Source organism: Lissotriton vulgaris, chromosome 5, assembly GCF_964263255.1.
Source record: "Lissotriton vulgaris chromosome 5, aLisVul1.2, whole genome shotgun sequence".
NCBI lineage: Eukaryota > Metazoa > Chordata > Amphibia > Caudata > Salamandridae > Lissotriton > Lissotriton vulgaris.
In genome coordinates, this window is record NC_141693.1 from 579,640,398 (window position 1) to 579,712,486 (window position 72,089).

Consider the following 72,089-nt stretch of genomic DNA (forward strand, 5'->3'; position numbering starts at 1 on the left):
TCATGGTGCCTAAGTCTATGCAATTGTGGAATGCGGAACTAGAGACGCCATTAACTGAAGACCAGTGGTCATGAGTGATGTCACTGACCATGTCATGAGTGATGTAATATGTGACGTCATCAGCAGTGCATTACAGGCGCGCAAGTTATAGTGAGTCCAACTAACTATAACGTGGGAATTTCAATGGTTTTATGTCAGTAAAATTTCCAGCTAACTATAAATGGTGTGAAATCTATGGTTTTGTCAGTGAATTTAATAGGTTTTTTAAATGCTAATTCCTAACTATAACTGGTGTGAAACCTATGGTTTTTTCAGTGAATTTCAAAGGTTTTTTAAATGCTAATTCCTAACTATAACTGGTGTGAAACCTATGGTTTTTTCAGTGAATTTCAAAGGTTTTTTTAATGCTAATTCCTAACTATATAAGACCTGAAAGCCCACCAGGAATCTCCAGTATGCGCCAGGGGACTGCATTGCAGAGAGGTGTAATGAAGCCACAACCCTTTTTACACCTCTCTGCAACGCAGCCCCCGTGCATGTTTGAAGAGGGGGAACTAATTCCCCTTGCATACTGGGGGCCCCTGGGGGCCAATTAGCCCACCTGGAACCTCCAGTATGCACCAGGGGCTGCATTGCAGAGGTGTAATGAGACTATGCCCCTTGTTACACCTCTCTGCAACGCAGCCCACTGCTGCGTTTGCAGAGGGGGAACTAATTCCCCTTGCATACTGGGGGTCCCTGGGGTCAACTGGTCCACCAGGAGCCTCCAGTATGCGCGAGGGAGCTGCATTGCAGAGAAGTGTAATGAGGCCACACCCTTGTTACACCTCTCTGCAATGCAGGCCACTGGCGCGTTTGTAGAGGGGGGACTAATTCCCCTTGCATACTGGGGGTCCCTGGATCATATCTGCCCAAACACCGATATTCCGAACGATTGTAAATTACTTTTACTACTCTCTACTACTCACTCTACTATTCACTCTACTACTCTCTACTACTCACTCTCTGCTACTCTCTCTACTGCTCTCTACTACTCTCTACTACTCACTCTCTACTCTCTATTACTCACTCACTACTCTCTACCTCTCTACCTCTCTCTACTAATCTCTACCTCTCTACCGCTACCTCTCTACCTCTCTACCTCTACACCTCTACCTCTCTACCTCTCTCTACACGCACACATATACACATATATGCATATATATATATATGCATATGCATTTATATATATGTATGTGTATGTATAAAAAAAACAACAAAACATTTTTTTTTTTAAACAGCTACTTTTAAAACTGTCATTCTTTTTCCCCATGGTAAGCTCCCCGGTACGCTTACCGGTGCGCGTACCGGTGCGCGTACCGGGCGCTCACCCCGCGAAAATCAAAATTTTTTATTATTTTTTTTATTTTTTTTTTGCTCCGCGGGGCCCTTTTATGGCCCCCACATCAAACCTAGGGGGTCAAGGGGGGTCTACTCTGCCCCCTTATGGTCATTTCCCTCTTTGTTTTGGCCACCTCTCTTGTCTCGATCCTACCGAGACACAAGATGGCGGCCGCTCCGGACTGTTTAGAATGTTTACAGACACCCCAGAGCCAATCAGCTTTCTGCGCGCAAGTCGCGGTAAGCGCCCGGTGCGCGTACCGGTGCGCGTACCGGAGCGCGGCTATAGATATATATATTTTTTTGAACCTTAATTACTCAAAATCCACTGGAGCACATATCTTGAGACATAGCAAAGGCACATCGGGCTACCAGTCCCTACAATTTTGCCAAGTTTGGTGGAAATCCATTCAGCCGTTCGGGCTAAAAGTGAAATCGACCGCCCTATGGAAATTAACATGGGGAAAACGCGTTTTGGGACCCCCCTTTTATCTCGGCCCCCGCTTGACGAATCCCCCCCAAACTTTCAGGGAAGGACCGGAACGCCGCGAGGCCATTTTGAGGAAATTTTGAGGCAGATTCGTCAACCGGCGCCAAAGTTATTCCAAATAGAATTTTGAGATTTAACATTGAAAAAAATCCTAACTATAACTACCTACTGGCGACCGCCAGTAGGTAATATATATATATATATATTTATTTTAGTAAGTAAGTAAGGCTTTATTTCGATAAAAACATATCTTAAAAGCACAAACATAAAAACAACAATAAAAACATAGCTTGATGCCCTTCAGCTCAACAAAATGCAATAAACTATTGCAGTTTCGTTTTTAAAACACAAATTTACACATTTGAGCATATTGTAGTTATCGGGAAATTATAAGCTATTATTACGGGTTCCCTTAATAAAGAACCCAGATTTACACATTTAAGTATAATGATTGTTAAAAGATTATTTATTTATATATATCCGGACTTGGGGCAGTTGAGAGGTGGACCCCTTTATAGCATCAGCATAGTCCTGAGGATAACATCACAGACAACATGACACCCTGCTATGAAGGAGGCAAATGGGAAAAGAACAGTTATGCAGCAGAATTAATAAAAATGGAAGTAACTTCCGGGGGAAAAATGTAATTAATCCTTCACAAGGACTTAAATTAATGTCCAATTACTTTTATACTAAAGAAAAACAAATTTTCAGGAGTAGTTCAAAATGAATATATTTATAAATATACTTTTTCTGAATAGGACAATACAAACAATTATATATACACAAATCATATATACAAACAACAACAAAAACAATACATATATCTGATCAAAAACATAATTCCTTGTTACCCTTCTTTGCTAACATCGATGGGGAAAAAATTCCAAACAATAATTCATAATGGCAATCCATGTAAAAACGAAAATCGCCCTAGAGAAAAATGATGCACGGCCGAGGAACACTACTTAACCCTCTATCTTCAATATACCTTTGCAAATAATTTATTTTTCTATTCATTTACATTTTTGCAGGGATTCTCCAAGTTGTGGAGTTTACGTGTTTCAGCCCATATATTTTTGCCTCATCAGGATTTTGTCAAAAAGGAAACCTACAATAAACAAATGAACACTCTTAAATTACCTACTGGCGATAGCCAGTAGGTATATATAGTTAGGATTATTTCTCTATGGAACTTTTGAAAATTCTATGTCTAATAACTTTGGCGTTTGTGGACGGAATCGGCTGACATTTTCAGGAAAATGGCACATTCTGTTTCTGAGCAGCCCCTTAAAATTTGGGGGGGGTTCGTCAAGGGGGGGCCGAGAAAAAAGGGGGGTCCCAAAACGCGTTTTTCCCATGTTAATTTCAATAGGGCGTTTGGCCTCACTTTTAGCTCGAACGGCTGAATGGATTTGCACGAAACTTCGCAAAATTGTAGGGACTGTTGGCCCGATATGCCTTTGCTGGGTCTCAATATATGTGCTCCAGTGGATTTTGAGAAATTAACGTTTTAAAAAATTTATATATCTGTGACAGCGTCCCAGATAGAGCTCCAGATCGCGTACTTTTCGCGTCACGGAGCTTTGCGAAGCGATGCTGATTGGCTCTCCGGTGTCTGTCAACATTCTAAACAGTCCGGAGCGGCCGCCATCTTGTCTCTCGGTAGGATCGAGAGACAAGAAGAGGTGAAAAATGAAGGGGGAATTTAATGAAAGGGGGCAAGGTAGACCCCTCTTGACCCCCTAGGAATGATGTTGGGGTTATTAAAGGGTCCCGTGGGGAAAATTAAAAAAATTAGATTTTTCGCGGTAGAAGCGCTTCTCGGTTCGCAAACTGGTAGCGAAACGTGAATTCGCCATTTTGTGTTTCGATTTCATTAAATTACTAGGTATAAGGGGGTACGGGAGACGTATCCTGATCCCTTTTTTTCTGAGCGTGGCTGAGGAGGCTCATATATGTTGATACATGTCTTCCAGCGGCTGTGCGTGAGCGTTTTTTTTTTTTGTTGCGTGACGTCTGTTAACGTTCGATTCGATGGAAATCAGGAACTGTTGACCGCCATTTTGTCACTGCGAGTAAATATTTTGTTTTAAATAATTGTTATAAATTAATCCTTATTGATAAACATTGTCTGCGCCATCTTGTCTTTTTTGCAATGCCACACTTTTGTTGAGCACGGCAGCCATTTTAGATGCCTTGACCAGACCCACTCTCTGCACGCCGCCGATCCTCAGCATGGCTCCTCACCCTCGCAAGCATCTCCCCACGCACTGGTCAACCTCGCTCTCTCTCTCTCATGCATGGGCCAGAAACCTCCTCCCATGTGCGCTGCTCTTCCCTGAGAATCACACCCTGTGCCCGCCCGACACCACCCTTTCACCCTATTCACTACCGCACCCTCTGACACTCTTCTTCCTCTGTGTCCGATTGTTCAGGTCGGTCCCAGGCTATCACCTAGCCCTGCAGATGTAGTTTATGGCCCCAGCTGTAGAGAATCACCCCTCTTCAAAGGAGTTACAGTAGATCTGTCACACCACACGCGTTCCTACTATCTGATAACCATCCTGTATTGTGCTTGGGGAGGGGATTCTCACTGTGAGGGTGTGTGGGACCGAGCCTGAATCGGAAGATTCCAGGGATGCCTCTTTGTACATCAAAGTTTTTACAATTATGTGTCACACTATAAATATATAGTACTCCAACAAAGTAGGATTATAACACTTTAATAACTTTTAAATATATAGAACGCAACAAAAACAGTAAATACATTTAAACATTTTTTTGAAAAAAGAAGCAACAATGGTCAGTAGCTGTGTTTTGTGCGAATAGTCCCAAGGCAGCACAACGTGCTGAGTTCTGGAGGGCACCCAGGTGATGTTACCTGGGTGCCGCACTGGTTTTTGGTATCCTACAATGCAGCTCCGAAAAACGGCGTGGGGCGTCCTGGGGGGTGCGCGGGGAGGCCTCGTCAGTAGCGGTCTATTGTGCGAATAGTCCCAAGGCAGCAGAACGCGCTGAGATGTGGATGGCACCCAGGTGATGTCCAGTAAGTTGTCGCACTGGTTTTGGCATCCTACAATGCTGCTCCGAAAAACGGCGTGGGGCGCCCCGGGGGGGGGGGAGGCGGCGTGAACGGGTCTCCCCAGGTGGAGGCTCGTCGGCTGTACTGGGGCGCCCCTTTACCGTTTCAGTTGCCATTCCGCCCGCTTTTGCTACACTGTGCCTCATCCGCCACTCAGCTGTTTATCGCCCGCTCTTGCGGCTACAGCGTCTCGCTCACCATGTAGTTGAGTTGCGCCCACTCTTGCGGTGCAGCGATAGGCGGCTGCCACAGGACTCTTAAAATGGCGGACGGCTCTTCGGATTTGGGCCTGGTCCACTAACATGGCCCTGGGACACCTTGGATCTCGGACGTCCCCTAAGCCTTGAAGATTTTACAAAAGTCTTGGGGGCTCCCGACTCCTGCAGGCTTCCGGTGGGGAGCGGCTGCCATGATTGCTCGCGGAATGACCACGACGGAGCCACGAGATGGTGGTGCTCTCAGGCTGACGCCAGCTTTAGTCTGAAACATCTAGAAACAAGGTGGGGCTTTCATCGTTTGGAAAAAAAAATGTTTTAATCCAATGAAAAGTGATATTTTTAGGTCATATGATCAAGCCTTCCATCATTAGGAAACCAAAAGTAAAATGAACCAATGAAAAGTTTTATAAAGAAGTCACATGACCTGTTATGCTTACGTTACGCGCTGCTATAAAAAGCGTAGAAAATCCGTTGGCACGTGAGGCGGCGCCGGTAGCGGACTGATGTGCGAATGGGCCGAAGGCAGCACAACGCGCCGAGATCCGGATGGCACCGAGGTGGTGTCCAGCAAATTGCCGCACTGGTGTGGCCATCCTACAATGCTGCGCCGAAATTCGGCGTGGGGCGCCCCGTTGGCCTGTGAGGTCGCGTCAGTCAGTGGGGGCTGTTTGAGAAAGCAATGTGATGCTGTGCGTTGCCCCCAAGATGGAGGCTCCTCGGCTGCAGTGGAGCGCCCCTTGGTGTTTCACTCGCTATCCAGCTGAGTTGCGTCCGCACTTGCGGCTACAGTAGGCCGAAGGAAGCCCAACGCGCCGAGATCTGGATGGCACCGAGGTGGTGTCTAGCAAGTTGCCGCACTAGTGTGGCCATCCTACAATGCTGCGCCGAAAGTCCCATGGTCCGGCGGAACTTTTTTCCTTTTCCTTTCTGCATCTTGTCCCACAATCCGTTTAACCTTTAGACACGACCAGGTCCCTGAATGTGTGCAGGGGGACGCTATTGATTGAATCAAAATGGCAGCTTCACACAAAGCTGACTCAAGCGTTGCTGGTGATGCTATACAGACAAAAAATGGTTTTCAGTTTGTACATTCATCAGGATTTTTCCATCCAAGTCTGCTTGAGAGTTTGTAGAACAATGGGTTTAGTTTAGATCTTGCCCTCCCCTCTTTTGACTGTTGGTCTTGCCTATCTCTTCTGTTGTCATTTAACTGAACCTTTTTTGACTGCCGAAAGGGGTTCTGGTCCGACCGCTGGTTGGTGGAGATATTTTGACTATATCCTGGACCTGCCCGGCCTCGGCCAAAATGGCGCCGGTATAAATGGGACTCATAACTTCTTGTTGTGTACTGGTTGCACAACCTTGATATCACGAGATACGTATGCAGTTTTGAAGCACATGGCGGGCGGGAATGAGAATTGATTGAATATTTCGACATCCCTATTGATATTAAGTTCTGATGTGTTATTGATTACTGTACTATTGAAAGTTCGAATTAACGTCACCCATGGTACTTGCCCGCAAATGTATATCTAGATAATTTTATTGTAAGTGGCCCTGTCGTATTTTAATTACAAAATGTACGTCCACCGATTCCGCAACTGTTAGACACCTTAGTTCTTGCAACCTAATGGCCCGCTCGTTGCGTTCCTCTACAGTGTAAATGTCTCCTCATCATATACGATTCCAGTTTGCTCCGTGGCCGGCCCACGTGGTTATAGGCCCGTCTTTGTATACTGACATTTTCACAAAAAAGGTTTTTAAAACAAAACACGGTAGTAGTATTTACATTGGTAAAGTTTTTAATTTTAGTTTCTGTTTTCGAATCAGTAAAAGGCAAGTGAAATAAAGCAGTCCAATTACATGACGGATAAAAGGTATAATACGCAGGAACGCAGTAAAGATAAATGGTCAAGGGCTGTTGTGTATTTTACTCCTGCAACATAAAGTGATCGATAAGAATCTGATATTCAGGGGTATCGGCGACTAAGACAGCAGGCCGAGCATCTTTTGCTCAACGGCTCCGTCATGGGACGAAGAAACGCCATTTTGCTAGAAAAAGGAATATATTTTACTTGCAGGACAGTTGTAAATTTTCCGGGAAAATACATTAGCCTGGAACATTATAACATATATGTTTAAGAAAAAATAATGTTCGAAAGCAATAAAAAGCGTAATTTTTAGGTCATATGACCAAGCCTTTCATCATTAGTATAACAAAAGTAAAATGAACCAATGAAAAGTTTTATTAACAAGTCACATGACCTGTTATGCTTACGTTACGCGCTGAGCGCCGCGCCCCGGATCCCTTCCGGGAAGCTGCGCTTCGCGCACTAGAGTACTTCCGGGTGCGCTAACGCGGCGTGTCATATAACGCATTACGCGACAACGTAGGTCCAGAATATAGTCAAAATGTCTCCACCAACCAGCGTTCGGAACACAACCCCTTTCAGCAGTCTAAAAAGTTCTGTTAAATGACAACAGAAGGGACAGGCAACAAGAACCATCAGTCAAAGAGGGGAGGGCAAGTTCTTCCCTACCGGGTCATGTTGGGGCGCTACCGGAACTGATCGAATTGGTAGTCTACAGTGTTTCTGGATGTTTCAGACTGAAGCTGGCGTTAGCATGAGAGCACCACCATCTCGTATCTCAGTCGTGGCCATTCCACGAGCAATCATGGCAGCCGCTCCCCACCAGAAGCCTGCGGGAGTCGGGGGCCCCCAAGACTTTTGTAGAATCTTCAAGGCTCAGTGGACGCTTTCGAGAATGGGGCCCAAGCCCTAGCAGACAAGCGTCCGAGTTCCAAGGTGTCCCATGGCCATTTTAGTGGACCACGCCCAAATCTGAAGAGGCGGCCGCCATTTTGAGAGTCCTGTGGCAGCCGCCTATAGTTGCATCGCAAGAGCGGGAGCAACTCAACTACATGGTGAGCGAGACGCTGTAGTCGCAAGAGCGGGCAGTAAACAGCTGAATGGCAGAAGAGGCACAGTGTAGCAAAAGCGGGCGGAATGGCAACTGAAACGGTAAAGGGGCGCCCCACTACAGCGTGTCTTCAGGTCAAACGGATTGTGGGATAAGGTCCAGAATGGAAGAGTCATCAAAAGGCAAAAAGTTCCGCCGGACCCCGGGAGCCGGCCGCCTATGTCGGGGGCAATCTTAGGCCACGCCAGGGCAACATGACTTGGGGAGGGGGCAGAAGTCAAGCGCACCCTCCCAGTCCGCGCCACCACACCGTATGTTGAAAATCTGAAGCCATCGTTCTACAAACTCTCAACCAGCCTTGGATGAAAACTTTTGAAGAATGTACAAACTGAAAACCAGTTTTTGTTTGCATAGCATCAGCAGCAACGCTTGCTATCAGAATGCATGAGTTTCATGCTCGATCGATTGAGCTAGCCGGATCAGGCAACAAAGAGTATAAAATAGTTATGTAAATAGTTATTTAATAAAATGTTTTACCTTGTTACTTTGCTGGTGTGTTGTATATATTTATAATATTTGCATAGAGTTTATCGTTATTTTGGGCGGGGTGGGTGGCGGAGCCGAGCTGTCTTGCAGCCATCATGGTGTGGAGCTCAGTTCATCTCACTAGTTTCATATTTCTCATGAAGGGTTGATCCTAATGTTTCTATTTTAGCGAGGTCAAAAAGAGATCCCATTAGTGGCCTACTGATTTTGCTCGATTATTTATTTTTTTTAACACGATTTTTCACTATCTGCAAAGACTAAACAGAGTATTGCGGCTTTGTGCTTGTTAGTAAATAGAGAATGAACCAAAGAGAATAAATTCTAAAATAGTAAATGCTTGGATAACAATCAATCAAATGGAGAGACAAGCAGGCACGACGGATTACAACGGGGGCAAAGTCCTGCGTTAACTACCCTTCACTATCTGCAAAGAGAGAGTACTTCTAAGAGAAAAGAGGGGGGGGGCAGCGTTTAAAGCACATCAGCGTGCATTAACACGAAAATGTTTTTACCTCTCACGTAATTGACATTTGACAGCTTTTGATATTTGTTATTAAAAAACCATTGAAATTCAATGAAAAAACCATAGGTTTTAGCCCATATATAGTTAGGGATTAGCATTTTCAAAACCTTATTTTACTCGCATAAAACCATTGAAATTCGCATATATAGTTAGATGCGCTAACTATATATCGCGCACCCGCAATCCACTGCTGATGATGTCACATATTACATCATTCATGACATGCTCAGTGACATCACTGATGACATCACTGATGACATCTCAAATGACATCACTGATGATATCACTGATGACATCTCAAATGACATCACTGATGACATCACTGATGACAACATCCAATGACTGTATGTTTCTGTAAAGTTAAAATATGTCTTACATATTGAAGAATGAGTGGATGTATAAGTGTCTGGATGAAGGATTTAGTAGGTGCATGACTGACTGTATGAGTGAGTGATTAAATGTGTCTCACTGAGTGAATGGGTTAGTGACTAAACTGTCTTAATTTGTGCATCATTATGTCTGTTGTTCTGTAAACTGCTGCATGTGTTGATCAGTAGCTATATGAGTAACTATATGGGTTATTGATTGGTTGCCCAAGTATTTGTATGGGAGACTGAGTGTGTGTGGGTGGCTGGGAGGTGTATGACTCTATGCATAGATGTGTGAGCAGTTGATTCACTAGATGTATGGGTTAAAAAGTGCATGTGGAAACAGCTGTATGGGCCGTTGACTGTGTGCATGAGTGTATTGGTGAGTGAATGGATATCTCAGTGCTACATGTCAAAGTAAGTACATATGTAAAACACAGTACATGTGAGAGTTGACATATATAAATAACTGTGCATAAGAGCCAGTGAATGTGTGAGTGGCTGTATGGATCATTGTGAACTTGTATCAGGGATTGTATAAGAGAGTAAATATGTGTTAGTATATGTTTGAATAAGTAAGGTGTGTATAGTAGAGGAAATGGAGGTGTGATTGATTCTTTGCATGACTGACTAGGTGTGTGAGTAACTCCATAGATGAGTGACAGTCTGTGAGTGTCTGTTTACACTGAGTGTATCTAAGGTTATATTAGAGTCTGAAGAGGTTCATCGTATTATCACATGAATGATGTCATTAGTGATGTGCTCAGTAATGTGAAATGAGATGTCAAATGAGATGTCATCAGTGATGTCATTTGAGATGTCTTCAGTGATGTCATCAGTGATGTCATCAGTGATGTCATTTGAGATGTCATCAGTGATGTCATCAGTGATTTCATTTGAGATGTCATCAGTGATGTCATCAGTGATGTCACTGAGCATGTCATGAATGATGTAATATGTGACATCATCAGCAGTGGATTGCGGGTGCGCGATATATAGTTAGCGCATCTAACTATATATGCGAATTTCAATGGTTTTATGCGAGTAAAATAAGGTTTTGAAAATGCTAATCCCTAACTATATATGGGCTAAAACCTATGGTTTTTTCATTGAATATATATATATGTACACACATATATATATATATATATGTACAAATATACACAGGTAAAAGCGGTATTTACACAGAAAATAGTATTTACACAGAGCTAGTCTTAAATGTATAAAGAAAATAAATCTTTTAATACATCTTTTAATATACATAGAAAAAGTAATGAGGAAAATAAATAAATGAAATCACATAAAGTGAAAAACACTGTGCATTAACGAAGAAAGGAAGAAAAAGGGGGAGAGAAAACTAGGGTGGGTGGACTCTCTACAGTGTGCACGTCCGTTTCACTATATAGATGCTTAGAAGTCAAAAGCATGCACAGTCATTGAAATGAAACCAGCGTTTCATTATATGGGAGACAACCAAACATCTGCCACCAACCATTTCCTAATTCCAACTATCTCAGGGCCAAGAAAACGGGGAGGAAAGGTGCTGCAAGAGAACGTCATAAAGTACAGCGAAGTTAGAGATGTGAAGGGGGACAGAGGAAGATCGAGAGGAATAAAGTACAAAATAGGAAAGAGACTAAAGGAAAAGTGAATGGAAAAGAACGAGGAAGTGTGAAAAGACGGATGTCGAAAAGGAAAGAAGTGGTTAAATTCAGTCAAATGTGATCGAGAAATGTGAAAGTGAAAAAAAGTGCAGGATAATGATATCGGGATAAAATGAAGAGAGACAAAGACAGGACAGGAAATGATGATATAAAGAGATTAGGGAAATTCAGAAAAAAGGAAAAGGCAAAAGAGAGGTTAAGAAAGTCGAAAGCGAAGGGAAGAGACGGGTAAAAGAAAAGAATAGGTGAAACTGGCGAGAGAAGAGTGACAGGGATGAGAGGGGCTAAGACACTGAAAAGTGGGGATTAACGTTAATATAAGGTAGAGTCAATAGAATGCAAAGAATGGGACGAGTGTGAGGGAAAGTAATATGAAGATAAAGGCGAGGAGAGAAAGAGATGGACCATAACGGTGAAATGAAGAGAAAGCAGAATGTGAAAGACGTGAATTGAGAGAAGTAGAGAAGGGGTGATGCGAGAGGAAGTTATGGAAAGAGAAAGGAGAGAGAACAGAATGCTAAGCACGAGATGGAGTGAAAGGGAAGGGCATCGGAAGAGAAAGCGGAGACACTGTTAGAGAGGGAAAAAGAAAAGAAGGGATGGGGATGAATTGAAAAAAATGGGAAATAATGCTAGCAGAATATTAAAAGGGCATAGAAAGAACTCAACCACAGAGTCGGAGGGAAAGCGATAGAGAAAAAAAGTCTATAAATTGTAGGCTCAATAAAATGCGTATTTATTTTTGTAGCAATGGTGCTATGCTGCGCTTTAGATGAATATGTTTAACAGTAAAGTGCGCCATACTGTGATTACTACAGTAGTTAATTGTGGATGCGTTAACAAATGATGTGTACACTGACGGCTAGTGGTGTGTGTGTGCCTGGTGAAAACGTGCACTGACGGCTGGTGGTGTGTGCCTGGTAAAAGCTTGCACTGACATCTGGTGGTGTGTATGCCTTGTGAAAGTGTGCACTGATGGCTGGTGGTGTGTGTGAGCCTGGTGGAAGCGTGCCCTGATGGCTGGTGGTGTGTGAGCCTGGTGAAAGCGTGCACTGATGGCTGGTGGTGTGTGTGTGCCTGGTGAAAGCGTGCACTGATGGCTGGTGGTGTTTTTGCCTGATAAAAGCGTGCACTGACGACTGATGGTGTCTGTCCCTTGTGAAAAAGTGCACTGACGGTGTGGTTGTGTGTGTGTGGTTGTGTGCGTGTGGTTGTATGTCTGGTTGTATGTGTGGTTGTGGTTGTCTGTGTGGTTTTGTGTGTGGTTGTGTGTGTTGTTCACACCTTCATGTAATGTTTGCGCTATATAAAATTGCATGAAATGAAACCAGCCCGTGCCATAAGACAAGCCGCCGTGCGGTGCCAAAAACTGAAATGTATGACAGAAACCACAAGCTGGGGACCACGGGTCAGACGGGAGTGGGTTTTCGTTCTGGCTCGTGGGTAATATTAGCGCTTTACAAACTGCGCCAATGTGCATTCTGCATACTTTGTGTCAGCGCTTTACCATACCGAGGCATAAGGAATACCGACCTGAGGGTGGCACTTTAGATACAGTGCCTGTGCCAGACCGGTTGGCTTCACTGCTGGTCTGCGAGGGGTGTGACGATGTTTCTGGTACTGTCTGACTTCCAGCATATGAGGGGAGTGAGAGGATGTTAGTGTGTGAGAGTGCTTCCGGTAGTGCAGGACTGTTAGTTTGGGAGGCGCATGAGACTGTTCGTCTCTGAAGGGTGTGCGAGTGTTGTACGTAGTGTGAAGGTGTGAGAGTGCTGTTAGTGGGAGACTGCTACTCTATGAGGAGTGTGTAAGTGTTGTTGGTAGTTAAGACTGCTAGTTTGAGAGGGATATGGCTGTTGTGGGTATTGTGGAACTGCTGGTGTGGAAGAGCTGTGAGCGGCTATTGATAGTAGGGGGATAAGAGAGTGGTGAAAGTAGTTTGGGGCTACTACTTTACACTGTTTTACACTCAATACCAAGCCAAACCGGCCGTCACCATCCAACTGCTGCTGCAGTCATTCGCTGAGGGTGTGCATGTTTATTTTGGACAGAATGTCTCACTCACATTACTGGTCCGAAATCATGAAGTAGGTAATTGCTAGAAGTACACAGCTGAAAGCACATTTTAGTACCGAAACTGCCTAAACTGAAAGCATGTTAAAAACAAGTATCATGAAGACATTGTCGTAATGCCTTCGTTGTTAAGGCATCTTGTTGTTCATTCTTCGTTATAAAGGCTGTTTCCCCTGATATTACCACAATCATTGGCTGCAGCAAGCATACATGCATGCAGTCTCAAACATGTTCAAAACTGCCCTGGGTTGTTTAAAGACAAGTCTACTGTTTTAGGTATGTAATTCACTAAAGGGCCCAATCTGACCCCGCCCTCTTTTACCTGCTGTAGATACCAAAGTGAAGGTGTGCAGCACGCTATTGCAGTAGTGGTACAAAAGACTCATTTGGAGAGGATGTGGCGGAATGGTCAGAGCTCCCTACATAAATATGAATCTGTCCTTATATAATATTACTGGTGCTCATGTAAAGCAATCCTAAACCTTTAGTCGCATTTGCACTTTATAAAAACTACAAAACAAAATACAAGATTGGTCAGTGTTGGACTCACTAACCGAACGGGGCAAAACTGTGAATAGACTTGGTGGGAAAAAATATATATGTATAAAACGGAGTTTGACGTAAAGCATTAGGAGACGAAGGAATGAAGTAAGAAGAGAATATGAAGTGGCCACACAAGACAACTGTGGAAAGAGCATGGGTATACAGATAGGAGCACACAAAAGAACACTACGACAAATGTCACCTTCATAGACTGACTTCTCCAAAGATCTGTGCCTCATGACCCAGTGTCCAGTAATTCTGCTCTGTGTATGAGAAATGTATGGTTTATTTGATGGCAATGGCATCTACTTAATGCATGTTTTGTTCATGAAGAATACTCTAACCTGCAGCAAATTCACGGAAACCTAGCGCGCGCTTTACCTTGCCACACTGATCATTGGTGTCGGGGCATGTAATTGCAGTAACAGGCTGGGGTTGTGGCGGTGAGCGTTGGGGGAGGGGAGCCCATGTCAAGGGTGGAAAGCAATTGCGGCACAAGGGCACGTGCGTTCACAGGGCAGTAGTAACAACCATTGACAAAGCCAATAGTCCCGGCTGATAAGTATAATATTACTTGCTGTATTACATTTCTGGGTGCAATGACAGAAACAGCAAAATAAAAGTCGGGCAGCACACTATGCTAAGAACGGGTTTTAGCTTAGGTGTTTTAAGCCACACCTTTAATTATATAGACCACGCCACATTGAGAGACACCCCCCAGTTTTTTCATCCCACTTAAAGCCCTGTGAATGGAGTAATTTATAGGCCTTTGTTTTTGTGCGGCGCATACCTCATGATGATGTATTAAAAGGTGCTGGCATGTAATGAGGAAAGAAATGAACCACTGTGGAAACAAGGAGGGCGTGGCCGGCACAGGAAGAGTACAACGGGGGTACAACCTGCAGAAACAGGAGTGCAGAGAGTGGTGCAGGCTGCTGAAAAGTGGGTGGGGAACAGGTGACAGAGAAAGAAGGCACAGGCTGCAACAGAAGAGGGGTGAAGGGGGGTGCAGGCCACAGCAGAGAAATGTGGTACAGGCTGCAGAAGAGGTTGGGGTTGCGGGTGAACTTGTAAGGAATAAGAAGGGTGAAGGAAAGGGGGGCTTAAAAGCAATGAGTAGAGGACAGGGAGAGAAGAGATAGGAGCGAGAGAAAACGAGCAGCAAAGGGGGAGAGAGGAAGTACCTGAAGAGACAGAGAAGAGAGGAGATGAGTTTGGCAGCAAACAGGGCGGTGGAAACAGAGGGAGGAAGAAGGCTGTGGTAAAAAATGTAAACTTCAAAGCTTTATTACAAATATTTTTTGCGACATTGAATGTGTTTCAGCCCCATGGTTCATGCTGCTTCTATGAATGAAAACAAGGAATGGAGTAGGATACAAAATGCACATAGTAGTAGCAGCATGTGACAGTCTTTGCGGCTCGATGCTGTTTGGGAGGTGGGAGGGGAAGTAGAAGAGGGGGGAGTGATAAGGATGAAAGCGCTAGCGGTGGCATGCTGGCAAATGGTGACCTGCAGAGCGCGTGAATGGGAAGAGCGGCCGTGGGAGGTTGGGGGGAAAGTAGGAGAGTGTGATGTGCAGGAGGGGGGCGGGGAGCGGAGCCTTTGAAGTGTGATGTGAGGCACTGAAAGACAAATGGTGGTTTGTGATGTAGCTGGTTTGTGTACGCGCATAGACACATGAACTGTGGCAAATCCGAGATGGAGTGGGAGGGAACGAGCGTATGGGGTGTGAGTGAGAAGTGATGCCGAGCGCTCTGGTGAAGCTTCGCGCTTGAATGCCTCACATGCATTGGGGAGAATCCACAATCCAAAACCTCTTGGTAGGATTTGCTGGTAGCCCTCTATATGTCTCGACAACAATCGGAAAGTGCATTGGCAGGTCGAGACCTAAATACTGGGTGGGAGTCTCTAGGGGCAGCATTAATCACTTCCCCAAATGGTTTATGGAACTCTTACTCTCCCAAGGTCTACATAATAAAGAGACTGTTGTGCCTGCTATACTTGCGACTCTTATCCACCCTAAATCCATATATTTAAGATAAAAGGCACTCCATCAACTTACTTGAATCTCTTTGTTCATACACTCCACGGGAAAACCCGTCTGCACCAGTACGACTCAATTCCTTGAGTCAAGTGACATGGGCAGGCTCGGCGCTATGTTTACATGCGTTGAGCATGTAGACACCGAGGACAGGCTTACAGCAAAAGCTTGGAGGGCTTTAAAACTATGCCACAATGCCATAAAGGCTGTATTATTATACAATTCTAGCAGGTCTAAAACTGATAATATTAAATTGTGAGTTGATAATAAAAAATGATAACAAAATAAAATAGAGATTAGAATAAATATAAAATTATAAACCCCACTACCCAACACCTTGTGACTCAATTCTCCCTGCTGTTCCTCACACTCTCTATTTCACTTAATAACAAGATGGCCATTTGTGAGGAAAAAATATATATCCATTATGATTCCAACTAATGTATATACAAAACGTACTGTGGAAAATTGTGGCTCAAGCAACATCAAGAAACTTTCACAAGGTTTGACAACAAATATTGCCTGCTAAGTTCTTTTCTCTGCGTATGGTGTAATTGTTCATGACTAACGCTGTTCCAGTACCGTAGTGTAACTCCACTTCCAGGAGCATGCATGGAATGAGACTAGTATACAGTTTCCTAATGTAATTACATTCTCTAGACTAGTATAGAGGACCACATGGCTCTAAAGGATGAATCACAAATATATATATATATCTGACTATGGTGCTCTACTTCTCATTGCCTATTGTAAAGCCAAGTCAACATGTAGTGTAGGGTGCTTAGAATCATTGTAATATTGCCCATATTTTGTCTCGATCATTCAAGCCAGTAGTGGCAGTGTGATATTTTACATTTAGCCTTGCTTCCAGTCTATTCAATTTTGTCTGTATATTGTTTCTATTCATGCTTTGTTCTACCATCAAAACGGACCATTGAATTTCATTTTCAGAGTGACCCAAATGTTGGAAATGGTGAACAAGTGGGGCCCCCAGGACATTACATTTTACCCTTGACTTGTGTTACAAAATTAGGGTTTTTATGGGCTGAATTGTTCTGTCCAATATACAACTTATTGCATGGACACTTCAAGCTGTATTCTGACATGCCGGACAGTTTTGACATCTAAAATGGCCCACCATGGGTGGTGGGCCCAGCTTTCCCATCAGGCTTTTTTTCGGGATTGAGTGGGTCGAGCTGCTTTACAAGTTGTTGGCGGAGATTTTTTCCTTTTTGGAAAGCGATTAGGGGTTTAGGAATCCTTGGGTGGCTGACCATTCTCCAATTATTTAAAATAATCTTTTTAATTTTATTCGCCTTTAGATTATAGGTTAGAACACAGGTAAGGGGAGAAACCTCAGATCCTTGTTTTGGAATAAGTATATCTTACCTTAGTGTGTAGCAAGCTCTTTTTAAAGCATTCTTAATAAATTTCCGTGGGTACCCTCGATTCAGTAGTTTGTTTTTTAGTGTCTCTGCATTCATGAAATAATCCTCTTTATTGGTGCAGTTTCTTCAAATTCTAAGAAACTGCCCATAAGGCAAGTTTTCCTTCAAGCTTCTCGGGTGTCCACTGGAAAAATGTAATAAGGTGTTTCTATCTGTCGGTTTGGTATACAGACTAATTTCCAATTTTCCATTTATGTGTTATATCTAGATACCCCAGGAAATAGATCTTTTCTATGTCTCTGCCACCGTAAATTTCAAATCTGCTGCCCTTAAATTCAGTCAATTGTGGAAGGCAGTAAAGGTGGCATTATAGCCTTCCCAGATCATGAAGATGTCATCTATATAGCAACACCAATATCTGATACATGTTTCAAAAGGATTGGTGTCGCCATATATCCAATGTTTTTCAAACTCATTCATGACAAGATTGGCTATTTCTGGGGTGAAGCTACATCCCATAGTGACTCCTTTTACTACTTGGACATATAGGGAGTCTTTGAAACTGAAAAAGTTGTTTTTGAGGCATATCATTGCTAAGAACACTATGAATTCTGTAAGTACCTGATGAGGTTGTTCTCGCTGGTCCAATATATTTCTCAAGCCCAGTAGTGCTTTATCCTGCGGTATGTTTGTATAAAGCAATTTGATATCAAAAGATAGTAAGAGGTGTTTATCTACATTGTATGTTTAGTGTTCTATCTTTGATATCAAATCCATGGTATCCATTACATATGATTTAGTTTTCTTAACGAATGGAATCAAAAGGTGTCTATGTATTTTGCCATTGGCTCTAACAAGGAACCAAGTGCTGAAATGATAGGTCTTGCGGGCCGATCATTAAGGTTCTTATGTTTTTTCAGCAATACATATATATTTAGTGTGTTATATTTATCAACCAATCAAAAGTGGAAGGATCACTTGTCCTGCATTGGAGGATCACTTGTCCTGCATAACATTGGGTATGCGGTCTCGGTACTAGTCCCAATAAAAAAACCCTCATTAACGTGTTGTTTTTGTGGTTGTCTCTGAGCGGTATATTTTCGTTCTCCGCTTCTTACACACGTTTTTGCAAAATCATGGGGTTTAGTGGTTTTGCAACCTCCACCAGGAGGTAATACCCTTTGCTATAACAGTAGTGACCAGAAATGGTGCTCGTGAAATAGTGAAGTGAATTTAAAAGTCTCTCGGTTCCGGATATAACTTTTTATTCGTTCCGGGGTCTTTTGAGACAGTAAAACTATTGGAGGTGATTGAGGAGCTTGTTATGGCTCTATCACGCAATGATTGTGAAAAAGGTCGACATGTTTCAGCACTCGTTCGCCAACAGGTCGGGTGGGCTTTCTTCAGGACCAGGGTGAGGTGAAAAGGTGAAGGATACTCCTAAGAATTACTCGGTGTATCTCATTTCAGAACGTCATTCATTAATGTTCTGACAAGGTCCTTTATTGGTACCTATGAGAAAAGGATGTATAGAATGTGATAGCTAACATAAAACAAAGGGAAGGGATATGGGAAAACTATAACATTATTTACAATGACATACACTATCCAGTGTGGTAGGGTATGATCGATTTAGTACTTGCTCTCCAACCCCTGCACAATGGGTCAGGTCAACTCTCTCGGTAACTTAGGCAAACTGAATATTTTTGGCAGTCGGGTTTTGCATGGATACTGACTGTAACGATATTGGGTGAAAAACGAACATCATTTCTCTTATATGGACACAATCATTGGTTGTCATCAGTCATTCACTCATTCATTTTCAGGCTCGAAGGCGTATTTCATGTACCTTCTTTTTTATTTCATTTCATACATCCACCATATATTCTGGGAAATGGTTCATATATCAACAACACCCTTTCCAGTGAGTGTCATTCCAGCATGCTATTAGCTTCGTCGTGCTCTTTTTGTGCTTTCTTTTATTTTCAAGGGCATGCGTATTGTAAGGACATTCAAGTGCGTGATTCTGCACGCTAGTATAACGCGTGCTCTCAATATGCACATACCTTTATTTTGGTCTACTTTGACCTCATCGGAATCTGTGTGGGTCAGCGGGGGCCTAATACAACAAAATAGAACTCAGTATATCTTGTTTTCAGGGTGATACATTACGGTTTTGTAGCGGTCGTTCTCTCTGCTACCTTCGGCCACCTCGTCACTCGTCTTGTGCTGACTCTGCCACTGCAGTCCCGGAAACTCGTTCTACTTCCGGGTTCAGTGTTTTAGTTCATGTTGATGGATAAACATAGTTAACAGACTACGCTGAGTCTTTTTTTCGATGAGATATTAGTTCCAAAATATTTTTAATCCTTATATATTGATAGGTCGCACTTTTTACAATTATTTTAAGGGGTGTTAGATAAGCTATGATTTTTGGAGCAAGTTGTTGTTGAATGTATCTCTATTCACTTGTAGATACTTCCCCATGGGATGCTATCATTCAGTCCTTCACGATCTGTGCCCAATCTATGCACCCATCTTTGCTCTTTTTCGAAGAGGATGTTTTCTGCATTATGATCTTTTTGGGACAGGGTTTCCAAGACAACCCAGATAAGGTCATTTACTGTGTGTTTTGCCTCCAGAAAATGTGTTGACATTTTCGTTTTTGCTTTTTTACACTTAATGTTGCTTTTGTGGGATAATAATGACCGAGTATTTGAGGGTCAACGCAGCACCCAAAGGACTTTGGGTAACCAACGCTCCACGTATTTTCCTCAAAACCTTAGCCTTTCGTAAAGACTGGTCAGCTATTTCTTGGAAATGTACCTGTGATTACCTAGTACTGATAATAAAAACAGCCACGAAAATTACTGACGAACTAACAATCAAAATACAAGTCATAGAGACCAAACTGAATAACATGGTACACATAACGGTATATAAAGATCGATTGGAAGAAATCAATAAAGAAATGAAGCAGACCCAGGAATATCTTACACAACAGAAGCTACAAAAATTAGGAAGAAAACTAAAGAAATTTTCCCTAGAAAAAATCCACCCATATAGTAGCAAGGATTTTGATCCTAATGAAAATATATCCAATACTGGCTCCAACAGTGGCTCTTCCACCGATGGGTCAGATTGGAGCGGAGATGAATCCTCCACAAACTACAGAGGAAGGAACCGCAACAGGAGAGGCAATAGACGAGGACGCAACCATTGGTGAATACCTCAATATCCAATGAATCACCAAATGATCCCCTTTCCGCTTTTCGATCCTCACTTTCAGGGGTGGGTGGACCCTTATTTCCAGGGCCCAACCCCAATGAACCATGCAATGCAACAACAAAACTTCCAACAAGGGCGTCCTTTTTTAGGGAGAGGCCAGAACAACCGAGGACCACGACAAAGAGGAGTAACCTGGCAGGAGCAACCACGACAAGTACAAACCAGGAGTGTAACCAAAGGAAGAGCGGGAACAAGCACAACAACCTCATAGTAAATCTATCAGATAAAGTCCTGACAAAAGATCAAGAAAATGTACTGAATAAAGGACTTGGTTATGTGCCAACACCAAACCTAGACGTTTTCAAAATGAAGTGTGAAGCAGCTGAATTCTGCCGAAAACTAAAACTCAAATCCTTTTTTGAAAATCAACCTCCCTATACATCAGATGGAGATACTACTCTTCGAAAAAAGTCTACCTTCTGCCCTCTGAACTCACAAGTACCCATCGAAATAATAACTTTCGAACAAGCATTGATAAAGGACATAGACAATTTGCAAGATACCATCAAAAAACCCTTTCAAAACCTATCAAGGGTAGAACAACAGGCCCTAAAAGAACTAAAAGAGGATAAAAACATAATCATAAAACAAGCGGATAAAGGGGGAGGGATTGTACTCCTCACAAAAGAAGGATATAACCGACAATGCCTGGACTTACTATCTGATCAAAAATTCTACCGCAAGATAGACACTGATCCCACACCAAAACTACAAATGACGATAAAATTGATGACTGAGGAAGCTGAATTAAACAACTGGATTTCAAAAAAAGAAGCGGAATTCTTGGAAACAACTAACCCTCGAATTCCGTATTTTTATTCCTTACCAAAGACGCATAAGGAACGTACTCCACCGCCAGGAAGACCCATAGTGTCTGGAATTGGCTCAGCATTAGAACCACTGTCTCAATTTGCGGATCAATACCTAAAATCAATCGTCCAAAAAACACCAACCTACCTACAAGACACCCGGGATCTACTCAATCTCTTAAAAACTCTCAACTATTCAGAAGAAACCATGCTGCTAGTTGGGTTAGACGTCGAGAGCCTCTATAAGAGCTCACCTCAACAACAGACTCTAGAGATGTTAGAAACCACTCTCTTTGAGCTGGACTGGGATCACAAAACTCCAAGACACTTTGTGTTAGAATGTTGCAAGATGGCTCTTACAGAAAACTACTTCCTGTATAATGACACCATGTATTTACAATGCCATGGCACGTCTATGGGCAGCTCTTTTGCGCCTAGCGTAGCCGGGTTGTATGTGAGCAGCTTTGAGGCACAGTACATCAACAACCCGGCTAACCCCTTCCAAAAACAAATTCTGTTTTGGCGTCGTTATATTGACGACGTCATACTGATTTGGGAGGGAGATATGGAGAGCTTGAAAAACTTTCACAATTGGATAAACGCATGTGATGAGTGGCTGAAGTTTACATACATAGTCAATAAAAAACATCTAGATTTTCTGAATATCACCATCTACGCAGAAGGGTCCACTCTCCAAACAAAAACTTACCATAAACCAACATCAAAAAATAGTCTACTTTCCTTCTCAAGCTATCACCCTAGACCACTTAGGGAAAATCTCCCCTATAGCCAATTCCTGAGGTTACGCAGGAATTGTAGCGAGACCACAGAATACAAAAAACAAGCGAATGAACTCAGTGAAAAACTTAGAGACAGGAATTATCCATCAAGAATCATCGAAAAATGCAAGAAGAGAGCACGTAATCAAAACAGAGACGGACTCCTAGAACCTGCCACAGACGAGCCAGACACAGAAACTTTGACATGTGTAACTACGTATGGTCCTGGAAGCAACAACCTTAAAAAAAGTGTGAACAAAAACTGGAGAATTCTGACATCTGCGAACATTAAATGGCCCAAACCCAGGTTCGCAAATAAGAGGACCAAAAACTTAAAAGACATACTAGTACATACCAGGCCACAACCGAAAAAACCAACAGCAATAATGATGACACCTTGGAATACAAACCCAGTTACTGGCCATTATCCCTGTGGTTCCTGTTCAGTCTGCCACCTAACGAAGGTAACAAAGGAGATTCAACTATTTCCAAATCTGAAATGGCAACTACGGAATCATACTAATTGTAACACGAGCCATGTGATCTATATGATCACATGCCCCTGCGGCAAACGTTACATAGACTTGTAGGAAAGTAAAGCTTCGCCTATGTGAACACAAAAGCAACATTAAGTGTAAAAAAGCAACAACGAAAATGTCAACACATTTTCTGGAGGCAAAACACACAGTAAATGACCTTATCTGGGTTGTCTTGGAAACCCTGTCCCAAAAAGATCATAATGCAGAAAACATCCTCTTCGAAAAAGAGCAAAGATGGGTGCATAGATTGGGCACAGATAGTGAAGGACTGAATGATAGCATCCCATGGGGAAGTATCTACAAGTGAATAGAGATACATTCAACAACAACTTGCTCCAAAAATCATAGCTTTTCTAACACCCCTTAAAATAATTGTAAAAAGTGCGACCTATCAATATATAAGGATTAAAAATATTTTGGAACTAATATCTCATCAAAAAAAAGACTCAGCGTAGTCTGTTAACTATGTTTATCCATCAACATGAACTAAAACACTGAACCCGGAAGTAGAACGAGTTTCCGGGACTGCAGTGGCAGAGTCAGCACAAGACGAGTGACGAGGTGGCCGAAGGTAGCAGAGAGAACGACCGCTACAAAACCGTAATGTATCACCCTGAAAACAAGATATACTGAGTTCTATATTGTTGTATTAGGCCCCCGCTGACCCACACAGATTCCGATGAGGTCAAAGTAGACCAAAATAAAGGTATGTGCATATTGAGAGCACGCGTTATACTAGCGCGCAGAATCACGCACTTGAATGTCCTTACAATACGCATGCCCTTGAAAATAAAAGAAAGCACAAAAAGAGCACGACGAAGCTAATAGCATGCTGGAATGACACTCACTGGAAAGGGTGTTGTTGATATATGAACCATTTCCCAGAATATATGGTGGATGTATGAAATGAAATAAAAAAGAAGGTACATGAAATACGCCTTCGAGCCTGAAAATGAATGAGTGAATGACTGATGACAACCAATGATTGTGTCCATATAAGAGAAATGATGTTCGTTTTTCACCCAATATCGTTACAGTCAGTATCCATGCAAAACCCGACTGCCAAAAATATTCAGTTTGCCTAAGTTACCGAGAGAGTTGACCTGACCCATTGTGCAGGGGTTGGAGAGCAAGTACTAAATCGATCATACCCTACCACACTGGATAGTGTATGTCATTGTAAATAATGTTATAGTTTTCCCATATCCCTTCCCTTTGTTTTATGTTAGCTATCACATTCTATACATCCTTTTCTCATAGGTACCAATAAAGGACCTTGTCAGAACATTAATGAATGACGTTCTGAAATGAGATACACCGAGTAATTCTTAGGAGTATCCTTCACCTTTTCACCTCACCCTGGTCCTGAAGAAAGCCCACCCGACCTGTTGGCGAACGAGGGCTGAAACATGTCGACCTTTTTCACAATCATTGCGTGATAGAGCCATAACAAGCTCCTCAATCACCTCCAATAGTTTTACTGTCTCAAAAGACCCCGGAACGAATAAAAAGTTATATCCGGAACCGAGAGACTTTTAAATTCACTTCACTATTTCACGAGCACCATTTCTGGTCACTACTGTTATAGCAAAGGGTATTACCTCCTGGTGGAGGTTGCAAAACCACTAAACCCCATGATTTTGCAAAAACGTGTGTAAGAAGCGGAGAACGAAAATATACCGCTCAGAGACAACCACAAAAACAGCACGTTAATGAGGGTTTTTTATTGGGACTAGTACCGAGACCGCATACCCAATGTTATGCAGGACAAGTGATCCTTCCACTTTTGATTGGTTGATATTTATACAAGGGAATTGAACGGATCACGAATTCCTTCCTCCCTCACCATTGATCGAGAAAAGTGTGTTATGTTTAGCCACATTCCGAAAATCAAATTCATGTTTGCATATCCAACCTTCCATTAAGGTTCCGGTTGAGAGATGTAGTATTTGGACCTCAAATCAGTGGTGGGATTGATGCCTAATGTTCTAGAGTGAAGGGGGCTGGACAGTTATTTCATAACTTCCTGATCATATTTGTCATTGTCCCAGGAGACAATCCAGCCCCGTTATCCACCAGCTTAATAACTATTGCTGGATTGTTGGATAAATTCTTAAGGGCCAGTAATTCGCATTATAAACAATCTTTTTTTCCATTAAGGGCATCTACTTCTTGTAAAATTTGGTCCTCAAAAGCCAAGATTTCTATTGGCATTAGGGAACTTTCAGGACAAAAAAGTGATATATTTCTTAGTCCACTTACATTCATTTGTTCTTCAAAATTTTTATTCAAGAAATGGGAGGCAAAAGCAGCTCACATTTCAGTTATGGGTAAATGGTGGTGGGTCCCAGTCCACTCTCTCCAGCTCCCAGCTCAGCACCCAAACCATTCGACAGAGGCTGGGATAGATCATGGCCCCTATTACTCCTCACACCTTTGGGTTGATAGGGGTGAGGTACAGGCAGGTCCCATCGGATTAGCGATAAGCAGCAGGTTACATGCTATCAGAGGGCACATTTTACAGTCTTTGGCCTGGCTGGGAATACAGTGTCCAGGGCAGTACAGCTTCTCCTGAAACCTCAGCCCATGCTGACCTCATGTGATCTCGAGGGTGTGAGTGGTGGAATCAGAACCATCGGCTCTAAGCAGCGCCCCCCACGCTGCACCCAAGGGCCCGACAGGTCTTACAACACCACCAATGAGGGCTAACTGTAGCCTCTGCTTCTTCTGGCAGACCCCTGCGCCATGCCCGGTTCTTCCCTCTTTTGCTGCACCCTTCACCCTCACCGCTCTTCATGGTACTGCATATCCTCCAGCCTCTCAAAAGCAGCAAAGCAGCCCCAGGTCAGCACAGTCAGCTGTCTGCTCTGACACCACGGTCCACTCCATCAGGCAGCTGCCCAGTCACGCGAGTCGCTATCTTGTCCAGTCCTGCAGTTGAAAAGGGCTTAAAGCATTATTGTGGGCCATTTCTGTGTTCTGACTACAGACTGTTGTGATGCATGTCACTTGTCTTGCCAGCTCCTCCGAGGCTGATATGTGTGTTGTGGCCATATATGTCGAATTTTATCTGATTGTCCGCCCCAGCCATGGGAAATTAGCTAGAGTGCGGACATGCCATTTTGCACACTTCTCTCTAGCAACCCCCCACAAACTGAAAGATCACAGCTTGATATTAACATGGAAGACCTGATATCATTATCTTTAAGGTATTACCTTTGGCTGGCCCTATCTCATATATTGCAGGTTATAACAGCAACCTTAAGGCTGCTTTGATTTATGGCAATAGAGCTTTACCTGGAGAATTTTCCAAATGGTATGGCAAAGCTCATTGCTGAGCCAATATAACAGATTATGGCCTTCCTAATTCCATGACTCAACCCAAGTATGGCTTGTATTTTGCTGGCTTAGCAAACAGGGTCAATAGAGGCAAATTTCATCTTAACTTTTTTCCGAATCTGCAGTGCGTCAAACGGTTGATTGCAATCTATACTGCGGAATGGAACATAAGCACTCACATTAGGCTTTCAAGAGGCCGCTCAAGTTAAAATGATTTCCTTTGATGGCGATTATTATGATCGCACTAGGAACACATAATTTTGCTTTGTACTTACAGCCGTTGGTAATATTACAGTCGTAAGTCTTCGATCCCCCTGCCACTGGAAATTAAAATCAAGAGTATTAGACTAGGAAGTTGCCTCCCACTTTGGGTGAACTGACTTTAATGTCTTTCAATTCAGGTTGCCGCTGCTGTGATTGGAAGGAATCGTCACACAATATTTGGTGCTGCTCAGCTCTTCATAAGGGACACAGCACTAATGAAACCATTGTTTAATCTTTGATGTGTGCGGTCTTTTAAGGCAATAGTAATAAAATAGGCTTTATCTGCAGTCAGGTGCTATGTTTGTAAAATGTATTGATATAGGCTGCCAGGCAGTGTTCCACACACTTCTTGAAAAGTAGCATATTCTCACGTTTAAAGTTTTCCCTGTGACTAATCGAATGTTTTACTTTCTGTTTTATGGGCCACAATAGCATTGAAAAAAAGCCTTTGCCTTTTTTAATGTTATTTCAAAATGTGCGTAATTGTAATGTGTATATTCGCCATAGTTTAAATTAACTTAGCAGATACATATTTATGTAATCGTAGTCTGTTTTTCATCCAACAATGTAGTGCTGAAGCAGCAGGTCCAATGAAGATGCCGGTTGATGTGTATAGGTTTTAAAGGACACATTTCATCAGTGTTGTAGGGATCTACGCCTATGGCACAACACACTCATTATACTAATGTATCTACTCGCTTACGTGCAATATGAAACATACTTAAAATAATTATACACTGGGGCAGATTTATGTTAACTGGCGCATCCCCAGGGATGCGCCAGTTAACATGCGCCACAGTGCGCCACAGCTCCGCCAGCCATGGTGCGCCGCATTTATAATGCGGCGCACCATGGTGCAAAAACGGCACAGATGCGTGACGCATCTGTGCCGGAAATGTGTCGCATTGCTGGAGTTGCGTCGCAAGCGCGACGCAGCTCCAGCAAGGCTCGGTGGTGTCCCATGTTAACAATGCTGCATTAAGACCTACGCCTGCTTTAAGCAGGCGCAGGCTTTTGACGCAGCATTGGCTTAAAAGTGACTGAGTGATATCTCATAGATTTCACTCAGACACTTTTGCGAGGCGCACCTGCCCCGGAACGCCCACCCTGCGCCGGAACGCCCACAAGCGGCGCAGGGCTTTACAACGTGACGCATCTGCCTAGATGCGTCACGTTGTAAATCGTTCGTAGGGATGCGCCACGTTTACGCCGCCTTGCGTGACGCAACAGCGGTGTAAACGTGGCGCAAGGGCCTCATAAATCTGCCCCACTGTGTTTTAAATGACTGAGTCCCAGTCATCCATCTGTGTCAGTGGTTGTGCAAGGGTTGTGTCTCCCATCAGGGAGACTGAAGCTAAAATGGACGACACATCTTCGCCATCGATGACACAGCCTTTCATTCTCTTCCCAACCTTTGGGATCACACTCAGTACCTATGGCAATGTTGCCCATGCTTTATCTGCACGTTTTCTCACTGCTTGACACAGTACCACGTCATATATTACACACACGGAGTACCGAGAGGCTGAGAAGGGCCCAAGTCAACTATAAAACACAAACATGGCATGGTGCACCTATTAATACATTTAAAAGCGACCTGGCAAAGTTTTCCCTTGGAAAAGCATATCCAGAGTCCAAGTAGGACTATGTCAGGAGAGAAAGCGATTTCTCCTTCACATTGGAGGACAGCAGTAACTCTTCTATAAGATCATCGGATTGGTCTTCAGATAACAACAACAGGGGGTGCAGAGGATAACAAAATATAGGCAGAACCCCACACCTAAGGAGACTATTAATCAATGCACCATCTACATACTGCAATGGGAGTGGCCACCCTATGGTTTCCCACAATACCCGCCATAACCAGGTTTCCCTTGGCAACCAACACCACACCTGCCTTTTTTAGAAAGAGGCTGGGGAAGGGGAGATGGTAGATAAAGGGCCATGAAGGACAAACAACAAGGAACCCACCAGAGACAAGCAAGTAACCGAGGACAGCATAATCAATTAAAGTACTAAGAGCCTTATTTATGAAGGCCTTGCGTCAGTTTTGCGCCGCCTGTGCGTGACTTTTTGTGACGCACCAGCGTTGTAAAAAATGTGCCCTGTTGAGCCATATTTAAAAAGTGGCGCATCTAGGTAGATGCGTCACTTTTTAAACCCCTGCGCCACATTATACCTGCGTCAGGTATAATGTATGCAGAGGGGGCGTTCCCCCGCAAAAAGCCTCGTTATAGTGACGCAGTGAAATCTATGAAATTTCACTGCGTCACTTTTAGGACACTGTTGCGTCAAAATCTTGCGCCTGCCTCACAGCAGGCGTAAGACTGATGCAAGCCCTTTCACATGGCTCTAAAGGATGAATCACAAATATATATATATATCTTACTATGGTGCTCTACTTCTCATTGTCTATTGTAAAGCCAAGTCAACATGTAGTGTAGGGTGCTTAGAATCATTGTAATATTGCCCATATTTTGTCTCGATCATTCAAGCCAGTAGTGGCAGTGTGATATTTTTCAATTAGCCTTGGTTTTAGTCTATTCAATTTTGTCTGTATATTGTTTCTATCCATGCTTTGTTCTACCATCAAAACGGACCATTGAATTTCAGTTTCAGAGTGACCCAAATGTTGGAAATGGTGAACAAGTGGGGCCTCCAGGACATTACATTTTGCCCTTGACTTGTGTTACAAAATTAGGGGTTTTATAGGCTGAATTGTCTGTCCAATATAAAACTTATTGCATGGATACTTCAAGCTGTCATCTGACATGCCGGACAGTTTTGACATCTAAAATGGCCCACCATGGGTGGTAGGCCCAGCATTCCCATCAGGCTTTTTTTCGGGATTGAGTGGGTCCAGCTGCTTTACAAGTTGTTGACGGAGATTTTTCCTTTTTGGAAAGCGATTAGGGGTTTAGGAATCCTTGGGTGGCTGAACATTCTCCAATTATTTAAAATAATCTTTTTAATTTTATTCGCCTCTGGATTATAGGTGAGAACACAGATAAGGGGAGAAACCTCAGATCCTTGTTTTAGAATAAGTATCTCTTCCCTCAGTGTGTAGCAAGCTCTTTTTAAAGCATTCTTAATCAATTTCCGTGGGTACCCTCGATTCAGTAGTTTGTTTTTTAGTGTCTCTGCATTCATGAAATAATCCTCTTTATTGGTGAGGTTTCTTCAAATTCTAAGAAACTGCCCATAAGGCAAGTTTTCCTTCAAGCTTCTCGGGTGTCCACTGGAAAAATGTAATAAGGTGTTTCTCTCTGTCGGTTTGGTATACAGACTAATTTCCAATTTTCCATTTATGTTTTGTATCTAGATATCCAGGAAATGTATCTTTTCTATGTCTTTGGCACCGTAAATTTCAAATCTGCTGCCCTTAAATTCAGTCAATTGTGGAAGGCAGTCAAGGTGGCATTATAGCCTTCCCAGATCATGAAGATGACATCTATATAGCAACACCAATATCTGATACATGTTTTAAAAGGATTGGTGTTGCCATATATCCAATGTTTTTCGAACTCATTCATGACAAGATTGGCTATTTCTGGGGTGAAGCTACACCCCATAGTGACTGCTTTTACTACTTGTAAGTATAGGGAGTCTTTGAAGTTAAAAAGGCTGTTTTTGAGGCATATCATTGCTAAGCACACTATGAATTCTGTAAGTACCTGATGAGGTTGTTCTCGCTGGTCCAATATATTTCTCAAGCCCAGTAGTGCTTTATCCTGCGGTATGTTTGTATAAAGCAATTTGATATCAAAAGATACTAAGAGTTGTTTATCTACATCGTATGTTTAGTGTTCTATCTTTGATATCAAATCCATGGTATCCATTACATATGATTTAGTTTTCTAAAAGAATGGAATCAAAAAGGTGTCTATGTTTTTTGCCAGTGGCTCTAACAAGGAACCAAGTGCTGAAATGATAGGTCTTCCTGGGCGATCATTAAGGTTCTTATGTATTTTCAGCAATACATATATATATAGTGTGTTATATTTAGCCACATTCCAAAAATCAAATTCATGTTTGCATATCCATCCTTCCTCTAAGGCTTCGGTTGAGAGATGTAGTATTTGGGCCCTCAACTCAGTGGTGGGATTGAGGCCTAATTATCTAGAGTGAAGGGGGCTGGACAGTTGTTTCATAATTTCCGATTCATATTTGTCATTGTCCCAGAGGACAATCCCACCCCCGTTATCCGCCAGCTTAATAACTATTGCTGGATTCTTGGACAAATTCTTAAGGGCCAGTAATTCGCATTATAAACAATCTTTTTTCCATTAAGGGCATCTACTTCTCGTAAAATTCGGTCCTCAAAAGCCAAGATTGCTATTGGCATTAGGGAACTTTCAGGACAAAAAAGTGATGTATTTCTTAGTCCACTTACATTCATTTGTTCTTCAAAAATCTTTATACAAGAAATGGGAGGCAAAAGCAGCTCACCTTTCAGTTATGGGTAAATGGTGGTGGGTCCCAGTCCACACTCTCCAGCTCCCAGCTCAGCACCCAAACCATTCCCCAGAGGCTGGGATAGATCATGGCCCCTATTACTCCTCACACCTTTGGGTTAATAGGGGGGAGGTACAGACAGGTCCCATCGGATTAGCGATAAGCTGAAGGCTACATGCTGTCAGAGGCCACATCTTACAGTCTTTGGCCTGGCTGGGAATACAGTGCCCAGGGCAGTGCAGCTTCTCCTGAAACCTCAGCCCATGCTGACCTCATGTGATCCCGAGGGTGTGAGTGGTGGAATCAGAACCATCAGCTCTAAGCAGCGCCCCCCACGCTGCACCCAAGGGCCCGACAGGTCTTACAACACCACCAATGAGGGCTAACTGTAGCCTCTGCTTCTTCTGGCAGACCCCTGCGCCATGCCCGGTTCTTTCCTCTTTTGCTGCACCCTTCACCCTCACCGCTCTTCATGGTACTGCATATCCTCCAGCCTCTCAAAAGCAGCAAAGCAGCCCTAGGTCAGCACAGTCAGCTGTCTGCTCTGACACCACGGTCCACTCCATCAGGCAGCGGCTCAGTCACGCGAGTCGCTATCTTGTCCAGTCCTGCAGTTGAAAAGGGCTTAAAGCATTATTGTGGGCCATTTCTGTATTCTGACTACAGACTGTTGTGATGCATGTCACTTGTCTTGCCAGCTCCTCCGAGGCTGATGTGTGTGTTGTGGCATTTTATCTGATTGTCCGCCCAAGCCGTGGGAAATTAGCTAGAGTGCGGACATGCCATTTTGCACACTTCTCTCTAGCAACCCCCCACAAACTGAAAGATCACAGCTTGATATTAACATGGAAGACCTGATATCATTGTCTTTAAGGTATTACCTTTGGCTGGCCCTATCTCATATATTGCAGGTTATAACAGCAACCTTAAGGCTGCTTTGATTTATGGCAATAGAGCTTTACCTGGAGAATTTTCCAAATGGTATGGCAAAGCTAATTGCTGAGCCAGTATAACAGTTTATGGCCTGCCTAATTCCATGACTCAACCCAAGTATGGCTTGCATTTTGCTGGCTTAGCAAACAGGGTCAATAGAGGCAAATTTCATCTTAACTTTTTTCCGAATCTGCAGTGCGTCAAACGGTTGATTGCAATCTATACTGCGGAATGGAACATAAGCACTCACATTAGGCTTTCAAGAGGCCGCTCAAGTTAAAATGATTTCCTTTGATGGCGATTATTATGATCGCACTAGGAACACATAATTTTGCTTTGTACTTACAGCCGTTGGTAATATTACAGTCGTATGTCTTCGATCCCCCTGCCACTGGAAATTAAAATCAAGAGTATTAGACTAGGAAGTTGCCTCCCACTTTGGGTGAACTGACTTTAATGTCTTTCAATTCAGGTTGCCGCTGCTGTGATTGGAGGGAATCGTCACACAATATTTGGTGCTGCTCAGCTCTTCATAAGGGACACAGCACTAATGAAACCATTGTTTAATCTTTGATGTGTGCGGTCTTTTAAGGCAATAGTAATAAAATAGGTTTTATCTGCAGTCAGGTGCTATGTTTGTAAAATGTATTGATATAGGCTGCCAGGCAGTGTTCCACACACTTCTTGAAAAGTAGCATATTCTCACGTTTAAAGTTTTCCCTGTGACTAATCGAATGTTTTACTTTCTGTTTTATGGGCCACAATAGCATTGAAAAAAAGCATTTGCCTTTTTTAATGTAATTTTAAAATGTGCGTATTTGTAATGTGTATATTCGCCATAGTTTAAATTAATTTAACAGATACATATTTATGTCATTGTAGTCTGTATTTAATTAAACAATGTAGTGTTGAAGCAGCAGGTCCAATGAAGATGCCGGTTGATGTGTATAGGTTTTAAAGGACACCTTTCATCAGTGTTATAGGGATAGTAGGGATCCATGCCCATGGCACAACACACTCATTATACTAATGTATCTACTCGCTTGAGTGCAATATGAAACATACTTAAAATAATTATACACTGTGTTGGAAATGAGTGAGTCCCAGTCATCCATCTGTGTCAGTGGTTGTGCAAGGGTTGTGTCTCCCATCAGGGAGGGTGAAGCTAAAATGGATGACACATCTTCGCCGTCGATGACACATCCTTGCATTCTCTTCCCAACCTTTGGGATCACGCTCAGTACCTATGGCAATGTTGCCCATGTTTTATCTGCACGTTTTCTCACTGCTTGACACAGTACCACGTCATATATAACACACAGGGAGTACCGAGAGGCTGAGAAGGGCCGAAGTCAACTATAAAACACACAGATGGCATGGTGCATCTATTAATACATTTCAAAGCGACCTGGCAAAGTTTTCCCATGGAAAAGCATATCCAGAGTCCAAGTAGGACTATGTCAGGAGAGAAAGCGATTTCTCCTTCACATCGGAGGACAGCAGTAACTCTTCTACAAGATCATCGGATTGGTCTTCAGATAACAACAACAGGGGGTGCAGAGGATAACAAAATATAATGATTAATCAGAGGAGGGATAAGGGATCAGAGTCTCCGTTTTGTTCCCCAAGGTTAGTTAACAGTTATCAAAAATAGAAAAACGGACACTAGTTACACCTTATGGCCATTGGCATAAGGGATAAAGATCAGAGTAGCCTCAAAAAACTCTATGTTACGGTTGGAAGGAGGTGCGGTATATTTGATTCGTCCGCCCCACATTAGAGTTGTGGCAGTTATCATGGACGTATTTTATTAACTATACTATCAGACCCAGTAACTCGGTCTAAGATCGTACCACCCAAATTTTAATTGTGGTAGAAAACAACCCCCATTAAAGAACTTTCGGGCTGTTTACCTTTTTAAACTTTGTTCCTTTTTTCGCACATTTTACTTTACACCTTTTTTCACTTAAAATCTCTGGACACTGCACCCTAGACCAGAGGCGCCTCGGGTGAGGCTGGCACATTCACTACTTCGGAGTAGCCAATGATAACTGCCACAACTCTAATGTGGGGCGGACGAATCAAATATACCGCACCTCCTTCCAACCGTAACATAGAGTTTTTTGAGGCTACTCTGATCTTTATCCCTTATGCCAATGGCCATAAGGTGTAACTTGTGTCCGTTTTTCTATTTTTGATAACTGTTAGATAACAAAATATAGGCAGAACCCCGCACCTAAGGAGACTATTAATCAATGCATCATCTACATACTGCAATGGGAGTGGCCACCCTATGGTTTCCCACAATACCCACCATAACCAGGTTTCCCTTGGCAACCAACACCACACCTGCCTTTTTTAGAAAGAGGCTGGGGAAGGGGGAGATGGTAGATAAAGGGCCATGAAGGACAAACAACAAGGAACCCACCAGAGACAAGCAAGTAACCGAGGGCAGCATAATCAATTTAAGTACTAAGAGCCTTATTTATGAAGGCCTTGCGTCAGTTTTGCGCCGCCGGTGCGTGACTTTTTGTGACGCACCAGCGTTGTAAAAAATGTGCCCTGTTGAGCCATATTTAAAAAGTGACGCATCTAGGTAGATGTGTCACTTTTTAAACCCCTGCGCCACATTATACCTGCGTCAGGTATAATGTATGCAGAGGGGGCGTTCCCCCGCAAAAAGCCTCGTTATAGTGACGCAGTGAAATCTATGAAATTTCACTGCGTCACTTTTAGGACACTGTTGCATCAAAATCTTGCGCCTGCCTCACAGCAGGCGTAAGACTGATGCAAGCCCTTTCACATGGGGCTTTCCCCATGTGAAAGGACGCATTGCTGGAGTTGCGTCACTTTTTTTACACACTCCAGCAATGCGTCACTTTTGCGCTTACAGATTCGTCAGAAATACTGACGTATTTGTAACTCCTTGCGACATGATGCATCATACATTAAATATGACGCATCAGGAATGTCGCAAGGAGTGCGCAGTGAAAAGTGACGCATCGCTGTTTTCACGCAGCAATGCGTCACTTTTCATAAATGAGGCCCAAGGGTTCTGGCAGATTAACAAAAACAAGTCATTAACAAAGGCCTCTGCTTTGTCCCTTAACCTAGGGATGACCCACTCACATTGAAAATAGAAATGGCTGAATTCTTCCGCAAATCTTTTTCTCAACTCGAGAGGAAGTTAACACCAATAAGGAAATGGAGGACAAATCAGACCTCCACAACAAATATCCTTTCACCCCACTATCAACTGTTGCTATCAGAGGTAGCAGCCTTTGAACAGGAGGCCAATTTAAGACTGAACTCCCTGCAACAGAATAGGCAAAAGATCTTCAACAATTTCAGCAGGGCAGAAAAAAGATGCCCTTGCTGAGCTTTGACAGGACAATACAATAATCATAAAACCTGATGTTAATAAGTGGTGAATGTGAAAAAATTGTGCTCCATTGAGGGCATATGTACGAGGAAGTGGTGGAGCGAGGCATTAGCCGTCATTGCTTAATGCCTCACTCGCCACTTCAAGAAACACAAGGCTGCACCATATTTACAAGGAAATAGTGCAGCCTTGCATATCCCCCTGCGCTGGCGCTACACTTAGCAGTGTAGTGCCAAATCAGGCACCCTTGTACCATAGTGCAAGGGTGTCTGTGTGCAGAGGATGATTGTTTATGTTTAGCAATCTGTCCCTTTTACATGAAAGTCACAAAATGGCATTTTTTTTAAAGATGGTTTATGTACAGTAAGAGGGACCTTCCTGTACATAAACAATCCATGGCAGTTTGCTTTTTCCATGCCTGCTGCACAATCAGCACACATGGAAAAAGTAAAAATGATGAGCCAAGTTAAGACCAGGTTTTCCCGGCTCCTAATTTTGGTGCTCCCACCTATGTACGCTGCTCTTCTCCATAGTGGTACAAAAGGGGGTGGTGATGGACGGAGCATCTGAATCAATCAAACACTCACACCCAGTCAAAAGATCTGGGTTTAATTCATCACCGTTCTTTAGCCCACTCTGCCACCCCAGTTCAGACATGGCTATATGTAAATCAGTTTGACCCTGTGCCTCATGAGAACAGTCCAGCCCGAACTGCCAAGCCATGTCTTACCTGGACCGGAAACAAGCTTCCGAGGACCGGTTTCTGGCATTCCATCCATCTTCAGCCCGGCTTGCTTGAATCCAGTGGCAAAGTGAGCAAGGGACCCACGTCTGAGCATACCCTGCCACACTTATGGCGGCCAAAAGCGGTACAAAAGGGGGTGGTGATGGACGTGGGCAGCATCAAAATCAATTAGTGCTGTGGAACGCCCAACGCAACATCCACTGCCCACCCCTTTCAAGCTAACCATAGCGTGAAAGGAGACCTTATTTACAAGGCAGCGTTAAGCCATATTAAGTGGCTTAATGCTGCCTTGTAAATAAGGCTAAACCCCTATCACCACCACAACGTCAGAAAAAGTGATGTTGTTGTGGTGATAGGGGCTTGTACCTATGCACCTGAATGTCTTAAACTGATAAGCTACTTCGTACACTATAAGAAATTGACGAAGGATCACACACTTGAGATTGTGGAAGAGATCCTATTTTTGGTAATGAATGGCCTAGACAATAGGTAAGCAACAGAAAAGGAGGCATCTTTCTCGTTGGAAAAGAGCTCAAGATGCCTATTTATATTCTGCCAAAAGGGCACAAAAACAGACAACCTCCAGTGGACGCCCAATAGTATCTGGCATAGGCTCTGCTCTAGAGCCTTTATCCATGTTCTGAAACAATTGGTGATGGAAATTCCGTCCTATCTAAAAGTCACAAACAAACTGAAGAACATGCTCCTTTACTCAAAAACCTTCTGCTTACCCTAGATGTAGAATATTTATATCCTAATATACCTCAGGAATCTACTCTAGAAGTGATTGAACAACCACTAGTGCAAAAGCAGTAGAATGAAATGACACTGGCAGATTTTATTTTTGTTGTGCCCACACATTTCTTCACTAGGAGCGTGTTTGAGTATGAAGGGGAATTATTTCTACAGACCCATGGGACTATCATGGGGAGCACCTGCGCCCCCATCCTTGCCACTCTGTATGTCCATAAATTTGAAGCACATTACTACTGTGATGTGGAAAATCCATACAGGAGCCAAATAAGATAATGAAAGAGATATATAGATGATATGCTGGTGAACTGGAAAGGCATCAAAGAAGAAACAAATGAGTTTAACACATGGAGCAACAACTCAAACCCCTTTCTGAGATCCACAACGTCGCTCAGCACAACTGAGATGTCCTTCCTGGACCTCAGAATATATCCTGAAAAAAGAATCATGAAAAGTGAGATTTGCTACAAACCAAAGGACAACAATAGCCTTCTACAATTTGAACGCTTCCACCTCCAGCCCCTGAGGGAAGGGTTACCCATTGGACTGTTCCTTAGTTTACGACAGATCTGCACAGACCTGAACAAATACAAGGAACATGCAGAACTGCTGAGCAATAAACTCCAAGAGAAAAAAAATTATCCTGAGAGAACCAGTAGAAGAGTAAAGAAATGAGCCAGAAGTAATGGCAGAGATGCACTTCTGGGCTCATACAAAACACCATGGAACCAAGGCCTGTCTGTGTGACTACTTTCCACCCGAATTCGAATCTAGTTACCAAATTGATAAAGACAAATTAGGGTATTCTCAACACTGGAAGCCTAAAGATCTAAGAAACAATGCTTTCATTTAAAAGAATCCAAAATCTGTGGGATGCTCTAGTGCTTACACACCCAAATAAAACCTATGAACACTCAACAAACACTTTGCAATTCTCATGAATTGTAACTCCAATCCCGTTATCTATGTCCTGAACTGCCTATGTAATTTCCAATACATGGGCATGACAACAAGGAAGATACATATACGAATCACTGGGCACAGAAGCATCATAAAGTGCATGAAGGATAACACAAAGCTTAACAGACAAGACCTCCGACCTTCTGGTCAGGGAAACTGCTCTCCCCTTGCACAGCTCCGTCATTGCGTCTCTGCCCACAGTGCCTTCTGGTCTCCAGGTTAAGTGCTCGAGGCCCTTCTTCACCCACAGGATCCTGCCTGCACCTCATCCCTGGTGGTCCAGTGGGAGAGCCTTGCCCTTATGCTGGTCCGCTCTGCCAGCCTTTCAGTTTGTTTTTCTGTCTTTTTCTATTTGTGCCTTTTGTCTTTGTCTATTTTTGCCTTTTGTATGTCTGTTGCATTTTTGTTTGTCTGTGTTGTTTTTAGTTGGATGCTGTCACTGTTTTTTCTTTATTTTTACAGTTGCCTTTTCGCTCCCCTTTCCCACTGCTGCTGCCCCTGTGGCCTCTCCCGCCCACGTGTTCCTGCTCCTGCCTCCCAGCTGCTCTCCCTCCCCGACCCCTACCTATCGGCAAGCCCATATGTGCCCGTTCACGACCAGACCACGACCAGTGCCAGGGACCAGGTCCTTCGCCCCCCTGCCGATACGACTCAGCAACCCTCCATGCACTCAGCCCTGGATGCAACAACTGCCAGCTCTTGGTGCGGAGCATCACCTAATGCCCGTTCTCCTGCAGACACTGCTGCCACACCTTCAGCGATCTCGGGAACCTGACAGCCACCGCCAGCCCATCGGCCACCAGCACACCCAAATCCCTGAGCTGCATCATCCTCAACATAAGCTCACTGCACAGAAAAGCAGTAGAAATCTGGGACCTCCTCAACACCCTCTCACCCGAAGTCCCCTTCTTCACAGAGACCTGGACCAACACCAGCTCCTACCCGACATCACATCTACCATCCCAGACGGGCACTAGAGCCATAGGAAAGACTGTTTCAACCACCCCCGGAGAGGGCCTCACCATCATCCACAAAAGATCCCTCCAACTGACAAACTCCATCTCGAACGACTCCGTGCCACCTATGGAACCCATCCACTTCCAGATTCAGGTCAACCACAGAACGACTATATGCAGAACTCTCACCTACAGACCTCCTGAACCCTGTGCCCCATTCACCAACACCATTGCATGTCCCATTCCACCCCACGCCCTCGCCTCCATGGACTATGAGCGACCCAAAATCCACTGCCCTCCTAGACAACCTTGCCAACATCGGACTGAAGCAACTCATCACCACCCCCATCCACAAGGCAGGACCCACCCTTCACTGATGGAATCAACATCCACTTCAGCCACACTGAGCAACCCCTCTGGACTAACCACCACTGTGTCCATTTCTCCTTCTCAAAACCTACTGCACACAAGCCAATGCCACACCCTGCACAGGAACTGGAGCAAGATCACTGAAGAGCACCTCACTTCTACTCTCAGTCACACTCCTACCCCCACCACAACTGATGCCAAATCTGCAGCCAACGAACTCCACAAGTGGATCGCCAACTGGGCCAACATGCTCACACCCCTCCAGAACTCTGAAAGACAACACACCATGAAATCCACCTGGTTCACCACGGACCTTCAAGAATAAAAGCCATCTTGCTGAGGACTCAAGAAAGCTTGGGGGAACAGCAAAATGCTGGTAGCGCACACCGCCTATATGACCCCCACTACAGCACACAACCAACTCATCAGACCTACGAAAAGGAGCTTCATCCAGGACAGAATCCTCTCCAACTCCCGCAACTCCAAGGAATTCTTCAACATCATACAAGAATTCACCAGAACCCCAGGAAAACCTTGGAAGTCCCTCCCTCCCAGGACCTCTGCAGCAAACTCAGCTCCTTCTTCCACCACAAGATCAGGACACTATACAACAACTCAGACGAACAGGACCACGGCATTGACCCAACACCATCCACCAGCAACTCCACTCAGCCAACCATCCTCAACTGAACCCCTGTCACCACAGAATACACCGCATAGACCATGAGGAGCATTTACTCCAGAGAACCCACTGACCACTACCCGCCACACATCTTCCACAGGGCCGCCTCCGCCATCGCACCAGAACTACGATGGGCAATTAACTGCACCCCTGAAACAGGCACGTTCCCCAACTACTGGAAACGCACAAATGTCAAAGGCCTCCTCAAGAAGTCCTTTGCAGACTCGACAGACCTCAAGAACCACGGGTCCATCTCCCACCTCCTCTTCACCGCCAAAGTCACAGAGAAGATCGTCAACATCCAGCCAATGAACTTCATAGAATTCAATGACATCCTCAACACATCTCAATCTGGCTTCTACAGCAACCACAGCATCGTGACCGCCCTCCTAGACAGCATGGACGACACCTGCACATTCTTCGACCAAGGCCACACTGCAGCCCTTATCCTACTAGACCTCTCAGCAGCCTTCAACATAGTCTCCCACTGTGCACTAGCTGCCATATTCCACAAAGCCAGCATACAGGAAACAGCCCTAGACTGGATTTGCTCCTTCCTTGCCGACCAAACTCAAAGAATTAGACTTCCGCCATCCCTCTTCGAACCTACAGAGATCAGATGCAGGGTACCCCTAGGATCCTCCCACAACACCACACTCCTCAAACCCTACATGGCCTTCCTCGCAAACATCATCAGAAAATATGGACTCAACATAGCATCCTATGCCAACGACACCCAGCTCATCCTCTCCCTCACCAAAGAACCTGACATTACAAGGCATAACTTCCAGGAAGGAATGAAGGACGTTGCAACCTGGACGAGCAGCAGCTGCTTGAAGGTCAACTTGGGGAAAACAGAAGTCCTCATCCTTGAATCCCTCCGCCAAGTGGAATGGCACCTGGTGCCCCCCATCCTTGGTAACCCGCCAAACTGATGGACCATGTCTGCAACCTTGGCATCATACTCTACTCCTCCCTCACCATGAACCGACAGTATGCTCCACATGCTTGAACACCCTCACATACTCCACAAGACCTTCAAATGGATCCCCCTGAATCCAAGAAGACTGTCACCCATGCACTCATCACCAGCAGACTAGACTACGGGAACACCCTCATTTCGAGAATCAACAAATCTCTACTCCTCATACTCTAGACTGTCCAGAACTCTACGGCCTGACTCATGCTCCGCATCCCAATAAAAGACCAAATCACCCAAGACCTACGAGACCTCCACTGGCTCCCCGTCGAGAAAAGAGTGACCTTCAAACTGCTCACACATGCCTTCAGAGCCCTCCACAACACCAGACCTCAATAACTCAACAAATGTTTCTCCCTCAATGCCCCCAAGAGAAACCTCCACTCTGCTGACGTGGCTTAGCTGAAACTCCCGCATCCATTGATCCAGAACAGGAGGCAGATCCTTCTCCTACATCTTGGCTAAGACCTGGAACAAACTCCCCCTCAGAATCAGATGTTGATCCACACTGCAAGCATTCAGGACGAGCTTCAAGACCTTGCTTTTCGGATGACCGGAGCAGACCGTAAACCCCACCCCCCAGTGTCTTGAAACTCTCATGGGTGAGTAGTGCACTCTACAAATCCCTGATTGATTGATCGATTGAGACACTTCAGGGACCATAAACACACAGAAGATAACATCGAATTGTATGTCATTGAAAAAATACAACAAAGACATACAGACCATCAAGCAACAAACCAGAAGACATCAGCACTCTACGCATGTTTCGTGGACTACTCATCTGCATTTGATCTGGGAGACTGGGGCATTCTTTAGAGAAAACTGCAGGCATGGGGCATTCCCAGCGGCCTCCTCAATGCCATCATATTGCTATACACAACTACCTGGGTGAGGGTCAAGCTGTCAGACACTGCGCTAACCAAGAAGATCAATACCACCCAAGGGTTAAAGCAAGGGTGCGTCATTGCTCCAATGTTGTTTAATTTATACACAGTGGACATGTCGCAGGTCCTTACCAACGCTAATCTAATCTTCCCAAAGTCGGCAACACAAAGATCACAATATTGCAATACGCGGACGATATCATCCTCCTCGACAGTTCAAAAATAGGACTCCAGAGAGCATTAAACTCTCTTCACCTATACAATAGTGTAAATAAACTGAAAGTAAATGAAGCAAAAACAAAGGTTCCATCACTTGGAAGGACGATACAAAAAAGAAATAACAATTGGTCCCTGGGTCCCTTAAAAATCTCTGGAGCCAAATCCTATAACTATTTGGGCATCTGGTTTTCTGCAAACGGCGCATCATCAACACACAAGCGTCACTTAAAGAACAAGGCAGCGTTAATAACCACAAGACTGTGTCAACTACATGCAGCCCTTGAAAGTCCATCCTCAGCGCCAATTAGAAAGATACTCAGGGCAATATTACCATCCGCAATTACCTACAGCAGTGAGGCCTTACCAGGCCAACTCACCAACACCACTGAAAAATTACATCTAAAAATATACAAAAGAGTGTTCAAATTGCCCTGTTATACCAGGGGACCCTTGGTGAGACTTGAATTTGGCCTGGAGTGCATCACATGGTCAAGTATGGGGTCTTTTTCTTTTATAAAGTACTATCACAGATGCATCACGGCAACACCGGATACCCTGAAATTTATTTTGCAAGATATCTTCAAACATAAAATCAATCCATGGTCTTCTTTTTCTCGCTCTAGTTTTAATACTTGATATTGCTATGCAATAGTTTTGATTAATAAGACTCCATATATAAGACTAGGTCTCATTCATTCATACCTTCAAGTATTCCAATTAGTAAAGCATTTCTTCTATTGTTAAAACCTTCCACTTCCATGTATTTCTCCTAAACATCTGTCACTTATGTTTTAATGTGTTTCTGTCATTCCACCCTCTCTTCCGCTTTGGATATCCCATCCACTATGTCCTTAATTCTCCCAACCTACTAAGTGATGTTATTTCATGGAGCACAGTTTCACATTTCCATTATAGCATGCATTTCTTTGGCTGCTGTTTGCAATACTGAATTCTCTGGAAGGAACATTTGTAATGTGGCTTGCAAATCAAATTTCCCATCTAAAATGTATTAATTATAACTTCAGTCATATGATGTTCATTAACTAAAATATATCACTCTACAAGCAGTGGTAGAAATTCTGTGTACAATATTGTCCGTCGATTCTCTTCTTCTATTTTCTCAAGTTCTAGTGATGTATATATGGCAGTCAACTTAACTCATCTATTTGTAAAACACACATTCACCCACAGGGCATTTTGGGGACAGATACATATTATTACCCAACTGAAGTGTACTTATTTTCTTGACCTCAGAATGATTGATCTACCACAATTTCAAACTGTGAGCATGAGATCACACACAGATAACTGGATAAGATGCATCAATCCACTGAGACATCAAACTAGATCATTTGACTAATATTGTGGTATTTTTCATGGATCAATGCATCGTGTATGTGAGCACTTGTCATTCTTGCCACTTATCAAGCATTTTGACACAGGTATTACTACAGGACGCTTCCTTTTCTATTCTTTGTCATATCTGTATAGGCCTCTTCTTGGTAGTAATCCATATATATGAACATATAGTTCGATCAAAATCAATCTGTCTTTTGTGTCATATATATACTGGTAGTAATCTATTTTACCATACATATTCACTGAAATAAAAATAAAGGTTGAAGGGATGTTGTAGTTAGACTAAAATGTCATTAAAAAATGCCATTTAAAATAACAAAACCACTGACATTCATCAGTTATAGTAATCTCAAGTAACTATAACTTGTGCCCTAAAGTAACTATAATATGCAACCCACCTTGCACAGTATTATCAACAGTGATTGTATTTCAGATGTGATTTGGGGTGATATAAATGTAGCCAATTAATATGTAATGCATAATTTAATATGTGAGGGTAAAAGCAGTGCATGCCCAGTGTATGTGTTATAGTTACTTTAGGACACGATTTATATTTACTAGATATAACTAAAACTGAAGAATTTGAGTGGTTTTGTTAGTTTTAAATCGCAAAAAATATATATATATGACCAAAAAACACTCACCTGCACCTTTTGGGTCAGCTCTCGTTTGTTCCTGTGGAGTCCCGGGTATGGGGGGATTGAGGGAGCGGAAGAACGAACTTCTTTGTATATATATATTTATATATATATATATATATATATATATATATATATATATATATATATATATATATATATTACCTACTGGCGGTCGCCAGTAGGTAGTTATAGTTAGGATTTTTTTCAATGTTAAATCTCAAAATTCTATTTGGAATAACTTTGGCACCGGTTGACGAATCTGCCTGAAAATTTCCTGAAAATGGCCTCGTCGAGCTCCGGTCCTTCCTTGAAAGTTTGGGGGGGATTCGTCAAGCGGGGGCCGAGATAAAAGGGGGGTCCCAAAACGCGTTTTCCCCATGTTAATTTCCAATCGATTTCACTTTTAGCCCGAACGGCTGAATGGATTTGCACGAAACTTGGCAAAATTGTAGGGACTGGTAGCCCGATGTGCCTTTGCTATGTCTCAAGATATGTGCTTCAGTGGATTTTGAGAAATTAACGTTCAAAAAAATATATATATCTGTAGCCGCTCACCGGTGCGCGCACCGGTGAGCGCTCCAGGCGCGCCACGCGACTTGCGCGCAGAAAGCTGATTGGCTGTCAGTTGTCTGTAAACATTCTAAACAGTCCGGAGCGGCCGCCATCTTGTCTATCGGTAAAATCTAGTCATAAGAGGTGGCAAAAACAAAGGGGGGAATTGACTATAAGGGGGCAGGGTAGACCCCCCCTGACCCCCTAGGTTTGATATGGGGGCCATTAAAGGGCCCCGCGGGGCCTCAAAAAAAATTTTTTTTTTTGCGTTTTTCGCGGGGGAAGCACCCGGTGCGCGCACCGGGAAGCGCTCCAAGGAGGGTACTATGGAAAAATAATCACTTTAAAAAATTGTATGTTTATTAATTGTTTTTTTTTATTTTATGTAAGTACCTACATGTAGGTACCAATGCAGAGACTTTCATTTAATGTACACCATCTGCTCTGTAGATATCTTGCATGTTGTTATTGTATGTTTTTGTGGTATATGGAATTCATAACATAGTCTGTCTGGAAAGGAGAAACAGATCTTTTAAGCACTCCCTGAGAATTTCTAGGGGATCATGAGTAGTCTATCCTGCTCACTTATGAAAATGAGGTGTAAAATATTCATATGAGATAATATAGTGGGAGAAAGGTAGTAACTATGAGTAAACTTACTATGTAACAGAAAAATAGTTGAACAGTATACTATAAGTCTCACTTTATATTTTAAACATTTTTGGTAATACTTTATGAATTACATATAAAAAAGAATATTGTCTGAAACAATTTGAAATTATTAAAGATAAATTTATTCCTCTGATTCTTTTTCATAATTTAATAAAATTTCTAACATAATATTGTCCGGAATTTCCTTATAATTATATGTACATGATTCCATTTCTTCCAAACATTCTATAAACTGTTCATCCAAAGAGTCATCCATGAAATCAACTTCTTTTTTTTGATCTTCTGGTTTTTCCACCTTTACTTTGATAGAAGTATCATTTGCCTGATTTTCTCCTTCCATTTTCTTTCTGAAAATTGCATACAAATTAACTATATTAGTAGAGTTAGGGTACTGTATACCAGAGAAGCCTAACTCAATCCATAACTATTACAGAGAAGTCTATCTCTATCTCTAACTATTAAAGAGGGATAGCATATCACTAACAGAATATTTTTTCAGAAATTAACTTAAAGTGTACAATATACTTCCATAATAACAACTTACCTTAGAGAAATCAGTTGAAGTTGTCAGTGAAATTTGTTTTCAAATGTACTTCTGGAAGCAGTAGTCAAAATGGCTGTGTTTCCCTCTCTTCTTTTATATATATTCTTGTACTTAACCAATCAAACGTCAGGAAATAATCGTAGTAAATGAAAGATACTTTTTAATTGGTTGTAAATTCTAACATTACAAGTGTGTTTTTGTCATGTAATTTACCTCAGGATATTTAGACAGGCCTGTAGCCTAAATGTCTCAATGGAATTTCACCAAATTTGGGCAAATGGTAGGGACTGCTATGTAGTAGGGCGTATTCTATATTTGATGAAAGTGTCTTCATTGGGTTTTCCGTAAATTACGTTCCCACCTTTTTTTATCGAGCGCTTACCGGTGCGCGCTCCTCTACGCGCACCGGCAGCGTTACGGGAGTCCTCCATTTTGTGTTTCGGTACAATCGAGACACAAGATGGAGGGTAAACAATGTTCGGTATGGGTAGAAGGGGGCACTGTAGAGACTTCTTGACCCTCTAGGTTTTCTGAGGGGGGCTTAGGAGGCTCATAAACGTTAAAAAAAAAAATAATAATAATTTTCCACGGGGGGAGCGCCCGGTGCGCGCACCCTTAAGCGTACCCGAAAGCGTACTTTGGTGAAAAATAGTGAAAAAAGTTAGAAAAAAAAAAAACGCTTTGAATGATCAGAGGTAGGGTAGCTCTGAGAAGAGCTTTTGGGTTCTGTGGTTGATTTAGGTACCTACAAGTAGGTTCCAATACACATTCTTAAATTCAGGAGGAATATTCTATTCCCCTCATCTGAGAAGTGCACTCCATCTCCTCTGTAGATGTCTTGCATGTTGTAACGCAAGTTATTATTGTATATTGAACCCATTCCATAGTCTCTCATGTAAGCAGAAACAGATTTATTTACATGTTTCCGTGCTTTCTCAAATTGTGGACCAAATTGGTTGGACCAGTTCCATTTCTGTCTTTGGCATATATTGGAATATACCAAGGCAGTGTGGGGAAAAAGTATCATCAATTGATGAAAGGTGTCCTTTAAAAGCATTTCCAGACCTACTCCAGTTAATGTGCCCAAATCATTACCTCCACAGTGCACAATTAACAGGTCAGGTTCTGGCAGATGCAAAAAGGTTTTCACCAATGGTATCAATTGGTGACATTTTAATCCTCTGTGGCCAATCCACTTGATTTCCACATTTGATAAATCAAGGTTATGAAAATTTCTGCTAGCTGCATACCTTTGAGCCCAGTGGATGTAGCTATGTCCAATAATCCAAACAGAGTACATGATGTGAGAAGGTTCTGGTCCAGTCAGATGAAGTGTGGGAATGAAATGGCAGTTGGAACAGTAGGAGTTTACAAAAAAATAATTGTGGAGTTTCTCTGCTCTTGAATCACAAGCAATGATTGGTGGATTCAGATAGTTGAAAACTGAAAGTTAGGGTGCATGGTTATGTTGTGTGAAAGAAGCAATTTGAATGGTTTAAAAAAAGTCACCAAAAGCAAAAATACCCTGTATAGGCTGCTGTATTGAGAGGTCAAACATCCTTGCTGAGTTAATTTGCAACATTGTAAGATAAACTTTTGAACCTTACAGTTCAGTTAGGAGGGAGTTGCTATGGTAACAGATAGAAAGGTTTGAGAGGGGGATGGGTGTTGGTTTGAAAATAGTGAGGGAAGAGTTTTCATTGGTTGAATTAAGGCATATGTGTACAAAGATAGAGATTTTCTATGCCAGTCTTGGTTTCAGTGTATTGAGAGCACACCTTTTCCTCTGCTAAAGAAAAATTGGTGTGTGTGTCTGACACTGTTTTCAATCTCCAAAAGCATTTGTAAAGGTAAGTAATGATTCATTTAATTTAGATAAAGATTTATTTGCTCTATGGAGAATATTTGGAAGCAGATAGTTATGTTTTAGAAGTGAAATTGTATGTTAGTATATAAGTCCTGCGCAGTGTTTCTTACATGTTATTCAAAAATCGATTTTGGGTGCAAATGAATTGTATTTTTATTTGGCTTTTTTTTATGATTGCCATGTGCAGCTAGTGCATCACTTTAAACATGGGTAATAAGTGATGCACTGGTGGCGCAAGGCCTTTATAAATCAGACCCTGACTTTGTTTGATGATATTGAGTGGTTGTACTTAGGTTCTGCGCAGTGTTTCTTACATGTTATTCAAAAATCGATTTTTGGGTGCAATTGATTGGTATATGCATTTGGCCCTTATTTATGAATGCCATGTGCAGCTGATGCATCACTTTAAACATGGGTAATAAGTGATGCACTGGTGGCGCAAGGCCTTTATAAATCAGACCCTGACTTTGTTTGATGATATTGAGTGGTTGTACATAGGTTCTGCGCAGTGTTTCTTACATGTTATTCAAAAATCGATTTTTGGGTGCAATTGATTGGTATATGCATTTGGCCCTTATTTATGAATGCCATGTGCAGCTGATGCATCACTTTAAACATGGGTAATAAGTGATGCACTGGTGGTGCAAGGCCTTTATAAATCAGACCCTGACTTTGTTTGATGATATTGAGTGGTTGTACATAGGTTCTGCGAAGTGTTTCTTACATGTTATTCAAAAATCGATTTTTTGGTGCAATTGATTGGTATATGCATTTGGCCCTTATTTATGAATGCCATGTGCAGCTGATGCATCAGTTTAAACATGGGTAATAAGTGATGCACTTGTGGCGCAAGGCCTTTATAAATCAGACCCTGACTTTGTTTGATGATATTGAGTGGTTGTACTTAGGTTCTGCGCAGTGTTTCTTATATGTTATTCAAAAATCGATTTTTGGGTGCAATTGATTGGTATATGCATTTGGCCCTTATTTATGAATGCCATGTGCAGCTGATGCATCACTTTAAACATGGGTAATAAGTGATGCACTGGTGGCGCAAGGCCTTTATAAATCAGACCCTGACTTTGTTTGATGATATTGAGTGGTTGTACATAGGTTCTGTGCAGTGTTTCTTACATGTTATTCAAAAATCGATTTTTGGGTGCAATTGATTGGTATATGCATTTGGCTCTTTTTTATGATTGCCATGTGCAGCTGATGCATGACTTTAAACATGGGTAATAAGTGACGCACTGGTGGCGCAAGGCTTTCATAAATAAGGCCCTGACTTTGTTTGATGATATTGAGTGGTTGTACATAGGTTCTGCCCAGTGTTTCTTACATGTTATTCAAAAATCGATTTTTGGGTGCAATTGATTGGTATATGCATTTGGCCCTTATTTATGAATGCCATGTGCAGCTGATGCATCACTTTAAACATGGGTAATAAGTGATGCACTGGTGGCGCAAGGCCTTTATAAATCAGACCCTGACTTTGTTTGATGATATTGAGTGGTTGTACATAGGTTCTGCGCAGTGTTTCTTACATGTTATTCAAAAATCGATTTTTGGGTGCAATTGATTGGTATATGCATTTGGCCCTTATTTATGAATGCCATGTGCAGCTGATGCATCACTTTAAACATGGGTAATAAGTGATGCACTGGTGGTGCAAGGCCTTTATAAATCAGACCCTGACTTTGTTTGATGATATTGAGTGGTTGTACATAGGTTCTGCGCAGTGTTTCTTACATGTTATTCAAAAATCGATTTTTTGGTGCAATTGATTGGTATATGCATTTGGCCCTTATTTATGAATGCCATGTGCAGCTGATGCATCAGTTTAAACATGGGTAATAAGTGATGCACTGGTGGCGCAAGGCCTTTATAAATCAGACCCTGACTTTGTTTGATGATATTGAGTGGTTGTACTTAGGTTCTGCGCAGTGTTTCTTATATGTTATTCAAAAATCGATTTTTGGGTGCAATTGATTGGTATATGCATTTGGCCCTTATTTATGAATGCCATGTGCAGCTGATGCATCACTTTAAACATGGGTAATAAGTGATGCACTGGTGGCGCAAGGCCTTTATAAATCAGACCCTGACTTTGTTTGATGATATTGAGTGGTTGTACATAGGTTCTGTGCAGTGTTTCTTACATGTTATTCAAAAATCGATTTTTGGGTGCAATTGATTGGTATATGCATTTGGCCCTTTTTTATGATTGCCATGTGCAGCTGATGCATGACTTTAAACATGGGTAATAAGTGACGCACTGGTGGCGCAAGGCTTTCATAAATAAGGCCCTGACTTTGTTTGATGATATTGAGTGGTTGTACATAGGTTCTGCGCAGTGTTTCTTACATGTTATTCAAAAATCGATTTTTGGGTGCAATTGATTGGTATATGCATTTGGCCCTTATTTATGAATGCCATGTGCAGCTGATGCATCACTTTAAACATGGGTAATAAGTGATACACTGGTGGCGCAAGGCCTTTATAAATCAGACCCTGACTTTGTTTGATGATATTGAGTGGTTGTACATAGGTTCTGCGCAGTGTTTCTTACATGTTATTCAAAAATTGATTTTTGGGTGCAATTGATTGGTATATGCATTTGGCTCTTATTTATGAATGCCATGTGCAGTTGATACATTACTTTAAACATGGGTAATAAGTGACGCATTGGTGGCGCAAGGCTTTCATAAATCAGACCCTGACTTTGTTTGATGATATTGAGTGGTTGTACATAGGTTCTGCGCAGTGTTTCTTACATGTTATTTAGAAATCGATTTTTGGGTGAAATTGATTGGTATTTGCATTTGGCCCTTATTTATGAATGCCATGTGCAGCTAGTGCATCACTTTAAACATGAGTAATAAGTGACGCACTGGTGGCGCAAGGCCTTTATAAATCAGGCCCTGGCTTTGTTTGATGATATTGAGTGGTTGTACTTAGGTTCTGCGCAGTGTTTCTTACATGTTATTCAAAAATCGATTTTTTGGTGCAATTGAGTGTTATTTGTATTTGGCCCTTATTTATGAATGCCATGTGCAGCTGATGCATCACTTTAAACATGGGTAATAAGTGATGCACTGGTGGCGCAAGGCCTTTATAAATCAGACCCTGACTTTGTTTGATGATATTGAGTGGTTGTACATAGGTTCTGCGCAGTGTTTCTTACATGTTATTCAAAAATCGATTTTTGGGGGCAATTGATTGGTATTTGCATTTGGCCCTTATTTATGAATGCCATGTGCAGCTGATGCATAATTTTAAACATGGGTAATAAGTGATGCACTGGTGGCCCAAGGCCTTTATAAATCAGACCCTGACTTTGTTTGATGATATTGAGTGGTTGTACTTAGGTTCTGCGCAGTGTTTCTTACATGTTATTCAAAAATCGATTTTTGGGTGCAATTGATTGGTATTTGCATTTGGCCCTTATTTATGAATGCCATGTGCAGCTAGTGCATCACTTTAAACATGGGTAATAAGTGACGCACTGGTGGCGCAAGGCCTTTATAAATCAGACCCTGACTTTGTTTGATGATATTGAGTGGTTGTACATAGGTTCTGCGCAGTGTTTCTTACATGTTATTGAAAAATCGATTTTTGGGTGCAATTGATTGGTATTTGCATTTGGCCCTTATTTATGAATGCCATGTGCAGCTGATGCATTACTTTAAACATGGGTAATAAGTGACGCACTGGTGGCGCAAGGCTTTCATAAATAAGGCCCTGACTTTGTTTGATGATATTGAGTGGTTGTACATAGGTTCTGCGCAGTGTTTCTTACATGTTATTCAGAAATCGATTTTTGGGTGAAATTGATTGGTATTTGCATTTGGCCCTTATTTATGAATGCCATGTGCAGCTAGTGCATCACTTTAAACATGGGTAATAAGTGATGCACTGGTGGCGCAAGGCCTTTATAAATTAGGCCCTGACTTTGTTTGATGATATTGAGTGGTTGTACTTAGGTTCTGCGCAGTGTTTCTTACATGTTATTCAAAAATCGATTTTTGGGTGCAATTGATTGGTATTTGCATTTGGCTCTTTTTTATGATTGCCTTTTGCAGCTAGTGCATCACTTTAAACATGGCTAATAAGTGACGCACTGATGGCGCAAGGCTTTCATAAATAAGGCCTGACTTTTTTTGATGATATTGAGTGGTTGTACTTAGGTTCTGCGCAGTGTTTCTTACATGTTATTCAAAAATCGATTTTTGGGTGCAATTGATTGGTATTTGCATTTGGCTCTTATTTATGAATGCCATGTGCAGCCGATGCATCACTTTAAACATGGGTAATAAGTGACGCACTGGTGGCGCAAGGCCTTTAAAAATAAAGCCATGAGTTGCTATTGTATAAACTTAAATATGTTGCAATTTATTGTTTATATTGTTTGCTTTTTAACATTACTTTGTTGTTTGCTAATAGTGGTCTTTAATGTGTTTTTTTAACAGAACAACAGATTCAAATCAACTTCTGAAAAGGAAGCAAAAATGCCTTCAAGGCAAAGAAATATCAAAAATACCATACGGAAAAGGAGAACATCAACAACAGACTTTATGGAATCCTCTTCAACAAGTACTTCAAAAAACACCAGAAAAGCTTCTGGTAAGCCAATTAAGTCCTTTCTTCGCAACATATGTCGTAGGAAAAAAAATGAAATTGCTAATGTGAATATACAGAAAAAGTCAACAAATCTAAAAAGGAAAGAGAAGCCCACAAAAAATGTTTCCATTGGACCAGGAGAGAAGAGAATGGTTAGCAATAGAAGGGTAAATGTTTTTAGGGACATTCGTAGGCGAATGTTTCGCAATAGGGTAGTTTTAAATTTGCTAAAAAATGATAAGAAAAGTAAACTAAAAGCTGCTTTTTACAAGAAAAAGAAAAGTGTAGAAAAGATTGTTGATCAGGCTTTTGAAGTTAAGAAAAAATTATTTATTTTAATAATCAATAGAATTAGGATACTTAATAAGGCAATGGATGTTTTCAAATCGAACAGTAGATGGAAAAGAATTATTAATCGGAGTAATTTTTGTGAAGTATTTTCTGGTGAATGGATGCATAGTTCAAGTTCTGAGCCTTTTTTTAATGAGGAGAGTTACTTTCAGGAAAATGATTTGGTGCATGCAGTTGACACCAGTGGTCGTGCATATGAGGTGAAAGATAGTTGTGTGATGGAAAAAGAGAAACTTGTATCTAGAGATGCAGAAGAGGTGTTAGCTGATGAAGTTTTAGGGAGACGTACTAAGGGTCCAGTGTACACATGGAAATGCAGTAGTATTTGTAGTGTGCGACAGGAATCAATTGATTTGCTTCGAAATTTCTTACGTACATATAGTAAAAAAAGTTTCAAACAAAAAATGAAGATCCTGCAAGAGTTAGATCCTTGCAGAGTGAGAGAAAGCACAGGTTTGCAAGGGCATTCACTAGCATGTCTTTCTAGAAAAGTTTGTCGGAGTGTTTTTCATCATTTTAGGATGTTAGCAGTGCATCATAATAACGTAAGGAAATTAGTGAGGAAGTTGTATTATGCAAAAAGTCCTGCACTTAAGCTTAAACAGTTAAATAGTGCTCTTTTGCATGGATCTGAAGTGGATGTGAAGACTATTTGTGAAGAAATTGAGTTTTGTTATTTTGGGAACAAAGAGGACAGTGTAGAAATAGATATAGTAATGGATGGTAATGCAGAAGATAATGGACAAATTTCAAGTATTGAAAAGTTTGATGAGGAAATTATCAAGTTTAAGGTGAAATCAAGTGAGAGGCCTAATTTAACTTGTGTGTGTTGTCGACGGACTCATTATAAAATTCAGACTAGGTTAGTTGATTTATATGCAAAAAGTGAATTGGAAAATAATAGTGAATGGGAGGATTTTGTAAGTTATTTGTTGGTGGAGAATTCTTTTGATTTGAGTTTGGATCAGCGTATTTGCAATTATTGTTTGAAAAAATTAAATGAAAATAGAATGCCTGCAAGAGCAGTTTATAATAATCTTCAGTTGATAGATATTCCTTCTGAATTGATGGATCTAAATACTTATGAATCTATTTTGATTCAATGTGTCCATCCTTTTCAGGCTATTGTACGCATGGAGCCTAAGACAGGGAAATTGCCTCCATCAGATTTACTGAGAGGATTAAAGGGAAGAGTTGTTTATTTGCCTCTAGATGTAAAGAAAAATATTAATACAATTGGTGTAGAAAGAGTAGAAGAAGATCCTTTAGTTATTCTAGTTAATGGGGTTCCAACAAAGAGTAAGAAAATTTGGCAAGATTTAGTGGATGTTAAAAAAGTCAAGAAGGCAACGTTGTATTTAGTCAGAAACAATGAGTACTACAAAAATGTAAGTGTTGGAGTAGAGGAAACAGCTACAGAAGAAGATAGTGATTCTTCAGTTGGTCAAATTGAAAAAGTTGATGTGTCTAGAACTGAAGAAATATATGAACATTATACTGTTCATCCTTTGCATTCCAAAGAAGTAATGGGAAATGCAATTGACTTGTTTCAAATGAAAGCAGCAAAAGGAAGTCCCATTAGTGTATGGGAAGAAAGTTTGGAAGCTCGTTGTTTTCCACAATTATTTCCAACAGGTTGTGGTGGACGATATGATGATCGACCAGTTCAAATTCCTGCAGCTGAATACCGGACTCTAAGATTATATGCAGAAGATCCAAGGTTTCGTCAATGCATTCCATATTTATTTCATCTACTGTTTGAAAGTGATTTGTCCGGGCTTTCTTATGCAGTTAATCATATATTAAAAAGTGGACCTCATTTGCAGAATGTTTGTGCAAGGGACTTTATGGAGAAAGTTAATCTGCAAGACAGTATTTTGGAATCTCAGCTAATCAATCTCATGGCATGTCAACGTGGAACCAACGAGTATTGGTTTCGTCGTCATGGAGAATTGAAATGTATGCTAAGAAACTTAGGAACTCCTACATGGTTCCTCACTCTTAGCTGTGCTGAGTATGCATGGGACGATTTACTTCAATTTCTACGAGAGGCAAATGAAAACATACCAAATATAGAATTGAAAACACCAGGAGAACTGTGTTCTTTAGATCCAGTGAATGTTTGCAGATATTTTAATCATAGATTTGAAGCTATGATGTCTTTTATTACCAACAAAAAAAATCCTCCCCTTGGAGAGGTTTTGGATTTCTTTTGGAGGAAGGAATATCAAGCGAGAGGTGCTCCTCATATACATATGTTGTTGTGGATTAAAGATGCACCCAAATTTGGATCAGATTTAGATGAAACAGTGATGAGTTTCATTGAAGAGTATTCAACATGTGCTGTTCCAAAATCTACTGAAGAAAACAATTTAAGGCAACAAGTTTTACGTTTTCAATCTCATCGTTGTGGAAAGTACTGTCGTCGAAAATTTAAAAACAAGGAAAAGTACTACACGAAATGTCGTTTTGCATTTCCTCGACCAGTGATTTCTAAGGGAAGAGTAAATAATTTGATGTCATCTCTACGACATACTGTGACGAGGAAATCTCCCAAAAACACATATAATTTGAAAAGAAATGAAGAATCTAAGTACATCAACGATTACAACCCAGTGATTTTGTCCATGTGGAATGCTAACATGGATATTCAGTTCGTTGCTGACAACTCTATTGCTGTGGCTCGATATGTGACATCTTACATCACCAAAAAAGAAAAGACAGAACAGAAGGAAATGTGGGAGGACATTTCACATGAAAAGAGTCTAAGCAAGAAATTATACAGTTTCAGTCTGAAGATGTTGTCGCATCGAGAAATTGGAGCATATGAATGTTCTGATCGGTTATCATCAGCAAGTCTCTATGCCAAATCAAGAACAATCATTTGGGTGAGTCTTGGTCTTGCTGCAACACGAAACCGAGTTTTGAAATCTGTACAAGAAATTGAATATTTGGCGGAAAAAGAACCAAACAGTACAGATATTTTGAAGACAAATATGTTGGATACATACTATCCAAATAGAAGTACTCACCTTGAGAACACATGTTTGTATGAAGTTCTTCAAAACTACAGTTATAAGAGGAACATCACAGAAGATATCAATAATGGAAAATATGCACTCATTGGCTATGAAGGATGTCTAGTGAAGCAGAAAAAAGGCCATTTGATTAATCATCGAAAATTGAGTTGTGAAGTTCCAGACAAAAGAGAATTTTACTATTTAGCTCTTTTGCAACTCTTTAAGCCATGGCGTACAGAAGAGGAACTACTTGGAGATTTTTTCTGTTATGAAGACTCTTTTAATGCAACTAAGGATACCATAGAATGTCCTATTTTTCTAAATTATCTGCAAATGTTAAATGAAGAAATGGAGCAAGAAACCACAATTGCTGAAGAGATAGCTAGAAACAGTTCTCAAGATAGTCAGAGTTCTACTTCATTGAGCCAGGATCCACTTGGAGGACCAATTATCCAAAATGAAGCTGCCACTGCCATGGATGAGGTGGAAAGAGCTATGGAACAAGCTCAAGAGGATGGAGTTAACTTAGAAGATTTGGTAAAGCAACTAAACATTGAGCAGAAAAAGATATATGATGAAGTCACAGAGCAGATTGAACATGGATTCAGACATGAGAAAAAAGAGTGCTCATGTATATTATTTGACCCTGTCCGACTGTATGTAAGTGGAGAAGCGGGGACAGGAAAAAGTTTTCTAATTAAAGCCGTTGCAAGTTATCTGCAGAAAAGGACTGATTCACCACTGTCTTGTGTTGTAACTGCTCCAACTGGTCTGGCAGCACATAACATTAAAGGGATTACTCTACATCGTTTATTGATGCTGCCAGTTGAACATGATAATAAATTGCATTACAACAAGCTATCTGGAGATGCGTGTTCTGAAGTTTCAAGAGTCTTGAAGAAAATGAAACTTCTTATCATAGATGAAGTAAGCATGGTCTCAAATCTAATGCTTGCTTTTGTGCATTTGAGAATGCAAGAAATTCTTAAAACAGACTATGATGTGTTATTTGGAGGAAAACACATTATTGTTTTTGGAGATCTATTGCAGTTGACTCCAGTAAAAGGACAACCAGTGTTTAAAATGCTCACGCATGAAGATACCAGGAAGTCCCTTGGAAGCATTGGAAATGTTAATATATGGCTAAATTTTAAATATGCTGAACTGCTTCAAAATATGCGACAGGCCAAGGATGAAGATTATAAAAATATTCTACAAGATGTAAGAATTGGAAAAATGACTGAGAAAGGGAAAAAAGCTTTGCATAGTCGATTAATTTCAAATTTGTATCCAAATGAAAACATTCTTCCAGAGAATATTTTTAAAAAAATGACTGAGAAGAAATCTGGGATATGTTTGATGCCAACTCTGCAAGAATGTTCCATCTTCAACCAAAAAATGTTAGACTTAGAAAATGAAGAGATTGTGATACTGGAAGCAATAGATAAAATAGAGCATATGGGTGCAACAATTGTTTTGTCAGAAAATTTGAAAACTAAATTGCATTCATTGGAGAAAAGTATTTCAAAAACAGCTGGTTTTGAAAAGACTCTGAATGTGTGTTTAAATTGTCGTATCATTTTGAGAAGGAATTTAAATGTTGAAAGCGGTCTGGTAAATGGAGCAATGGGTTATGTTGTTGATTTTGTGAATTATAGAAATAGAGATGGAATTGAATTTTTAAAAATAAAATTTGATGGCATTGAACAAGTACAACAAATAAGTCGTTGTTCTGCTAGATTTTTACTTGTAAAAGACTTATATGTTCGCCGAAAACAGTTTCCTGTTTGTTTGGCGTATGCGGTGACAATTCATAAATCTCAAGGTTTAAGTGTAGATAGTGCTTTGGTGAACATTGGAAGATCTGTGTTTAAAGAGGGTATGGCATATGTGGCATTATCTCGAGTCAGAACTTTATCAGGATTGTACTTGATTGCGTGTGATGAGACAAAGATTTCTGCAGATCTAGATTGTGTTAAAGAATACAATAGGTTAAGAAGAGAGTATGCTCCACATTTGCCTCAATATCCTCTGTTTGAAAAACGTGTGGTAGGCCGAAAAAGAAGAAATGAGGATAATTGTAGTGAGGTAGTTGCAAAAAGACAAAAAGTAGAGAAAACTGTAATTGAAAACAGGAAGAAAAAGAATTGTGGAGAAAATGTTGTTGGATTTCAGTTTGAAAATAGTTCTGGTGTCAACTGCTATGCTAATGTAGTGGTTAATGTTGTTTTTTTTCTTAAAAGTTTACAAGAACAGATTGTTGAAAATCGGGATCAAAGATTGTGTGGTTTATTGAATTCTGTGTTTCAGAAATGTAGCAGTGGTACAGCACAAATAGAAAGTGTAACAGAAATTCGAAATATTTTAGATTTGTGTTCTGGTCAAGATAAATTTTCACAGAACATTCAGCAGGATTGTCAGGAATTTTTAATGTATATGTTTGGTGTTTTGGAAGATGAAGGTGTAGATGTAGATAATCTTTTCAGTCTTTCTTATCAATGGCAGCATGACTGCCACAATTGTAGTTTATCAAGTACTAGTAGAATAGACACTGAAAGATTTATATATTTGACTTTACCAGACTGTAAATCAGTGTCTTTTAAAAATCTAGTTAAAGCAGCAGATCATAATATGGTGTGTACCCAATGTAACTGTACAATGCTGTCCACATTATTTATACAAAGGTATGGGCAGTATATTATTTTAGTTTTCCAACGATGTAGACCTGATGGAACTAAATTGACAACTTCTATCAAAAATTTTGTGGCTTCTCAGTTATCAATTTCTGGAAGGACCTTTACAACTGAAGCTATTATTTATCATGATGGATCTTCGACCACCTCAGGACATTATACATGCTACTTAAAATCTGAAAATGGATGGAGTTACTGCAATGATTCTCATTTAACTTATAAACAACGTTTGCCTTATGACTCTACAAATTCTTATCTAGTGTTTTTAAAACAAAAGTTTTAGTAAAGGGAATTGACCTTTGAAGACGGGAATAGTTAATAAAAGTTAGTTAGTTAGTTAGTTAATCTAATATTTTAAATTATTTATCTCATGTAGATACTTTAAGTGGATCTCAAAGTAAAAAATACTGATATATCAGACACAAATTGGCCGTGAGGATTGTGTATGGTATGATGTTTTTAGATCTTTTTTCATAGGAAGTCGATGAAATGGAACTTATAAGGAACAGCAGACTTTTTTTCCACCAAAAGGACCTTCACTATCTTCTATTTGGCCTCATGGAAAAGTAAGTGAATCAAAGATTAGTGTACATATATGAGATATATGTTTGAATGGGTTTTTTTAAACACAATCTTTTAGATTGTGTTTTTTTTCCCCGCTGTTATATGATGAAGACTTTGAACTCACTAATTTAAGTGGAATTCAATATATTCTGAGAACAGCAAAAATAAATAATGTAACATATTGTAGAAGTTATTGTGTAGTTTGCATTGTGTAATTTATATTGTGTTCACATTGTTATACACTCATTTTCTTTTTCACCCTTATTTGCCTCTCTTTACTAATTTACACTCTTTTTTCATCGCTGTTTCTTTACTGCACTTCATTCACAACTTCTTAATCTGATAGGAACTATCTGCATTTCCTCTGTTCCTTCCACCACTTTTTATCTTTTTCATATTCTCTTAGTACCACTGCTTTAGTTTCCTAACACTCTTTCTCTTTCTCCATTTTTTTTTCTTTCACACTCATTGTACTGTAGTTCAGTTAGTTCTTCCTTTTGTCTTTCTGTGTACTTACTCTCTCACTCCTGTTTTATCCATCGTTCTATAATAACTTCATTTCTTTCATCCCTTCACTCTGTGACTTCCCTTCACTCACTCTCAATCATCTTCTATTCCTCTATTTTATTTATAGTTTATCAATCTGACTTCTCTCCTTTTCAATCATTTTTCTTTTAGTTTCTTATCTTTACTCATTTTGTTTTAATATTTTACATTCTTTTAGTATCTTTTTTACCTTTAGGAATTTGTTCTCTAACTATTTATTTTTCCTTTTTTTTTTCTTTCTACATTACTTTCTTTCTGTTTTTGTGTCCTTTACTATTGCTTCATTTCTAAGTAAACTTTTGTAGATTTTTAAACATCATGAACTGTTTCTTCTATTTTATTATACATTTTTATGTAATTATAACATGTTTTTTCCTTTATCTTTCACAGATACAAATTTGCATTGATTATATGGTAAGTGTGTTTGTAAAATGTTTTTTGTTATCACCTTTTGTTTTATTTTCACTATTTTTCTGTCACCCTACCGCACACCTATTTCCTTACTTTGCTTCCCTCACTTATTCTTTTATTCCATGTTTACTTCCTACCACATTCAATTTCTTTCAGTACTTCTGCCTATGCACACTCCTTCACTTACCTTTTTTACTGGTTCACTTAGTCCCTTTGTGACAGTCCTTCTTTTACTCTCTCTCTTCTTTCTCTCTATTACTCCCCATGTGTTACCCTTATTCACTTACATGTACCCTCTTTCACCCCTCTTTACTTATATTCACTGATATTTACTTTCCCTCAATCACTGCTATTCTTTTTCTCTGATTCCGTCACTACCTGACATTCCCATACTTAACTGTCCTTCTTTTTACTTTCAACATCCATTTACATTCTCCCTTAACCTCTGCTTTAGTCTTCTTCCTATTTCTTCTTTCTTTTGCTCCCTTATTCATTTTTCTTTTCTCAGTTACTTCCTTTTACACTTTTTATCTGTCTTACTATCTATTACACAGTCCCTGCTTCATTTTTTTTTCTTTTTTTTGTTAGTGCGCTGACGGGACGCGCACCGGTGCGCGCACCGAAAGCGCACCAAAGTGAAATATAAAAAAAAAAAATTTTAAATTAAAAATATTATCTCAATATACATTATAGTGTTCATTTTTACAAAAACATACTTTAGCAATTCACTAAAAAACACATAGGTATGAGTCTGTATAAAAAGTTAGGAATTAGCATTAAAAAAACCTATGAAATTCACTGAAAAAACCATAGGTTTCACACCAGTTATAGTTAGGAATTAGCATTTAAAAAACCTATGAAATTCACTGAAAAAACCATAGGTTTCACACCAGTTATAGTTAGGAATTAGCATTTAAAAAACCTATTAAATTCACTGAAAAAACCATAGGTTTCACACCAGTTATAGTTAGCTGGAAATTTTACTGATATAAAACCATTGAAATTCCCACGTTTTAGTTAGTCGGACTCACTATAACTTGCGCGTGCAATACACTGCTGATGACATCACATATTACATCACTCATGACATGGTCAGTGACATCACTCATGACATCACTGATGACACCATCCAGTGAATATGTGTCTTTCTGAAAAATAAATATTAGTGAGTTATGTTTAAATATTTAAATACATATATTAGTGTTTCACTTTGTGTATAAGTGGCTACATGTGTTGATAAGTAGCTACATGCGTATGTATATGGGTTATTTGATATTTTTATTAGTATCAGTATGAGTGTCTATATGGTTTGGTGGGGGTATTACTTAGCACATAGATGCATGAGTGACTGACTTTTTGTTTGTATGTGTTTTGAAGACAGCACATGTACAGGACTGTATGGGTGGATGAGTGTCTATATGTGTTTGTTAGTGAGTGAATGACTGTCTCACTAGTGTCTTTATCAGTAACTACATATGTTTTAATCTAGTATATATGAATATTGATGTATATAAGTGAGTATATGTGAGAGTAAGAGATTGTAAGATTTCCTGTTTAAATAAGTATGTGTTTGTATAAGTGATTGTTTAAGAGAATAAATATGTGTAATTTTCAATAGAAGTAAGGTGGAAGTGTGTGTATAACTCTATATTCAAATAAATGGTTGTTCAATAGTTTATTTGCACGTGTGAATATGTGTGTGAGTAACTTTTGGATGAATGTCGGTGTGTAACAGAATGTATAGGTGTATCTCTTCATATGTTGAGTGAGTATATGTATGAGTGACTATATAGAACTGTTGGTGAATGAGTGGATGAGTATATAGATAGTAGAAGTACAGATTTGCTTGTTGTAACTGATATAGGTATGTCCATTTTTTAAAAATTTCAGTTGCTATTTTTGAATATGTGTCTCAAGGGTTACTTTACACTGAGAGGAGGTCTGTCACTGTGTCACAAGGATGGTGTCATCAGTGATGTCATGAGTGATGTCACTGACCATGTCATGAGTGATGTAATATGTGATGTCATCAGCAGTGCATTGCACGCGCAAGTTATAGTGAGTCCGACTAACTATAACGTGGGAATTTCAATGGTTTTATATCAGTAAAATTTCCAGCTAACTATAACTGGTGTGAAACCTATGGTTTTTTCAGTGAATTTAATAGGTTTTTTAAATGCTAATTCCTAACTATAACTGGTGTGAAACTTATGGTTTTTTCAGTGAATTTCATAGGTTTTTTAAATGCTAATTCCTAACTATAACTGGTGTGAAACCTATGGTTTTTTCAGTGAATATATATATATTCCGTTACGACACCCTCCGTGTGAGAGCACACCCAAAGACAGGAAGGACCCGGCCAAACAAGGAGGAGTCCTTTATTATCAGCAGAAACCAGCATGCCCCAAGGAATATTTCTTTTTTGCATTCCCTACGCGTTTCGCAGCTCCTGCCGCTTGTTCACGGGACCGGCATGCATGCGGGCAGATGCGAAGGCAACCAGAAAACTACGGAGCGAAACAGAATGACAGGACAGCTTCTAATCGAAACTAACTGCTCTTTGGGAGGCTTGTCAAGAGTTTTATAATACTGTGTGCGAGGCAGAGCCAAGCATTGGTCATATGGTAACGAAGGAACTACTGGTCCCAGAATGCCTTGTGAGAAATCCTGCCTAGCGGATGGCGACAAAATCGGCGAAAGAATGGACTGGTTGCCTTCGCATCTGCCCGCATGCATGCCGGTCCCATGAACAAGCGGCAGGAGCTGCGAAATGCGTAGGGAATGCAAAAAAGAAATATTCCTTGGGGCATGCTGGTTTCTGCTGATAATAAAGGACTCCTCCTTGTTTGGCCGGGTCCTTCCTGTCTTTGGGTGTGCTCTCACACGGAGGGTGTCATAACGGAACATATCACCGGCCTGCCCAGGTCGGGAGAGTAGCACCACCACGCTGAGGAAATGTGGGCTGTTTGTTCCAGAAAACTACGGAGCGAAACAGAATGACAGGACAGCTTCTAATCGAAACTAACTGCTCTTTGGGAGGCTCGTCAAGAGTTTTATAATACTGTGTGCGAGGCAGAGCCAAGCATTGGTCATATGGTAACGAAGGAACTACTGGTCCCAGAATGCCTTGTGAGAAATCCTGCCTAGCGGATGGCGACAAAATCGGCGAAAGAATGGACTGGTTGCCTTCGCATCTGCCCGCATGCATGCCGGTCCCGTGAACAAGCGGCAGGAGCTGCGAAACGCGTAGGGAATGCAAAAAAGAAATATTCCTTGGGGCATGCTGGTTTCTGCTGATAATAAAGGACTCCTCCTTGTTTGGCCGGGTCCTTCCTGTCTTTGGGTGTGCTCTCACACGGAGGGTGTCATAACGGAACATATCACCGGCCTGCCCAGGTCGGGAGAGTAGCACCACCACGCTGAGGAAATGTCTGCTGTTTGTTCCAGAAAACTACGGAGCGAAACAGAATGACAGGACAGCTTCTAATCGAAACTAACTGCTCTCTGGGAGGCTCGTCAAGAGTTTTATAATACTGTGTGCAAAGCAGAGCCAAGCATTGGTCATATGGTAACGAAGGAACTACTGGTCCCAGAATGCCTTGTGAGAAATCCTGCCTAGCGGATGGCGACAAAATCGGCGAAAGAATGGACTGGTTGCCTTCGCATCTGCCCGCATGCATGCCGGTCCCGTGAACAAGCGGCAGGAGCTGCGAAACGCGTAGGGAATGCAAAAAATAAATATTCCTTGGGGCATGCTGGTTTCTGCTGATAATAAAGGACTCCTCCTTGTTTGGCCGGGTCCTTCCTGTCTTTGGGTGTGCTCTCACACGGAGGGTGTCATAACGGAACATATCACCGGCCTGCCCAGGTCGGGAGAGTAGCACCACCACGCTGAGGAAATGTGGGCTGTTTGTTCCAGAAAACTACGGAGCGAAACAGAATGACAGGACAGCTTCTAATCGAAACTAACTGCTCTTTGGGAGGCTCGTCAAGAGTTTTATAATACTGTGTGCGAGGCAGAGCCAAGCATTGGTCATATGGTAACGAAGGAACTACTGGTCCCAGAATGCCTTGTGAGAAATCCTGCCTAGCGGATGGCGACAAAATCGGCGAAAGAATGGACTGGTTGCCTTCGCATCTGCCCGCATGCATGCCGGTCCCGTAAACAAGCGGCAGGAGCTGCGAAACGCGTAGGGAATGCAAAAAAGAAATATTCCTTGGGGCATGCTGGTTTCTGCTGATAATAAAGGACTCCTCCGGGTCCTTCCTGTCTTTGGGTGTGCTCTCACACGGAGGGTGTCATAACGGAATATATATATATATATATATATATATATATATATATATATATATATATTACCTACTGGCGGTCGCCAGTAGGTAGTTATAGTTAGGATTTTTTTCAATGTTAAATCTCAAAATTCTATTTGGAATAACTTTGGCACCGGTTGACGAATCTGCCTGAAAATTTCCTGAAAATGACCTCGTCGAGCTCCGGTTCTTCCTTTAAAGTTTGGGGGGGATACGTCAAGCGGGGGCCGAGATAAAAGGGGGGTCCCAAAACACGTTTTCCCCATGTTAATTTCCATAGGGCGGTCGATTTCACTTTTAGCCCGAACGGCTGAATGGATTTCCACCAAACTTGGCAAAATTGTAGGGACTGGTAGCCCGATGTGCCTTTGCTATGTCTCAAGATATGTGCTCCAGTGGATTTTGAGTAATTTAGGTTCAAAAAAATATATATATCTATAAGCGCTCCCCGGTACGCGCACCGGAGAGCGCTCCAGGCGCGCCACGCGACTTGCGCGCAGAAAGCTGATTGGCTCTCAGTTGTCTGCAAACATTCTAAACAGTCCGGAGCGGCCGCCATCTTGTGTCTCGGTAGGATCGAGACACGAGAGGTGGCCAAAACAAAGGGGGAAATGACCATAAGGGGGCAGAGTAGACACCCCCTGTACCCCTAGGTTTGATGTGGGGGCCATTAAAGGGCCCCGCGGGGTCTCACCCTTTTATTTATTTTTTTCGATTTTCGCGGGGGAAGCGCCTGGTACGCGCACCGGGAGCGTATCAAGGAGGGTACTATGGAAAAATAATCACTTCAAAAAATTGTATGTTTATTAATTGTTTTTTTTTTATTTTTTTATTTTATGTAAGTACCTACATGTAGGTACCAATGAAGAGACTTAAATTTAATGTACACCATCTCCTTTGTAGACATCTTGCATGTTGTTATTGTATTTTTTGTGGTATATGGAATTCATAACATAGTCTGTCTGGAAAGCAGAAACAGATCTTTTAAGCACTCCCTGAGAATTTCTAGGGGATCATGAGTAGTCTATCCTGCTCCCTTATGAAAATGAGGTGTAAAATATACATAGGAGATAATATAGTGGGAGAAAGGTAGTAACTATGAGTAAACTTACTATGTAACAGAAAAATAGTTGAACAGTATACTATAAGTCTCACTTTATATTTTAAACATTTTTGGTAATACTTTATGAATTACATATAAAAATGAATATTGTCTCAAACAATTTAAAATTATTAAATATAAATTTATTCCTCTGATTCTTTTTCATAATTTAATAAAATTTCTAAAATAATATTGTCCGGAATTTCCTCATAATTATAAGTACATGATTCCATTTGTTCCAAAAATTCTATTAACTGTTCATCCAAAGAGTCATCCATGAAATCTACTTCATCTTTTTGCTCTTCTGGTTTTTCCACCTTTATTTTGATAGAAGTAACATTTGCTTGATTTTCTCCTTCCATTTTCTTTCTGAAAATTGCATACAAATTAACTATATTAGTAGAGTTAGGGTACTGTATACCAGAGAAGCCTAACTCAATCCATAACTATTACAGAGAAGTCTATCTCAATCTATAACTATTACAGAGGGATAGTATATAACTAACAGAATATTTTTTCAGAAATTAACTTAAAGTGTACAATATACTTCCATAATACCAATTTACCTTGGAGAAATCAGTTGAAGTTGTCAGTGTAATTTGTTCTCAAATGTACTTCTGGAAGCAGTAGTCAAAATGGCTGTGTTTCCCTCTCTTCTTTTATATATATTCTTGTACTTAACCAATGAAACGTCAGGAAATAATCGTAGAAAATGAAAGAAACTTTTTAATTGGTTGTAAATTCTAACATTTCATATGTGTTTTTGTCATGTAATTTACCTCAGGATATTTAGACAGGCCTGTAGCCTAAATGTCTCAATGGAATTCCACCAAGTTTGGGTAAATGGTAGGGACTGCTATGTAGTAGGGCCTATTCTATATTTGATGAAAGTGTCTCCAGTGGTTTTTTTGTAAATTGCTTTCCCACCTTTTTTTATCGAGCGCTTACCGGTGCGCGCTCCGTTACGCGCACCGGCAGCGTTACGGGAGTCCTCCATTTTGTGTTTCGGTACAATCGAGACACAAGATGGAGGGTAAACAATGTTCGGTATGGGTAGAAGGGGGCACGGTACAGACTTCTTGACCCTCTAGGTTTTCTGAGGGGGGCTTAGGAGGCTCATAAACGTAAAAAAAAAAAAAAAATTCTTTAATTTTCCACGGGGGAAGCGCCTGGTAGGCGCACCGTTAAGCGTACCGGAAAGCGTACTTTGGTGAAAAATAGTGAAAAAAGTTAGAAAAAGATAAACGTTTTGAATGATCAGAGGTAGGGTAGCTCTGAAAAGAGCTTTTGGGTTTTGTGGTTGATTTAGGTACCTACAAGTAGGTTCCAATGCACATTCTTAAATTCAGGAGGAATATTCTATTCCCTTCATCTGAGAAGTGCACACCATCTCCTCTGTAGATGTCTTGCATGTTGTAACGCAAGTTATTATTGTATATTGAACCCATTCCATAGTCTCTCATGTAAGCAGAAACAGATTTATTCACATGTTTCCGTGCTTTCTCAAATTGTGGACAAAATTGGTTGGACCAGTTCCATTTCTGTCTTTGGCATATATTGGAATATACCAAGGCAGTTTGTGGAAAAAGTGTCATTAATTGATCAAAGGTGTCCTTTAAAAGCATTTCCAGACCAACCCCAGTCATAGTGCCTAAATCATTTCCACCACAGTGCACTATTAAGAGGTTAGGGTTTGGCAGATGCAAAAAGGTTTTCACCAATGGTATCAATTGGTGACATTTTAATCCTCTCTGGCCAATCCACTTGATTTCCACATTTGATAAATCAAGGTTGTGAAAATGTCTGCTATCTGCATACCTTTGAGCCCAGTGGATGTAGCTGTGTCCAAGGATCCAGACAGAAAACATGATGAGAGAAGGTTCTGATGCAGTCAGATGATGTGTGGGAATGAAATGGCAGTTGGAACAGTAGGAGTTTACAAAAAAATAATTGTGGAGTTTCACTGCTTTTGAATCAGAAGCAATGATTGGTGGATTCAGATAGTTGAAAACTTAAAGTTAGGGTGCATGGTTGTGTTGTGTTAAAGAAGCAATTTGAATGGTTAAAAAAAGTCACTAAAAGCTAAAATACTCTGGATAGGCTGGTGTATTGAGAGGTCAAACATCCTTGCTGAGTTAATTTGCAACATTGTACAATAAACTTTTGAACCTGAGAGTTCAGTTAGGAGGGAGTTGCTATGGAAACAGATAGAAAGATCTGAGAGGGGGAAGGGTGTTGGTTTGAAAATAGTGAGGGAAAACGTTTGATTGGTTGAATTAAGGCATATGTGTACAAAGTAAGAGATTTTCTATGCCAGTCTTGGTTTCAGTGTATTGAGTGCACACTTTTTGCTCTGCTAAAGAGAAATTGATGTGTGTGTCTGACACTGTTTTCAATCTCCCAAAGCTTTTGTAAAGGTAAGTAATGATTTATTTAATTTAGATAGAGACTTGTTTGCTCTATGGAGAATATTTAGAAGCAGATAGTTATGTTTTAGAAGTCAAATGGTATGCTAGTATATAAGTCCTGTGTTGTGTTTCTTATATGTTATTGAAAAATCGATTTTTGGGTGCAATTGATTGGTATTTGCATTTGGCCCTTTTTTATGATTGCCTTGTGCAGCTGATGCATCACTTTAAACATGGGTAATAAGTGACGCACTGGTGGCGCAAGGCCTTCATAAATAAGGCTCTGACTTTGTTTGCTGTTGATTTGATTTTGGATTTTTGATAATGCTTGATATCAACATTTGAAAGACAAAGGATTTGTATTTGGGGAAACAGTGATGTTTCAAAAGTGATATTCTGTGCTTGTACATAGGTTGTGCGCAGTATTTTTTAAATGTTATTCAAAAATCGATTTTTGGGTGCAATTGATTGGTATTTGCATTTGGCCCTTTTTTATGATTGCCTTATACAACTGGTGCATCACTTTATACATGGGAAATAAGTGACACTCTTGTGGCGCAAGACCTTCATAAATAAGGCCCTGACTTTGTTTGCTGATATTGAGTGGTTGTACATAGGTTCTGCGCAGTGTTTCTTACATGTTATTCAAAAATCGATTTTTGGGTGCAATTGATTGGTATTTGCATTTGGCCCTTTTTTATGATTGCCTTGTGCAGCTGATGCATCACTTTAAACATGGGTAATAAGTGACGCACTGGTGGCGCAAGGCTTTCTTAAATAAGGCTCTGACTTTGTTTGCTGTTGATTTGTTTTTGGATTTTTGATAATGCTTGATATCAACATTTGAAAGATAAAGGATTTGTATTTGGGGAAACAGTGACGTTTCAAAAGTGATATTCTGTGCTTGTACATAGGTTGTGCGCAGTATTTTTTAAATGTTATTCAAAAATCGATTTTTGGGTGCAATTGATTGGTGTTTGCATTTGGCCCTTTTTTATGATTGCCTTGTGCAACTGGTGCATCACTTTATACATGGGAAATAAGTGACACTCTTGTGGCGCAAGACCTTCATAAATAAGGCCCTGACTTTGTTTGCTGATGATTTGATTTTGGATTTTTGATAATGCTTGATATCAACATTTGAAAGATAAAGGATTTGTATTTGGGGAAACAGTGACGTTTCAAAAGTGATATTCTGTGCTTGTACATAGGTTGTGCGTAGTATTTTTTAAATGTTATTCAAAAATCGATTTTTGGGTGCAATTGATTGGTATTTGCATTTGGCCCTTATTTATGATTGCCTTGTGCAACTGGTGCATCACTTTATACATGGGAAATAAGTGACACTCTTGTGGCGCAAGATCTTCATAAATAAGGCCCTGACTTTGTTTGCTGATATTGAGTGGTTGTACATAGGTTCTGCGCAGTGTTTCTTACATGTTATTCAAAAATCGATTTTTGGGTGCAATTGATTGGTATTTGCATTTGGCCCTTTTTTATGATTGCCTTGTGCAGCTGATGCATCACTTTAAACATGGGTAATAAGTGACGCACTGGTGGCGCAAGGCTTTCTTAAATAAGGCTCTGACTTTGTTTGCTGTTGATTTGTTTTTGGATTTTTGATAATGCTTGATATCAACATTTGAAAGATAAAGGATTTGTATTTGGGGAAACAGTGACGTTTCAAAAGTGATATTCTGTGCTTGTACATAGGTTGTGCGCAGTATTTTTTAAATGTTATTCAAAAATCGATTTTTGGGTGCAATTGATTGGTGTTTGCATTTGGCCCTTTTTTATGATTGCCTTGTGCAACTGGTGCATCACTTTATACATGGGAAATAAGTGACACTCTTGTGGCGCAAGACCTTCATAAATAAGGCCCTGACTTTGTTTGCTGATATTGAGTGGTTGTACATAGGTTCTGCGCAGTGTTTCTTACATGTTATTCAAAAATCGATTTTTGGGTGCAATTGATTGGTATTTGCATTTGGCCCTTTTTTATGATTGCCTTGTGCAGCTGATGCATCACTTTAAACATGGGTAATAAGTGACGCACTGGTGGCGCAAGGCCTTTATAAATAAGGCCCTGACTTTGTTTGCTGATATTGAGTGGTTGTACATAGGTTCTGCGCAGTGTTTCTTACATGTTATTCAAAAATCGATTTTTGGGTGCAATTGATTGGTATTTGCATTTGGCCCTTTTTTATGATTGCCTTATGCAACTGGTGCATCACTTTATACATGGGAAATAAGTGACACTCTTGTGGCGCAAGACCTTCATAAATAAGGCCCTGACTTTGTTTGCTGATATTGAGTGGTTGTACATAGGTTCTGCGCAGTGTTTCTTACATGTTATTCAAAAATCGATTTTTGGGTGCAATTGATTGGTATTTGCATTTGGCCCTTTTTTATGATTGCCTTATGCAACTGGTGCATCACTTTATACATGGGAAATAAGTGACACTCTTGTGGCGCAAGACCTTCATAAATAAGGCCCTGACTTTGTTTGCTGATATTGAGTGGTTGTACATAGGTTCTGCGCAGTGTTTCTTACATGTTATTCAAAAATCGATTTTTGGGTGCAATTGATTGGTATTTGCATTTGGCCCTTTTTTATGATTGCCTTGTGCAGCTGATGCATCACTTTAAACATGGGTAATAAGTGACGCACTGGTGGCGCAAGGCCTTTATAAATAAGGCCCTGACTTTGTTTGATGATATTGAGTGGTTGTACATAGGTTCTGCGCAGTGTTTCTTACATGTTATTCAAAAATCGATTTTTGGGTGCAATTGATTGGTATTTGCATTTGGCCCTTTTTTATGATTGCCTTGTGCAGCTGATGCATCACTTTAAACATGGGTAATAAGTGACGCACTGGTGGCGCAAGGCTTTCATAAATAAGTCTCTGACTTTGTTTGCTGTTGATTTGATTTTGGATTTTTGATAATGCTTGATATCAACATTTGAAAGATAAAGGATTTGTATTTGGGGAAACAGTGATGTTTCAAAAGTGATATTCTGTGCTTGTACATAGGTTGTGCGCAGTATTTTTTAAATTTAATTCAAAAATCGATTTTTGGGTACAATTGATTGGTATTTGCATTTGGCCCTTATTTATGATTGCCTTATGCAACTGGTGCATCACTTTATACATGGGAAATAAGTGACACTCTTGTGGCGCAAGACCTTCATAAATAAGGCCCTGACTTTGTTTGCTGATATTGAGTGGTTGTACATAGGTTCTGCGCAGTGTTACAAGCAAGGCTTTCATAAATAAGGCCCTGACTTTGTTTGCTGTTGATTTGATTTTGGATTTTTGATAATGCTTGATATCAACATTTGAAAGATAAAGGATTTGTATTTGGGGAAACAGTGACGTTTTAAAAGTGATATTCTGTGCTTGTACATAGGTTGAGTGGTTGTATATAGGTTCTGCGCAGTGTTTCTTACATGTTATTCAAAAATCGATTTTTGGGTGCAATTGATTGGTATTTTCATTTGGCCCTTTTTTATGATTGCCTTGTGCAGCTGATGCATCACTTTAAACATGGGTAATAAGTGACGCACTGGTGGCGCAAGGCCTTTATAAATAAAGCCCTGAGTTGCTATTGTATAAACTTAAATATGTTGCAATTTATTGTTTGCTTTTTAACATTACTTTGTTGTTTGCTAATAGTGGTCTTTTATGTGTTTTTTTAACAGAACAACAGATTCAAATCAACTTCTGAAAAGCAAGCAAAAATGCCTTCAAGGCAAAGAATTATCAAAAATACCATACGGAAAAGGAGAAGATCAACAACAGAGTTTATGGAATCCTCTTCAACAACTACTTCAAAAAACACCAGAAAAGCTTCTGGTAAGCCAATTAAGTCTTTTCTTCGCAACATATGTCGTAGAAAAAAAAATGATATTGCTAATGTGAATATACAGAAAAAGTCAACAAATCTAAAAAGGAAGGAGAGGCCCACAAAAAATGTCTCAATTGGAGCAGGAGAGAAGAGAATGGATAGCAATAGAAGGGTAAATCTTTTTAGGGACATTCGTAGGCGAATGTTTCGCAATAGGGTAGTTTTAAATTTGCTAAAAAATGATAAGAAAAGTAAACTGAGAGCTGCTTTTTACAAAAAAAAGAAAAGTGTAGAAAAGATTGTTGATCAGGCTTTTGAAGTTAAGAAAAAATTATTTATTTTAATAATCAATAGAATTAGGATACTTAATAAGGCCATTGATGTTTTCAAATCGAACAGTAGATGGAAAAGAATTATTAATCGGAGTAATTTTTGTGAAGTATTTTCTGGTGATGGATGCATAGTTCAAGTTCTGAGCCTTTTTTCAATGAGGAGAGTTACTTTCAGGAAAATGATTTGGTGCATGCAGTTGACACCAGTGGTCGAGCATTTGAGGTGAAAGATGGTTGTGTGATGGAAAAAGAGAAACTTGTATCTAGAGATGCAGAAGAGGTGTTAGCTGATGAAGTTTTAGGGAGACGTACTAAGGGTCCAGTGTACACATGGAAATGCAGTAGTATTTGTAGTGTGCGACAGGAATCAATCGATTTGCTTCGAAATTTCTTACGTACATATAGTAAGAAAAGTCTCAAACAAAAAATGAAGATCTTGCAAGAGTTAGATCCTTGCAGAGTGAGAGAAAGCACAGGTTTGCATGGGCATTCACTAGCTTGTCTTTCTAGAAAAGTTTGTCGGAGTGTTTTTCATCATTTTAGGATGTTAGCAGTGCATCATAATAACGTGAGGTAATTAGTGAGAAAGTTGTATTATGCAAAAAGTCCCGCACTTAAGCTTAAACAGTTAAACAGTGCTCTTTTGCATGGATCTGAAGTGGATGTG